Genomic DNA, 60,948 nt, shown 5'->3' with positions numbered 1-60,948 from the left:
TGATGACAAGCGAATGACGATTCCGTTCGGTAACTGTGCACGAAAAGCGATGTAAACATGCTGTTCGCGTGTGCATATGTTGCAGGGGGAGTGGGAATAAATAATGAAAATCTTCAGGCATGAATTTCTAGCGCTGTGATTATTCGCGTTCGCAAAGCAGGGATAACCTTTCAGACCGAAACGAGCAAACCTTCACTGTACCATTGGCGCAACGCCGAGTGCAGTGAGTTGGATAGTCTTTATCGAATTTTAATGCTCGTCTCGTTAATGTAGCATTTTTACGGGCTCAATATTATCAACCGTATCAACGCCCTGCGTCCCACAGCCGCATCGCAACGTACAGAGCTGCCCTCAAAAAGCGGTGCGCAGAAAGTACCGGAGTAGGCAAATGGGAACGGAAAGTGCGGCAACGACAAAATGTCACTGCCCCCGGTCGCATATTGCACAATCTGGTTCACGCGCACAATCCTGCTGTGACCCTAATTTGTATCTATGCCTTTTTCTTTCTGTTTCTGCTGTTTTTCTTTTCTTCTTATTTCTCGGCTCTCCGCGTATCCCTCGCGGGCCGTGTGGCTTTTGCCGGTACAACACACACGCCGGGTGCACTGTTGTATTTTGTGGGTTTTTGTTTTCTTTAGACCCACTGCAAGGCCAATCTCTTTTGCGCTCCAAAATAAGGCACTGAGAAGGCTCCCCCGAGCGCAACACCGTAACCCCAACACAGTCGTCCAGATGGTGTGTGTGGTTGTGCCTTTGGTTACGCAATCGTAAGGACTTGTCACGAAGCGGTATGAGAGAGCGAGAGGAGGAGCGAAAGGTGTACAACAACACATTGGATATGATTATTCGGGTTGATTGTTTATTTATTTTTGCAAAGCAGCAAGCCATTTGTTTTCTGTTTTTATTATACCCACTTTATTTAACATATTGAAGAGCACCAGAATCGCTTTAATCAACAAGAATAAGAATAAGAAGAAGAAGAAGCACAATAGCTCTGTCAACTCAACATGTAAATATGTAGAGAGAAAAAGCTTTTGTATATTCTATACCACACCACACAAAGCATCTGGGATTTGAACCACCGCCGTCTGTTCAATTACCTTACACCCAAAATCACAACCAGTCGCTTTGCCCGCTCGGCTGTCGAGCCAGCGACACGGTGAGCGCGTAAGAAACCAATTTGAGCAGCGCCGTCCCCGATCAATCACACTGCGCGCAAACACAAACAAGCCGTTCGTCAAATGACAAAAGGTTAATCGTTTATATTATGCCACATACGATTAGAGCCTCGGCGTGGTTTTGCTGCGTTGCGTGCACTATTGTATAACGCGTACGCGCACACGGTGCATGCGTCCATGCCTCTAATGTTGAATGTGCAAAGCCGCTCCTCCTTTGGTCCCGCATCGGCCCGCCGGATCCTTCTTGGAAGTGCGCGAATGCGTTGCGTTGCTCGCAAAGTAAAGCATGAAACAAACAACAGCAACAACAAAAAAGGCAAAACGGCAAACGATTTAGCAGCAAACTAAAACAAAAAAAAAACAATAAGGTCGCTGGGCCCGTTGGGCACGCGCGCTCGCGGGCAGGAAGTTGGCCGCCTTTGCCGGGGAGAAGGGTGAAGATAGGCTGGGCGGGCAGTTGATAGTGCACTTTCACCGTGGCCGAGCTGCAGCTTGCAAGCTGCACCGGTGGTTTGATCGTGTGTTCGCGAGCAGAAAGATGGCGGTGAAAGGGGAAGGAGACAAAAGGGCGCGGGGCTGGTTTTTTTTGTGCCGGTGGACCCCAACCAAGTAAACAACTATCGAACCAGCGCTGCACAGCACAGAGCAGAAAAACAAATCATCGAACGGTGTTTCGATTTCTGACGACGCTTATGGGGTCACGTGGGCAGAGAAACTGGGACGCAGTGCGGCTGCGCGATGCTCATTAAGGAGCGCTCTATGCTCTGGGGTATAGACACTTGGAACTATGCGATCCTGTTAGACACACATGCGCACACCAGAAAGCTCCCCGCCGATACTTCATTTATTGGCTGCGTTCTCACGCACAATCAATTATTTCGCAACGCGCCAACGTACCTTTTACCTGCCACTAGCAAGCCATTCTAAGTTAACACCCGTGTTCGGCGGTGGCGGCACATGCACTCCCCACCTCTCGGTGGAGTAGTACACCGCGCTGATTTCAATACTCTCTCCTTCGGGCGATAAATATATTCGCCCAGCAAGTGCGTGGCAGTCGTTAAAATAACCCGGGCCGGTTGGTCAAACGTGATTCAAAAACGCACCCGTTCGGTGTCGGCTGTTTTGCCGATTTTCGCGCGCTCGTGAATTGGTGAAGGTTTGGAGTTTTATGGCCACATTGCTTGGCACCCAGGCGCAGTAAAAATCGGCCTTGCGCTGTGGGCGCTGCTTTTGCTGACCTGAAAAAAAAAAAAACGGCAAACTCCCGGGATGGCGAGTTGGCATTTGAGACACTTTTTTGCTGTCGTTGCCGATCGCACCCTTAATTGATGACGCGCGAGAGCGCAATTACTCCAACGCAACGTGATCTTCCCGATCGCATCCCCTGGTGCCGAGATGGTGTAGCCCTTCGCCACACCTCTCTAATATATCTACTTCGCTCCCCTCCTTATTGTCCCATTGCCTAAGAGGCTACGATTATACGATGTACATTCTCTTTATCTTTTACATCTTCATAGAGCGGCTCGCGGTGGAAAGGGGACTGCATGCGATTCGTGCAACCTCCTTTCGCCCATAATGGCAGATATTAGACCGGCCAGCCGGCTGGTGCAATTTTCCCGCCACCGCTCGGAAAACTAGAACAGCAATGCGGTGGATAAAGGCTGGTACAAGAAGCCGCTGACCGCACCACGTCACTGCTTCGAATTGGTTCGATTCGCGCAAGCGACGAACCCCCGCAACCCCCGGCGGAAACATTGCGCGACCGAAATCGCGAAATCGTCGCTGAGAGGCGGCCACCGGTGTCACTGTGGCACCACCGCAGCAGCATCATCGATCCGGCTCACCCGCCATTGTTGCATTGGATCGGGCATTGCACGTGTGCTGATGGCATGTGCGCGCGCGCATCACTTCGCAGGCAATCGATCGGACCGATTTGGCGACCATGCGGACTCGACCGTTCTCAGTGCAAACAACCAAACCCTCCCCCCCCTCCCCTCTCAAGCGGGGGTATTCCGGGCGGGCAGCAGAGACACCCGTAGTAGAGCCCAGCGGAACAGAGGCATCAAATCAATCTGCCGAGTGTGCGCGCCGGTTGTGTAATGTCCACCGCGGCATGACTTTGGAGTCCTTGAGACTCGTGCCTTGCTGTGCACGCAAACATGGCGGAAACATGTGCGAGAAGTGTAGGGGGAAGAGGGGGGTTTCGCGTGAGATTGCGGAGATTATGCGAGCATGCCGCGGACTGGGCCGCTAATGGGTTCCGTGGTGCTGTTTTGTCCGCCCCACGACCGCACGACGACCCGACTGAAGGGAGCAATTTGTTTAGTGCGGACTTCGTTTGCAACCTGCACCAAACAACGAGAGAAAAAAAAGCGTCGCAAATCGTTGGCAGACGTTCTGACGTGCTGCTGACAGGCCAGAACGGGGCAACAGAAGTGCTGTGACCTGGGATTTTGGACGTAAAGCACTCGCATCGCTGCCAGCTGCGACTGCGACGAGAGTGGGGCTTTAAACGCGTTGTTTAAAAAAAAAGCCGCTGGAGCTCTTCAAGAAGCTTACAAACGTTCGACATTCGCCCTGAAGATGTTTTGTTACTGGGGCAGAGCAAACATCATAAACAAAACCCACCGCAAGCCTTGAACTCTGCAACCTTCAATCACAAAATCTCATTTAGGAGCATCATCTGTTTTGAGCAATTCGCTTCGGTTGGGCACGAGATTCAGGCAATTGCGTAGTGGCCCCGATCTGTTTACAGCGTGCGTGCGCGTTGGGCATCCCGGATTTCCGACCCGAGCCCCACCGATGCGACATCTTCATGCAAAAACACAGTCACATCCCATGACGCAAAATCCCTCAACATCTCGGCACTGCGGCGACGCGCTGGAGCCGGGGAACGGGCTGAGCTGCCCTGCGCCAAAGGCATCCGGCAAGGCCATTCCCTTCATTTTTCTTGCCGAACAAAACATGTCAATTATGTTCTTCAGAGCACGCTGCAGCACGTCGCCCAAACTCCACGCCGCATGCGTTGGGCCTTTCGACCTCAGCCTCAGTGAAGGACCTGCGGCCAACTCCGGAACGCACCACACGGACAAACAAAACCAAAGGTGCAAAGGATGCTGGGCGTGCGCAGCAAACAAACGGCGCAAAACACCAATCCATTCCGCGGCGGAGAAAAGGCAATTCAAGATGGACACACACATCACACTTGTCCTTCGGGTTTGGCTTGGCCACGACGGTGCGGCCGTTCATTGGGCCGGTTGCACCAGGTCTTTCTATCGCTCTATGTGTTTTTTCTTCTTCTTCCGTGCGCGCCTTTCTGTCTCACCCGCGCGTTCGTCCGCCGGGGCTGATTTTGGTTCCTCCCTCGCGGCTCTCGTGCGCGATGAATTTTTGCGTAACTAATTCCACGCCGGCGGCGGCAACACCGCCAGCAGCAAAATATCTTCCTGTTGAGGGGCGTTGGGAGTGGGGCAACGCGGGGGGGTTTTTTGCACATTCGGCGAGTCTGTGCCCACCGACCCATGTGGTGTGGAGAGGCATTTTGAAGAGAAGGTAGCGAAGGAGGAAAACAATGTTGCCAATGCGACTGGCCGGTAGCACATGTCATGGCGCACGGTCTGCCCGGGAGGTGACACCGGGCGGCGCGGCAGATTTGGTGGCGGTGTTTGGCCTGACCCTGACCTATCGGGGACTGAATTGCCACCGGATGGTTGCGGGATTTGGGCAGCAGAGAAAACTGATTTGCTTCGCGGGCTGGGAAGGTTGCAAAGATGTGAGTGTGATGTGTGTGTGTGTGCGTTTTTACTTCTCGCAACTTCTCGATGCTCGTAAGGGTCATTGCTGTGCCCTTGCGCAACAAAGCCGCGATTGAGTTTCAACAACCAAAAAGGTTTGAAAATTGGAACATCTTTTGCGTGTGAAGTATGTGTGTGTGTGCCTGACATCCTTCAGCTAAATTTTAAGAGCAGTTTGAAGTAGCATCTTGGCAGCAGGTAACAAGGAGATGTCTTTGGAGCAGTGGCAGGCTCTCGGGATCGGTATCGACAGCTAAGAATTGGTCTCGCGCGTCGTTACTCCGGCTTCAAACACGGGTAAATCAAACCTATCGTTCCACCCGGAGCTGTCTGAAGCCATTGGTCTGAAAGTCATTGGAGTAATCTGAATCAATGGAACCATCGGAGGCGTTTAGAGACGCAGCGGAGTCATCGAAACTTTCGAAATCATCGGAATCTACAGAGTCGTCGGAGTCTACAGAGTCGTCAAAGTCATCGGAGGAATTTGCACAATCGAGTCCTTGGGAGATGACATCCTTCAGCCAAATTTTAAGAGCAGTTTGAAGTAGCATCTTCAAGTAGCATATATCAAAGAGATGTCTTTGGATCAGGGGTAGGCTCTCGGGATCGGTATCGACAGCTAAGAATTGGTCTCGCGCGTCGTTACTCCGGCTTCAATTCCGGGTAAATCAAACCTATCGTTCCACCCGGAGCTGTCTGAAGCAGTCTGAAAGACATTGGAGTAATCTGAATCAATGGAACCATCGGAGGCGTATAGAGACGCAGCGGAGCCATCGAAACTTTCTAAATCATCGGAGTCTACGAAGTCGTCGGAGTCTACAGAGTCGTCGAAGTCATCGGAGGATTTTGCACCATCGAGTCCTTGGGAGTTACCGGAGCAAACTAAACTGCCGGAGTCTTCGGATCTCTCGGAGCTTTCGGAGTTATTGGAGCTGTCAGAGTCATTAGTGTCGTCGGAATAGTCGGAATAGAAAGCATCGGTGTCAACGGAGTCATCCAAGCCGTTCAGAGCCGTCCGAAGTCAATTACGAGCTAAGAGCATTGCACATACCTTCCAGAGTCGTTTCCGACATTAGTGGAGTCGTATTCATTCGCAGAGTTTACCCAACACTGCTTTGGAGTTCCCAGACACCCATGCACTCAGCTCGGCGATTACTCATTACGTGCCAAAGGACCGCAAATCCCGCAATCGCCACACTCGTGTCTGCTGGAGGTTAGCTACCACACCAATGGGTTTTGCCCATTATCGAGCATATCGAGTGGATAATGACGTTTCAAAAGAGCGCGCGCGCGCGTTCCTACCCACTCCAAATAGCCGGCGACACTACTAAGCGGCGGACCGCCATATTTGGTGGACCAGTGGTTTGGTCGAACTGAAATAGGGGAAACTCATTAATTAAATTGATGTGTGCAGACAAACAGCTACAACAGGGGTAAGGAATGAGAGATGCTGGGAATGGGGGTAGAGAAGCAGAAAGAGGTTACGTCTAACGGCCGATAACCGAGGCAGCGTTAATCACAGTCGTTAATTAAGGGTGACAAACCCGGTATAGGTACGCCGTTTTTGGAGGGGCGGGCATCGGGCGGGGAAGGTTATTCGTAAAAAAGTTCACTCCCTTCCGTCTGGCAAAGGGCCCCCCCCTCCCCGGCTGGCGACCACTCTGCAGGAGAGAGGGCTCATTAGGCGAAAAACATCCCATAGCCGGGCGCGCGAAGGATCGGTCGCTAGAAATGCGGCCGGTGCCGTTTCAACACCGCCCGCGCCAATCTGGTCGTTGGCTGATAAGCAAGCGACACGATGGGGGGGGGGAGGGGGGAAGGGAGAAAGGGTTGCCAATTTATAGAACGGATACGAGGGGCCGGTTCGCTCCAAATATCGGTCGACATCGTTCGAATTCAAGGTGAACGTAAGCAGGCGTGAGGAGAACCACGGGCGAAGAACCAGTGCACAGTGGAAGCGGCCCATACGAACGTCAGGATAAAAATATGTTGTTAATAGATCGTAATGTTTTCTATCGAAGAAGGATTTTACGTTCCATGCAGGCTTATGCTTTGTGCAGCGACAACAAGGTTATTTAAAGCCCTTTCTAAGACACTACTAACATTGAAAATCAAAGCACTACTTTTTGAGATATTGTCGTTGAAAGATGTTCATTTTCTGTCCTTATTCCTTGCGATTCATCGGGCTAAGAAGTGTAGTATTTTGGGCTCTCTTAATGTAATAGTATCTACTTCAAAGCAGAAATGTAACCAGCATTGAAATTTAAAAATAAAACAAATATTTTCATCCCACTCTCGATGCACTGTGCAGTGGGGCGGTGAATGGGGGTACAGGCAATAAAGGACGAATGAGGTTCGAATTCGATTTCGCTGATAGTTGTTATACCGACAAGTGTGCCGCTGCTTATGTTTTTCATACTGCATTCACTAACAGACGTGCGGTTACACTAACCCGGTCGTCCTTGAGGTTCGTTGGTTGGCCAAAGGGGAATGGGTAAGCAAAACTTGTTAAGCATAAGGGGGAGTCGCCGTTTGGGCCACGATATAGCTGTCGGGTAGGCAAGCATCTTGCGCACATGCATTCCAACGAAAAGTCCGCAGTATAGCAGGACATCTTTGTTGCAAGTGGCCCTCAGAGGAGGTTAGTTTAGGGATGGGACGTTTGTTTTGAGTGGATGTTTAGAACATAAGAAGACACTAGAAGTATCTCAAGGGAATCTTTTTTATGCGTAACTTTTCGCATGACGAAGTAAGGCTACTTCGCCAAACGTGAAATTGAACACTTGGAACATTTTACGGAAATGTTGTAGGTTAGATAGGGGGATTTCGAATGCTCATTTTCATCCAGATATAAATTAGTTGTGTTAGGGTTATCAATCAGTTCCGCACCGACTCCGGAAGGTAGGTCCGTCCAGCTTTATCCGGAGTCGTTCGGAATCGTTCGGAGTCGAAGTCGTCTGAAGCCGCCCGGAGTCGTCCGGAATCGTTTGGAGTTGGTGATGGGAAAAATGAAGGTTTCGTCAGAATCGATTCCGGCTAGCTCCGAAGTTTTCTGGAATCGATTCTGGATAGTAGGGCCGGAATCGATTCCGAAATTGGCTCCGGAATTGAAATCGGCTCCGGAATTGGTTTCGAAATCGGTAACGGTTCCGGAATCAAAATCGACACCGGAATCGGTATTGGTTCCGAAATCAGAATTGGCTTCGAAACAGAATCGGTTTCGGCATCTCCATAGGTATAGGCATTTGGGTTCAATGATGCTACGTATCGATAGCCGCAAAGAATCAAAATTTACTTGTAAACGATCTATGTTCATAGAAATTCCCGGAAGGACTTCTGAAACTTATGATTTCAATTCACGAACTTCCGGAAGGGCGGTCCCATTGTACAGTCGTCAACTCGAACGACCCAATAACATGCCCGTCATGGGTTCATGGGTTCAAGCCAAGAATGGACCGTTCCCCCCGTAGCAAGGATTGACTATCCGGCTGCGTGGTAATGAATAAAGTCTTGAAAGCCTGTAAAGACGGCATGTCCGCGTAGCACGTTACGCCAAATAGAAGAAGAAGAACTTCTGGAGCTTAATTCCATTTCTGGAGTCAATTCTGATTCTGTTACCGGAACAAATTGTGAATCCCAGGTCGATTCCGAGTCCGGAGCCGATTCTGATTGCGGGAATCCGTTTCGGTATCTGGAATTGACTAGGGAATCGGTTTCGGAATCATTTCCGGAATCGGCTCCGGATTTGATTCCAAACATGGAATCGGAATCGGGTAGGTCCGATTCTGAGCTCTCACCACTAGTTTGAAGTCGTGTGGAGTCGTCCGGAATCGGAGACAGAGGCCTGTATACTAAGTGCACGCGCGGACGATTTCGGACGACTCTGCGAGACTCTGGCTCCGGAAGATTTCAAACGACTCCGGGAGACTCCGTCGTCTCCGGACGGTACTAAGTAGTTCGAATTTAGCCGGAGTCGGATCTGAGTCGTGGGTGTGCTCCAAAGAGCACATCACAAGTGCAGATCTGTAACTGGAGCTTGAAATCTCTTTCCCATGATTAGAATTTGAATCTTCAAATAATGTACATCAGAGTTGTGGTCATCATGCACAAACAAAAGAAGAAAAAATCCGCACCCACGGTAGTAGAGTGTAGTACCTGGCAAAACTGGCTGCCCTAAAATGTATTTATTAATAGTAAAATTAGGTTACGTTTATTCAATCTACCATCAATTCAACCGTGCGCAAATAAACCGTCAGTAATCGAAAAAGACGGGAACCGAACGGATCAAGCATCATCCGGCGTCCCCCCCCCCCCCCATTGTTGCTGTGTCGCTATTCCTACCTTCATCTTCCTCCTCCTTCTCCTCCTCTTCTTCTTCTTCTTCATTATTTCCGCACTTTCTACACGCAGAACAAACAACCAAACACCTGCATTAGTGAGCTATTTAGTGAGGGTGGGAAATGATTAGAAAACCATAAATTACACATTTATACGCTGCTGACACATGTGACACAAAAAGAAAAAGAAGAAGAAAATCATTCGTTAGCTAAATACAAGTTTCCATACACGTGATCTTTCGCCGTGTGCTGCGCTCCGTGGGCAGGATGAGTTTATGGGTTGGGTCTGGGTGTCGGGCAGGTTGCGTCTACACACGAAACCCATCATCTACCCCAATCTTGCGGGATGAAGTTCAACTACTAACGGTTTTACCGAACACAATTCCGCGTCCAGGGGCTCACGCAGAGACGCAATGGAGCCGCTTGGCCAGGGAGCATCATTTGGCTCATGTTTCTCAGGATGTTAAAAGAACTGTGTTCAGGGGCTGTGTTGCATCCAGACGTCGTTCCTGAACGCACGCTCAACAGTATTTCGTAGCACGTTTTGTGTGATCGTTTTGTTTTGGGTAGAACATTCTAAACTAATTAATTAACGTTTTGACCTTACAGACTGTACCGTCTCGAAGCAGATTGCGAGCGTAATGCAAAACACGACTCAGATAAATGACGTTTGAAAGATTATTTACAGCACGCATAGTCCCCTTGACGCTATCGGCATGCGAGAGGGGTTTCGGCGGGGGCCTCACGCGGATTAGTATACTGCCAATGAGCATACTGATGCATTCGGAGGGAGCAAACAAAAAAAAAAAAACAGAGAAGAAAATCATGGCCACGTCAAGCGCTAGTAAAAGGTGCCTTTTTTACGAGGGTGGTGGTGGTGGAGGCGGTGCCAAGATGTGTGACGGCATGCCCGACATCGGTGGCGGCGGTGGGGCCGGCCCCGGTGGCGGCGGAACGAACCCGCCGTTCGGGGCGGGTGGCCACCCGGACGCGATCAGACCACCCCCGGCGGCTCCCTTGCCCCAGCCGCCCATGGTGGGCGGCGCGACGCCGGCCCCGTACGTGTGGTGGTGGCTCGGGGCCGGCACCATCGTGTCCGCGGCGGCCGGAGGCGGTGGCGTCCATTGCATCAACGACGGCACGGTCGGCGGAGGCGGCGGCGGATTGGGCAGCGTCGGTGGGGCGGGCGGCATCGGCATCATCGGTGGCCACTGCTGGTGACTGCTGCCCGCTCCACTGCCCGTACCGGACTGTGACCCACCGCCTCCACTACCCCCACCACCACTACCACCACCGCCAGCGACATTCGGCGCGGACAGCGAGTTGCCCATCAGCGAGGGCGGATGGTGCGGAGTGGCCATGAGCGGCCGGGGCGCCGACCGCGGCTCAAACATATTGTACGACCCGCGCGATCCTCCTCCGCCACCTCCCCCATGGCCGTACCCTCCTCCTCCTCCTCCTCCTCCGCCGTGGTTGGACTCCTGGGGCGGTGGCGCCTCGCCCAGCTCCGCCATCAGGCTCATGTACTCCTCGTCGATCTTGGTGACCGCACCGCCGCCGGCCGCCGACGGGGGCCCCCCGTGCCCCGGGCGCTTGCTGCGGCAGTCGCGCGCGATGTGGCCGGTGCCGCCGCACGCCGAGCAGACGATGTTGTTCGTAATGTTCGGCTTGTCCGGGCAGAGCCAGCTCTTGTGCTCGTTCGAGCCGCAGTTGTTGCAGCGCGGCCCGTCCGTCTCGCGCAGCGTGCCGTTCAGCTGGGCCAGCTCGCGCAGCTGCATCCGGCGCAGGTCGTTGTGGCCCTCCGGCACCTCGATGCCCTGCCGGATCACGTCCTTGATGCGGTCGACCGCCTTCTTCACCGCCTCCGGATTGCTCGCGGTGATGAACGCGTGCAGCGGCTCGTCCTCGCCCGGCAGCGGCTGCCCGTCCTTGCGCCCCACCTTACCCTCCTTCACCGAGCCCTTGCCGCGGATGATGATCTTGGCGCCCGTGTCCTTCTCCATCGCCTTCAGCGTGTTGCCGCGCGGCCCGATCAGCAGCCCGACGAAGTTGATGTCCGGGTACTCCTCCTGCGGGATGAGCACCTTGTCGCTGACGCGAATCACTGGCGGTCTGCGGTCAACGCGAAATTAGCATTCATGAGTTGCCTTCTCCTTCATCTCCCCCCCCCCCGCCTTCATCGCAATCACTTACTTGTAGTCCGACGGCGGCTTAAAGTCCGGATTGAGCGACTGCATGCGCTGGATGAGCTGGTGGCGCTGCTCCTCCAGCTTCTTGCGCGTGCGGAACTCGCGCGTGTTCAGCCGCTTGCCGTCGCTGCTGTAAATCGGTTCGGGCGACGGCGACCTGTTGTTTGCCACGGCGGTACGGGGGTACGTGGTGCAGGAAAAAAGTGGTACAGAAAAAAAAAGCATAAAGAACAGCAAACATTTACTAACGCCGCATTTGGGTGGATGCGCGGGGAGGCGAAGGGGGTGTGTGGCGCACACGCCACACAACTGTCGACACCTCCGCCACGAGCAAGATGCAGAAGAAGTAGAAGAAGAAGTAGGGAATTCACTTTCGTCACACGGACGGAAAAGAGAAAGAGAGGGAGAGAGAGAGAGAAAATCGAATTATTATCATCTCGTTAGCGTTTTTGGACGTTTTTTTTTTGCGAAGGATCCCACACATATATCATTTGCTGTGGTGGCCACGCCCGTGTTGGCGTCACGGATAACTGAAAAGTGATCATTAATGTTGCGACAAAGTACACAGTGCTAGAATATTAAGAGGGGTATTGGGGGAGTATTATCATATCATCATTATCATCCTCATTAGTTGGTGCGTACACACGCACACACACACCCGCGAAAAAGGCGCACACAGACACACATATGCACCGGCGCTTTAAATCCTTTGGAAAAAAACGAATTATTTGTTATTATGCACAGTAACGGCTAGAGAAAGGTTAAAAAAATCCATTTTTGTTGTTGCTGTTGTGGTTGTTGTTGTTGCTTACACTGCATGTGCTGAATCTGTGTGCGTATGTGTGTGTGTGTGTGTGTGTAGGTGGGTGTGTGCCACTAGACACGCCAACCCGGTTATCCTGCTTCACAGCACACAATGAGAGAGCAATAGATGCACACACACACACACACATTACAGATTTCACCCAAAACGCCTTTCTTTACAAGCAGCGGCTGTGTTGCTCGAGCAAGAAGGAATTTGAAGGTAGAGAAACAGAGGTAGCGTATTGTGGTGCCTGCATGCCTGTCTGTCTGTCTGCCTGCCTGCCTGCAACATAATGTTATGTTATGTTAAGAGTGGGGGGGGGAGGGCCTTAAAAAATCAAATTATACGCTAGTGGAACTGTGGAAATGATTAGATTAGAATGTTTGCCGGGGCTTAAAAAAACGGGAAAAGTTCTTTGCATTAGAAAAGAGAAAGAAAGAAAAAAGGAATACGTTAATATTATCCTTTTAAAATCTACATTAATATACGCTGATACGCTTTGGTGGTTTGTTTGTTTGCTTTTTGTCTTAACGCTGCTCTTGATGCAATCACTCGTCAGGAGACAAACGCTGCCACATACACATTTTTACACAAAACCACTCAGACGTGGTCCGTGACCACATCCGGTGAACTTTTACTTTTTAATCCCGTACATGTTTAGTTAAAAGCATACGCATATGCTACTATGTTCATCCCAAAACGGCTCTGAGGTTCGATCATACAACAGTCTTGCACAGTACGCAAATTAATTAGTGAGACGAAGGGCTAAAACTGAGAATATCATAATATATAATCATGAGAATGTATCAATTAGCATCCATATGGCGAAATTCACACATTCCTACGTGCCACGACGGGCAGAGATCAGCATAATGATACGCTCATGCGATGAGACTAGTGGAGTGCTGGAAACGCCCCGGAATTAGGCGCTTCAGTGAAGAAACAAAAAATGCCAGAAACAAAAGAGATTACAAATATACGAAACACAAATACAGACATGATGATCTCGAGAAAAAAAAATGTTGCAAAAATCCGATTATCCGGACGCGTGGAGTATGCTTATACTGCAACACTTTGGCATAGTAACTTCGAACAGTAATCATCACTGCTAAATGATTGTGTGTTTAATTAGGGGCCAATGGGTTTCTTTAGAAGTGTGCGTTATGAGCAGGGCTGCAAAATATCACTGTCGATGTCATAAAAAAATCTGACTGAAACAAAATCCATATCAGCGTCACGTACACTCAATTGTGATAACCAGAGGTGATACTCAAAATGATTGGTGTGACCAATACATTCTGCATGACATTTTTTGACCATGACTTTTTATTTTACTGTGATCAGTTCTACAAAATGTCACTGACATAGTCATGACAAATTCTGGCTGAAACAAAATCATGTCAGCGTCATACTACTGTGATGATCAGCGGTGAGACTCAAAATAGTTGGTGCGACTATGACATGCTTGGCAACATTTTATGCAACCAACTCTTGGTCAGTCACTTGGTCGCGTCATTTTCTGTCGGTGATCATCACGATGGTCATGGGAGATTTGCGGTGCTTGCTAGTGGTTTCAAGAAACAAAATGAGCATATTTTATCGCTCTGTTTGTACCGACAGACAATCAAAGCAGACAGAGCGAGAAACAATGCTCATTTTGCTGCTGGGGACCTCTCGTCAAGTATATTCCAAGAATGTCTAAACAAAATGTCATGTGATTGATCCACCAATTGTTAGAGTCTCACCTCTGATCATCCCAGTTGTGTACGTCAGCTGATTTGAGCTTCGTTTCACTCATGAGTGTTGATGACTGAAACAGTAGCATTTGGCAGCACTGTTCACAGCCAGAAAAAATCATGATTATGCTTGCCCCGGCATTTAACTTAGCTTGTCAGTCGTAGTATCGGGTTTGACTCAAGAATTCGTATGTCACGGTCGACTTGTCATGACGCAATTTCATTGAGTATCAGCAATGAGCAACAAGCTACCACGGATATGTTCATTGTTTTCGTTGGTGAACGTCTCGTGATGCTCATGACATTTTGCAGCACTGGTTATGTGTCACTTCCATACGCCCGACACACACTGAAAACCGAGCAAAAGACGAAAACAATCGGCGCCGGTTGGGTTGACGACGATGTGGGGCGGCGCGGCATGAAGGATTAGAGTTAGCTGCACCGACGCGGGCGATCGCTTAAACGGGAGGATGGTTCGTTAAGTCGTGTCCACTTACGTGTCTCACTCCACAGAACTGCGGGGAGGTCGGTGGAACACCGATCCGCAGGAGACGAACTGACGTCACGAGACACAAAACAGAATGATTCCGGTGGGCTAGAGGGCATATTAATTTAAATTAAAAAAACAGAAGAAAAACGGAATAGTTCCTACGCCGTTTGGAACGTTTCCTGTGCTATTATCGCGAATGTCAAAAAAACACGTGAATTGTACGCGCCGCAGCCATTCTCTATGCTGTACCAACGACAAACGAGAAAATATTCAGACAAATATTTCAATTAGCAGAGCAATTAGCATACAAATCATTTCAATTCTGTCGGATTGATGGCGGCTTGAACACACGAAGCACAGACCCATTCGGAAGTGCATTTTGTCCCCCCGGTTGCAAAAAAAAAGGAAGGTAGCAAATGCACTCGAGCTTGAGCCAATAAAAGGGGATACGATGCTCACGCTTCGCGCAATCTTTACGAAACCTATCGAAAGCAAGAGGGGCGGAAGGGAAGAGCGGGTGGAGTAGATCGTGCTACTCCGCCAGCAGGACGATGCGCCACGAAGCGGCACACGTTGGAGCAAGAGGCAAGAGACCAATGGCTGGAGGCTGCAATAAGGTTCGGTCACGGTTAATATACTAAGCACCGGGAGCAAAATCTAACCTTTCCTCCGGATTCTGCGGTATCATGAGGTCGCCGGTGCGCAGCTTGCGGCTGATCTCCTCGATTTGCAGTTGCACTGAAAGTAGAAAGAGGAAACTCGATTAACACATACACACACAGGGTCTGTGTCAGAGATGGTACCAACCTAGGTAGGCTTCCTGCTGGTCGGGCGTCAGCGTCGACGGCAGCACCGTCGGCATGCCGGGGATGAACGTTTTGTCATGGTCGCTACCGGCCCAGCGCGACTTTTTCTTGCGCCGGCGGGCGGAATCGCCGCCCTCGCCGCCGCTGCTGTTGCCGTTGCACATCGCCTGCGTACCGTTGCCGTTGTCACCTGAAAGCAAGCGAGAGGAAGGGTCGATGGAGTGTTAATTTTAAGCCACACAACGCTATCTGCCTTTTCACATTCAAGGGAGGTTTTTTATAAATTACTTGCTATTGTTTCTGCTAACTGCCTGCCGAAACTGTCTGCTATCATGCCTGGGACAGAGTATGGTTTTCAATAAAACTGCTTGAGGGATATAAACCATCTAAAACTAACTAATTTAAACACTTTTAACAAGCTCCTCGGTTGCTCACAGGCCGCTGTGCACAATTTATATGCTGCTCGCCATATGTTTGGTGTGCACTACCTTGTCAATCTTTCCCTTTGCATTGTAGCATCTGTTAGCCTGAATTCTATTAAATCACTCCTCAGGTGCCCATACTGCTATAGAATTTCCTTATAAACAACACAATTTTCTAAAAAAAATATTTATATATATATATATATATATATATATATATATATATATATATATATATATATATATATATATATATATATATATATATATATATATATAAGAACTTAGTATAAAAAACACTTTAAATAGAAACAAAATTGTTCAATTGAGTAAACCTTGGCTCTGCATGAGAGGTAAATCTACCTATTCATCCCAAAGACAGCAGGGAACACTTTTACGATCGATCCCAGCCGCAGCAGCATATCATGTTTGAACATGTTGCCGTTACCCGAGACTGCTTCGAGCTTCTCGAAACGTCTAAAACACGGATTCATTCGAGCTTCCCATGCCATGCCGCTGCTGTCATGCGAGATTGATCGTAAAAGCATCGCTCCACTGCTCGACCATTTTTCACCAACTTAAACATAAAATGAAACCCACCCCCCCCCCCCCGCCACCCTCACCACAGCTCGCATTTACCTGTGAAGTCGCCCAGCATTTGCGCCGACATACCTTTCGAACCGACCGACGAGCAGCTGTTCTCGTTATGCTGCTCGAACAGGGCCTGCTGCGTCTGGATTTGCTGCTGCTGCGCCTGTATCTGCTGCTGTTGATTATAACTGTTAAGTAATTTAGCAAAATCGTTCGCGGTGGACGCCGTCATCAGCATGTTCGAGATGACGTTCTGCGTGTACTCGATGCTCTTGTAGTCGTATCGGTCCGGGCTGTCCATCAGGCCGCCGCCGCCGCCGCTGCTTTCCATCGCCCGGCGCCCATCGTCCGCGTGCTCGCGCGACCGGTGCCGATGGTCCCGATCGTCCCGGCTGCTACCACCTCCGCCGCCGCCACCGCCACCACCACCACCGCCGCTACGGTGCTTGCGGTCCCGGCTGCGGCTGCGGCTGCGGCGCTCCCGATGGTCGCGGTGCCGCCGGTGGTCCCGCTCCCGGCTGTCGTCCCGCGTCCGGCTGTGCCTGCGCCCGCCCCCGTGCCGGTCCTTGCTGCTGCGCCGTCCGCCGCCGTCCCGCCGATCGCTGCTGCGCTCCCGGCTGCGGCTACGGTGCCGCTCCTTCCCACCGGACGAGCCGCCCTTCTCCGAATGCCGCTCCTTGCTTTCCCGTTCGCTGTGCGCAAAAAGGCGTGAGTTAAAATCGTGTGCCACATTCCAACCCATGCTCGTAACGCGGGGCGGGGGCAGGCAGTGCGCTGTTATCCCCCTGCCCGCGTGCTTACCTTTTCCTGTCACGCTCTTTGTCGCGCCCCTTGCTTAGCCCGCTGGCATTGTTGCGCGATTTGCTGCTGCTGCTCTCGTAATCCCGATCCTTGCCCTTGCTCTTGTAGCTCATCGCATCGATATTACACTAAGCTATGTCGCGATTTATTTAAAAAAAACAATACTTAAAACCAACACCAACCACCAAGCGACCACGAGCAGTCAGACTGTGAATGACGTATTGCCGTAAAACGACTGTGTGCAGCTGGGAAGGTGGAGCCGGGGCAATTGTTAAAACTTTGCTCCAGAGCAAGCCGAATCAACGTTTTGACAGATGCGCGGCTGGCAGCGACACACGCTAAAACGGACTAGCTTTGGTAGGGTTTTAATTTATTGCACGTAAAGTAAAGCACGAGTTAAAACACTTCTTCGCATTCGTCAGGTAAGGTTGCTCAAAATCATGCGACTAGAGCGTTGAGATCAATTTGCTATTTGATTCAGAAACAATCAAAACCGCTTTGGGGCGAAACGAGCGGCCATATTTGATTGACGGTTTTGAGGCGAAATAAACGGTGTGTCGGGTTGGCTCATAATTCCTTTGACCAGCCGTTCGTGACAGATGCTGTGACAGCTGAAGTTTATTGTTGTTTACGCTTAGCTTTTATGCCAAAAAAAAAAAAAATGTGTACAGTAGGGTAACTGTAGGTAGTGTACCTATTTTCGGCAGGGTAGCTAAAAACATGAAATTCTGCACAAATGCGGTAAAAAAATTTCACAAAATACAATTTTGTAGTGAAAGTGTACTTATTTGATATTCACATACAGTGGAGCGCCGTTTATCCGGGTACCTTTTATCCGGCTTTCCGTTTATCCGTGCTGTTGAGAAATGACAGTTCAATACAAAGGTGACATTGCGTTATGAGGAGGATGTTTAAAAAAGCGGTTATAAGAGCACATTATCATAACAAAAACACTATAATTCATGGCAAATTTCAAATATTCTCATGGAAAAAACATGAAGTTAATAAAAACTGGGTTATTTTTATCAAAAAGTAGAATTTTTTTAAAGAACTAATCAGAAATTGGTGATAAAATATATCATTTGACTCATTATCCGTGTTATTCGCTTATCCGGTCGAGGTCAAGTTCCGAGAAGCCCGGATAAACGGCGCTCCACTGTACGAAGTTTCACACCATTTCATTACGTATTTTCCAAAATATCAAATAAATTGTGTTTTTTTTTTCGGCAGCTTTGCTGTCAGCCAATCGTTCGGCAGGTTTTGTGATTAAGAGAATCAGAACAGTAAAACAATCAAAAAGTGGTGTATATTAAAGATTTTATGCTTATTTAATTTATTCTAACTTGTTCGGAATTTTAAAATCATGATAAACAGGTTATTTTTCACTTTAAATGCTGCCGAAAATAGGTACACAGTAAGTGTTCATTTTTGACAGCTCAATGTTGTGGGCTCCTGCCGAAACTCGGAACAATAACACACCTTGGATTTGGCTGAATATTTCTTTAAAAATTGATCAGAACACTACAATGCGTATGTCGACACATAATATGACCTTTCTTGTACCAAATATCACCAATTTTACGACAAAAAATGCACTAACTTAAGAGAAAAATAAATATTTATAAGCCAGTTCGCACCGTACGCTATAACCATCAAACTGTCAAGGGCTGCTCTGTTTAAACGTCGCATCAAAATGGCTGTCAAAACGGGCCAAAATAAGCAACATAAAATTAATAATTAAAGTGCTTTTTAACACCAATCTTAGGAAAGTAAGAGTGTTAAATTGCTTTAAACATTTGTTTGTACATATTCACATTGATACAAACATTTTCTGACCCGTATTCGCGCTGCCGAAAATAGGAACACAGCCTGCCGAAAATAGGAGCAAAATCAATGTTTGAATTTTCACGAATATTTATGAAAAAGGGATTTGAACCGGCAAATAAAAAAATATTGTAACATACTATGATAGTTGATCAACCAGAATAACAACACTTTCAAGAAAAATAATGGAAAATATTGATGTGTGAGCAATTTTTGTGAAACTGCTGCACTAGCCTGCCGAAAACTGGTACAGTTACCCTATAGTAAAAAATAATGGTGAAAATTCAGAACTATTCTTAGTCATAACTATGCAGATGCGTTTGTGAGCGTTGCATCGTTACTCTTGAAAAAATATGCACATTGAGGTTAATGGTAACTTTGTGTTAACTAGATTTCAAAATTAAAAGTGCACGAATCAGTGTGCAACTGTTTTTTCTGATGAGAATGAACGATCCAAAAGTGCCGTATGGCTTATGATCAAGCATCATTTTAGTAAAATAAAAGTACTGAGCAGTTTCGGTAGTTCTAATTTGAACTACATTTTGATGTAATGTTTCGCAGCTACACCATTTCAATATTGATTGCATGCAAAATTATCGATGCAGTTGTACAATGTTGTAAATTTCATTGGTGCGAAATGATGACTGCATTGTCAAGTTGTTATGCTGATATGCATATGATATGCTCGCCAAGCTGATTGTGCCTTTTGTTTTGACATGCGGATTGTTATGGTGCCGTTGACAGATGCCATTAAGCGTGTACGCTACAGTCACATTGCGGGGACGGTACTATGGGCGAAATCGGTATTAAAAATTTTGTACCCAGAAATTTGGTCCTAACAATCCTCAACCACTGTGCTACCTTCAATTACATTTGAATAAATTTAATTTTTCCTTACAACATGGAGCGAATTGGATGAAAATGGCGCTCCTACATTGCCAATAAATGTTGTTCACGCTTGTATACCCATGCATATGTCACAACAACAGCAGCCCGTGCTGTCAAAGTGACAGATCAGAGCGGGTGCGACACGCCTGCCGTTTGCCGGCCCAATCACAGTTGCGCTGTCTGTACTAAAAAAAACCTTCCCTCACCCATACCCGTATTAGTACGAGCAAGTGTTATTATGCGTTTAAACGCGGACCGTTCAGTTTCGTACAAGTTTTCAACCGGACTGGACGGTTATCACCGGCACCTAGTGTTCGGTTGCGGGCAGCTAGTTTTGTTGTTTTTTTCTGTTCGTGGAAAACAGTGTCACTTCCTTCAACATGCAGCAAGTGTTGTGGAAGAAACATTTCGAAGAGCTGTACGGTACGGTGAAAGATATTCTGCACCTCCACGCGTACGAGGACTGCACGATCGTGTGCGAGGGCGAGCTGTTCCGGGCGCACCGGTTTCTACTGGCCAGCGTGAGCCCTTATTTTCATAAAATTTTCTCCCAAAATGAAACAAACACAACTGGTAAGTGTTTTTTTTTTTAAAGTTGCAACATTGTGAAGTTTAATTGCGTGAAGTTTAATAACGTTGTGAAGCCATTTGGTGCGGGCCAACAGTCAATTTGCAGAAACGGATACCACACGTTCGCACTTGTGCGAAAGTGTTTGAACCAGTACTTCGAACAATTACACACACACACATGCACACACACGTACAGAGCAGTCACATTGTAGTACTATGCTGTAAATCACAGTTGCGTAGATTCACAGTTGCAAAGGAGGTTCCAATGAAAAATGCAGAGCTGGAAAATTCAAAAGTGTCGCTTACTGGACGCTCACGTGTGGTTGAAATTCATTCGAATGCTTTTAAGTTGATTCTGAACCTGGAAATTCAGTGTAAGAAATGCATAATATCAATGATGAAGCGCTGTTGGAACTATCGCATCTAAATGACTTGTAAAGCTTTCCAGAAGAATTGGGAAATTTTGGAAGCATCCATAGAATATGTATTTTTAGAGCATCTTCATTTAGGAATTTAGCAATTGGCTTTCTCTCGAGTAAACTATTTGGCTTTGATTTTAATCTCTCATATGAGGAGCGCATCATGCGTATCAATAAATATCTTACCGATGTGCAAACCGATTAGTCACAAAGAGCTAAGCTCACATCTGGCCACGGTACGTCTAGGACCAAACGATCGTCAACCATCGTTGGCGCGAGCTGCCGTCGTTCACCATGCGTCATATGTTGAACAATTGTGGCTGATCTTTGTGCAGTTTGCAGCTAAAGTTGTCACCTCAAGTAACAGCTTTGAGCGCTGCACAACTTCAATGCACAACTGCGGCAAACACTGACGCATATCCTAGCGCACACGGTACGTACCTTCGGGCTGCCGGCGCACCGTCCTATCTATCCTATTCCTATATCTTCCTACCCAAAACAGCCGTGAATTGCGCGAACCAGGCGCGCCTATCTGTAACGCCCAATGTGTGTGCGGCCGATACACGGGAAAACATCTTCCATTACAAATCATTCACAGATAGATTATCATGTCTTCTTTCGAGGCAAATGATACGCGCGCCCGCTCGCTCTGCCCGATGCGCCTGTCGTGTTACTTATCGTGTTGTACACGCATAAATATAGTTGCTGCGCCGCCCCGCCGTCCCGAAAGCGCCTGATACGGGGTGCAGGGAGACGCATTTTCTCAGGGCTCCTGGGGAAAAGCGAGGGGAAAGGTAACTTCCCTGAGCCCTTCTCAAATTTCGTGTCTGTGTGTGTGTGTGTGTGTGTGCGTATCTTTGTACACTTGTTGCGATGGTTCAATTGTACAAATTATCGCCTTAGCCTTTGAGATAAAGGCTCCGAAGTGTGTAGATAAATTGGCTGATATCGCTGGTAAGGTTCACACTTTGATAAACGGCTGAGGCGACCGAACCAAAACCCGAGGCAAGGCAAACGCCGTGTGTATCGGCATCAATTGGGTAACAGAAGTTATCAAGCGTTCGGCAGGCACTCCCGGGCTGTAGGACAACTATCCTGAGGACATCGGTAACGCCCGGGTCCCCGAAAGGGTGGGCAAAGCATGTGAAGAGCAGCATTATCATTTCATTCGCTTCCCTGGGCCGCCCCCTCGCCCGTCCCAGGCGTTACCAGGCCGGGTGGAGTGCTGCGTGCATTTGAAGCGGACCACCGGCTATCATACGTATATTAAACTGATATCAGCGAAATGAAGTGTGTCCCCGCGGGATTACTGCTAAACAGATTTATCATTCTTCGATATCACGCGCGGGTGCGTGCTTGCGGGGAGGAGGGGGTAGGGCGAATATAGACCGATTGTGTTTCGATATACATACCTGCATGTTGGTGCCACATTGTGTTACTGATTAGGGCTCGTAGGGCCACGTGTCCGGCAAGTTGCGACCACTTGGAACCACGGCTTCTGATGTCCGCTCTCTCTTTATGTCTCTCTGATGTCTGAAATTGGTCTCTTACCTCTAGTGGTGCTGAAAGATGTCTCACCGCACGTGATGCGCATCATCATGCAGTTCCTCTACTACGGCGAGGCGACCATCTTCGACGGCGATCTGGAGAACGTGGTGGCCGCCGCCGAACATCTCGACCTGATCCCGGTGGTGGCGATGCTGCGCAATCTCGGCAAGGAGCAGCAACAGACCGGCCACCACCGGTCGGCCGCCAGCTACCTCGGCTACGAGGCGATCGCGTCCGACCAGGCGGCCGCCGCCACGCCGCCCCGCCTAAGCGTACGATCGCAGTACATGGCACCGCACAACCGGAAGCGCATCGCGCCCGACTCGGACGACGAGCAGCTGCCCGAGCGGCTCAGCCCGGTGGAGCTGACGATGGCGGCCAGCCGCGACCTGCGGGACCCGTCCGGTGCGGGCGCGGTACAGACGCCGATGTCACCGCAGCGGCCGCAAGCAACGAACCCGCCACCGGAGCAACTGTCGCCCGGGCTGCAGGAGGGGCAGACGTCGCACCGCGAACCGGACCTACCGCTGGCGACCCGCGAAGCGACCGTCTCGCCCCACACCACCTCCCAATCCTCGTCGGTCGACGAGCGGGACAAGCTGTGGAGCTACTACGACAGTGTCGGGCTGAAGCTGCTGAACGACTCGGCCCAATCGACGCCGATCGCCGACGCGGACAGGCGAAAAGCGACCGCAGGCAGGGCCATCGTTGGATCGGCCGGCAAATCTGCGCCAGGTAAGCGAAGGTGCTGGGGATTGCGAGGGGGGGGGTGAATAACGTAGTTAGAAGTGTGTTAGTGATTGGAAAAATGAAGATTTCGTCGGAATAGATTCCGGCTAGCTCTGAAGTTTTTTGGAATCGATTCCGGATAGTAGGTCCGGAATCAGTTTACGGAATCGATTACGGAATCGGCTTCGGTTTTGGTGCCGGAATCGGCTCCGGAATTGGTTCCGGAATTGTCTCCGGAATTGGTTCCAGAATCGGCTTCGGAATTGGTTCCGGAATCGGCTCCGGAATTGGTTCCGGAATCGGCTCCGGAATTGGTTCCGGAATCGGCTCCGGAACTGGTTTCGGATTCGGAATTGACTCCGAAATTGGAATCTGCTCCGGAATCGGAATCGGTTCCGGAATTGGAACTGGAATCAAAATCGGCTCCGATATACGAATTGACTCCGAAATCAAAATTGAGCTCGAAACGGAGTCGGTTTCGGCATCTTCATAGGAATAGGCGTTTGGGTCCAATGATGCTACGTGTTGATATCGGCAAAGAATCAAAATTTACTTGTAAATGATCTATTCACATGGAGATTCCCAAAATTATTTCGCTTCCCCCACTTCTTATTTCAATTCAAAAACTAATTCTCATTCTGGAGCTAACTCCATTTCTGAAGTCAAGCCTGATTCCGTTACCGGAGCAAATTGCGATTTCCAGGTCGATTCCGATTTCGGAGACGATTCTGGAGCCGATTTCGATCCTAGAATCGATTCCGGAGCCGATCCCGGAATCGATTCCGGAGTCGACTCCGGAATCGGCTTTGCAGCCACCTCCGGAATCGGCTCCGGAACCAACTCCGGAATCGGCTCCGCAACCAACTCCGGTATCGGCCCCGGGTTCAACTCCGGAATCGGCATCCGAATCGGCTCCGAAATTGATTCCGAACACGGAATCAGAATCGGGTAGGTCCGATTCCGAGCTCCCACCACTAGTGTGTGTGTGTGTGTGTGTGTACCTTCCAATAGTTGGAATAGGAAAGTAGACGGTGTCTAACTGCACGGGGCCGAGCAGGACGTGTTGGTTTATCCTCGGAGCCCCGGAGATAAGCCCTCGGATGATAAGGTTCGCTGTTTACTGTTTACAGATTTCTAATATCAATCATTTCTCATCCTGAAACCAGCGGTGGACGGTGTGCGCTTTGCATGCCTGCATGCATGCACCCAACCTCCCCTGCTATCCCCCCGCCCCACCACTGGTCCTTTGCCACGCAAAACACACGCAGATAGCTTTTGCGCAAGCGCTCGCTCCGCTCGCTTCTCGGGCTCAATATACTCGCGCTCAATATCATAAATATTGTTCCTCCCGATGGCAAAGGTTAGGCCGCACTCGCACATCTTCTGATCTCATTTTCTTCCATAAAATGCAAAAAAAGAGCAGCAACCACGGGGAGCGTAAGATGCGAGAAGAGGGAAGGGGGGGGGGGGGAGGGAGGACGATCCGAACCGCCACTCACATGGCAGAGGATAGTCTCAGCCCGTGCGCTTTCTTTCCGGCGGCAACGCAGACAGCAGCAAACACAGTGACGTTCTATTCCTGTGAATGCGGGGAAACGATCACAGTTTGTTTGTCTATCGACTGATTGCTGGTCAGTTCCGATCCTGTACTCCTCCCCCCTCCCCCTCCCCCTACCCTCCGCCTAACCGACGGCCAATTCGATCAACGGTGGTTTATTATCAACTCGCACCACCAACAAGGCTCCGCTCGCGCTAATGAGAACCCCGGGTCGGTTTGCGGTGTGAATGTGGGGCTGCCCCTTCTCCTGCTTTTCCAATGTAACCCCCAAACCCCCCATCCCCTCTCCCACTCCCTCCTAGTCGGCCTCCTAAGTAGCTTGTTGCAGTGCGCAACGATAGAATGTATTGCGCTAATCCCTATTTCAGCCCACGGAGATACCGCTCGCTGAATTGGGTTTTTGTCAAGTGGCTGCCGATAAACGGTCTCGGGAAATATCGGGTATGTGCGCACACACACACACACACACACACACACCCATGCTCAATTCAAACAATCTTGGATCTAGTAAAGTGCCTACCAGCGCAACCAATTCGAAGTGGCTTATCCAAGCGAACGAGTGCGGGGCGCGCTTGTGTGTATGAGGATGCGCTCCCGGGAATGTTCTGTGGAGCCGCGCGATAAGTCTCGCTGATAAAGGATAAAGCCTGCGCGAACACTCCTCCCCTTGCCCTACATGGCTTAGTGTGGGCCCTTTTGCTAGCAAACGTCTTCGGGCCTGTACCATGCGGTGGCGCGCACCAGATAGATAATAAGCCGCGGATAGATAGTGCGGCCGCGAAGACGCGTAGATGCGCTTGTGCGATGGCGCTTCCTGTCTGAGGAGACACCGACCATCGATCGTCCAGGGTGTGCAGACCTTTGCAGACGTACTCAGTACTTCGCAGTTCCAGCGGGCGCAGCGCAAGATCCAGTCCGGCAGGGCCGACTGGGTCTTATCGGATGATGATGAACACTCGGTTGGAACTACACACACGCTCGCTCTCTCTCTCTCTCTCCAACACAGTGGAGCAGCAGCCAGCACTCAGCCAGCTTACCGAGCGCAAACACAGCATCAGCTAGGACTGATAATAACCTTTATGTTTTCATTGGAACGTACACATACACGCAACCTTTTTTTTGCCTTCACCTTCACACACACGCGGACGGACTGAGGGGGAACTTTGAAGGAGTTCGTGCGCATGACACAAGGCTCGATAGGCAGAATATAATCATCACCCGAATGTGGGGAAGCAGAGCTTCTTCTCGCTTTTCGCTCGCGCTGGATCATCCTGCCGCGTACACCACAAGCCAAAGAACGGGCGAGAAGGGGCGAAGGGGTGGGGGGATTGTTTTTCGGGATGATATTTGGGCATCTTCCCGGTCTCGCTCCGGAAACGACATCCCCGCGCCGCCGGCCCGCTCGGTGTGTGAGATAGCGATAAGTCTTCTCTGATCCACTCCACTTGTGTGTCGCGCCGCCGCATCTCCTGGTCCCACCGCATCTGGCCCGAACCGATCACCCTTCCCCTCTTCTACCACCCTTGAAGGTTAGAGGTTGAACTTTACCCATTCCCGTCTTCTCCAAACGCTCTTTTCCGCCGTTGGGATGTATTTCGGTTTTTATCAACGCGCGCGAGCACACACGCTAGGCTCCCCCGAAAGAAGATCATCATGCCCACAGAGAGACAGCGAGATGTCTGAAGTTATTAGTAACTGGTCACTCGTTTTTTTTTTTTTTGGTTTGTTTTGTGTTTAAGATCACCGAGGCCCTGACCAAATGTAGAGCACTGTACGTCTTAATCTAGCCCCGCACACTTAATCACTTCCGATAGAAGGGAAGGGACGGAAGGAGGTGAATTTTTAATTTCGGGTATTTGGGGAATGCTTCCATCTCCAACGACTGGGGCCTCCCAATTCCTGCGCTGTGTACACTGGCACATAATCGGGGAGGTTAATTACTGGAACAAAGAAGAAGAAGAAGAAGAAGCGAAATCACATACAGAGCAGTGTCTGTGACAATTCTGATTCGTGCAATAAATAATTGTGGTAGAAAGTCTATCCAGGATCTGGAGTGGAGAGCCTGCCGCTCGGCGCAGCACCCGATAGGAGGGCGGGAAGCTCGGCCCCGGCTGGCAGGCATTTGGCGATAGCGTGCGCAGTGTTATTTCTGTTGCTGTTGTTATTATTTTTAAATATTACATGTTTGCAAATACCTTACGAATCGCAGCTAGTTTCCACTGAGCGAAACGATCGTTCAACCATCAGCAGATAAAAGGGAACTTGAGAATCGACCGTTATCACCGATTGCTGTCCGAGCGGTACGGTGGAGCAAAGGAGACAGAGGGAGAGAGAGAGAGATAGAGAGAGGGAGAGATAGGCAGAGCGGGTTGGTTAAAATAGTGATAGCACGGCAACGGAGTGCGGAAGGGGACCAAAGTCGATGGAATCGGTAAAGGCGATCCCTGCAGCGAGTTGTCTCGATCGTGTGCGCAAACGCTTATTGTGGAGGCTGTGGCATTATCAAGCACTCTATTTTCTACGGATTTTAGGTGATTGGCGCACTCGTAGTAGAGGCGAGAACCGAGCTCGATCGTAGATCCAATCGGAAGTGAAACGTCTTTACATCATGGTTATGGGATGTTTTTTTTTTCTAGTATTCTCTCGATTTATTCACTGTTTTGCATGGTTTATTGTAAAAACCGTTCCAAATTATTGGCTGCTTCTGTGCGTTGTTACTGTGTCATTACTTCAATGTTTTGGGACAAGCCAAAATCCAGAACTTCATTTCTTTTAAATTTTATAGCATTTCATAGTGGGTTAGTGGGATCTTATTGATGCCAAAATGTGTTGAAAATGCAAAAGATACTAATGTAAACTACAAAAATACACCACGTCCGGCCTTTTTGGCACAGTTTTGATAAAACAATCATGATTGTTCGAGAAAATAGATACCTTACATTGTTCATCAGTTCGAACACGGGACAACACAACAGACTACCATACACGATAAATTATGTGAGTCAGTCTCGGCACTAGTGTTGGGTAAATCCGACGCTAGTGCCCACACGATAAATCATGTGGGCACTAGTGTTCGGTAAATCTGATTCAGATTCATTAATCTGAATCAATCTTTGAAATGATTAAATGAATCTGAATCTCGATTGGAAAGATTCGTGAATCTCGAAAGATTCGTGGATCTCGAAGGATTCATGGATCTTGAAAGATTCTTATATCTCGAAAGATTTTTAAATTTCTGAACTTTCATAGAGCTTGAGCTTATTATTTTTCGTGTTATTTTATTATTCTATATGATCATGCCAGCCTATACAGGCTTTCGAGGCTTCTATGAGATACAGCGTTGCTAGATAGTTTATTTTGTTACGGCGAGACGGTCCAAGCGATGATTGAAGTCACGACGAGTATGTTTTAGGTGGGATTTAGCAAATTATTTTTCAAAATCATACATCCTTAAAGATGCATAAAACTTTGGAAACATATGAATTAAAATGGATATATGAGTCTTATAGATTCAAGAATCTTTGAAGATTCCCGAATCTTTCGAAATTCAGAATATTTAGAGATTCACGAATATTTGAAAATTCATGAATCTTTGAAGATTTGTGAATCTTTAGAGATTCATGAATCTTTAAAGATTCGGCTCGAGATTTCAATCACTCATCACTGGAGATTCATAGGAATGAATCTCAACGAAAGATTTATGAAACCCAACACTACTCGGCACCAAGATCAGATCAATCAACGATGATAATAAAATGAAACGTAATTAACGTTTATACTTATTTTGAACAGCTTGTGTGCTATGGCTATCGTAGATGATAATCAGTGATGTTTCCTGGGGGAGCATGCCTAATGTATCCAAGGATTACTGATCTTAAATCCTACAATCGTCTAAAAGAGGATCAAATTATCATTTATTTCCTCTTTTTATTGAATATTCCATGAGGTATCAATGATCAAAAAACGCGAATTTAAATCTAAAATTACAATTACTTTGATGAATATACTTCACCCACATATATTGCAGTGGAATTTTGAATTATCCAACCAATCTAATAGATAGTCAATATTACTTAACATATCCACTAAATATCTCAACATACATAACATAGCGCTAAAAATAGCCTGGCACTCATTTAAGTGTTAAACAAAATGGAATTGTTACTGTTTATTGTGCAGTAAAAGCCACAAATTGTCAACTCAATGCCCACCATGGTTTCAAGCTCCACACAATACACCAACCGAACCAAACCGTGTCCAACTTGACAGTTGTGAGTACCCATCATAAAGAGTATTTTGCATAACTAGAAAATCGAAGTATTGCGCTATCGAAGTTTAAGGGTTCCTTTTACCCTGAGGTGTGCAACAAAATTGTTGGCTTCGAAATTCAATTTGAATGAAGAACTAATGACGACCCATTAAGAGACCAAAAACAAAAACTAATACCTATCCTTAAACCCATACTGGTTTAGAAACTGATCATGACTTCATGCCGGTCCTGGACCTGATGCTGAACCTATACAGAATCCATACCAGTCCTGGATCCGATCATAAACTAACACTGATCCTGGAACTTTTATACTGAACCTATACCTTACATAACGAGCAACATCACTGTTGCAAAATTAATATCTATCTGAATTTCATGTTTGCTTGATCTTTCACTATCATTTCTTCTTATCATTTCCGAAAAAAAAAATGCTGCTTCTCCAGTGACACCGGGCGAAAAGTGGTACCAGGGCAAGTTGCAGTTCATGCTCAGCCAGCGGGGCAAACCGCTGCTGGTGCACGACGGCCACTCGTTTGGCATCCAGTACATCCGCAAGGACAAGAAGTACTGGCAGTGCAACCTGTCGCGCAAGTACAACTGCAAGGCGCGGGTCACGACCACCGACACCGGCGACATCATCGTGACGAACAACGAGCACTGCCACACGGAGATTCGGCAGCATCTGCGCAAAGACTACAAGACGATGAAGCTGGCCGCGTCGCTGGCCGCAAACAGGGGACTGTCCGCGCTGCCGCTGCTTTCGCCGAAATCGCTAACCCTAGCGAACGCGTTCCTGCAGTCGACCGGGGCCGTCGATGCGGCCAGCCTATGCCACAGCACCAGCCCGAACGCGAGTCACCAGAGCGAGCCGGCACAGGACTCGACCGGCAGCCTCAACCTCACGATCAACAACTGGACAATCAAACGGGAGACGGGGAACTACAGCGAGTGACACTTGCCGCTCAGTTGACCGCTAAGTCTCTCTGTCTCTGTCTCTCTCTCTCTCTCTCTCTCAAGTATGCTGCCCATATGAGTAGCAGGTGCAAGTGCAAGCAGCATAGGAGGAATCGAATCTACTCTATATCGACTACCCCCGGGGGGAACTACGGCACAATCAACCATAGTTTTTAGTACCTGAACCAACTCCCCTCCACTACGTACCGTCAAACACTACTCACGCATGGGCCACGGTTTGCAACAAAATGGACCCTGGACCCAACACAGCTCCACTGGGATTGTGCCATCGCTGTTTGGCGCAGAATGATATTGATTAGGTAGACGAAAGTATAACTCTCTTGTAAGCTACTGACAGCGATCCGACACGGTACGGTCGAGTCTAATGATGCAAGTTCTTGTACGCATCAAGTAATCGAACATGTCGCTAGAATATATCTTTTCGCTGTAAAGTTAGCAAATGTAATGGAACTAAGATTAAGGCCCTCTATATCCCTCTCTTCCCCATTGGGGAAAGGCAGCAACACACACAAAACACTCCCCAAGAGCACCTACCACTACACCTAGAAATGCTCTATACTCATTAACCTGATTCCTGATCGATTGGTATTGGTTTTGCGGTGTTTGCGCCTCAGCTATACTTCCATGCGTAGATTCTATTGCTGAATAATGTTATCTACTCTAGGTTGATTTATCGAGCAAAAAAAAAAATGCCATCGATAAACGAAAGACGGTCGAATGTGACTGTGCTTTACTGCCCTGGACCACGCTTTATTAGGGGAATTGAATAGGCAATAACACACCCGTCTTTTTATCAGATCTTGCGCCCGTTTCGTATCTTTTGCAGCTTTTTTACAAGTTTTTTTTCTATTATTATTTTAAAGCAAACCCTTTCCTGGCCAAACAGATGGTGGGGTAACATTAGAATACTTGTTAAAAAGTATAGCAACATCACCGCCACTGTTCACGTTCTCTGTCATGATATTTCGGCCGTCCTCGTTTTGATTCGGGGTTTTTGAAAACAGTAAAAATACGTTGGAACAAACGAATCAACCACTAGCCCACTGATAAGCGAGGGCTTCTACTAACTAACCTCAACGAAAAAGCTGATGACATGATCTAAGAAACCTCACAGCAGCATATCATCAGGAGAGAAAACAATGATTGCGGACACGCACAGCCTCACGTATTGCCTTCCGGTTCTTTCCAATGCATTAAGTAAGCATCCAGACCAAACGGACTCCAGTATATACACACACACACACACTCACAAATACTTACTCTCATTCAAACACACACACATAATTTTCTTGTCAAAAAAGCTTCAATTTAGAGTAAGATAAGGTCCGATGACGGCTAGTAGAGCGCGGCGAGATAGCGAGGAAATTGAACTATTTTTTAAATCCTCCAAAATGAGATCAGATTTTTTGTTGTTGCTGTTGTGTTTTGTTTCTCTGGTCGTTATTGCCGCTCACATAATACTCATCATCGATAGAGAGTATGTTAGCATGTGTGTGTGCCAAATATGTTATCTCAGTAAAGAATAAACCCATCGGTATGGGGAACTTTCGGAAGGAGTGAGGGAAAATTGAATCGTGAATTAGGAACATATATTTAACGTACAAAAAAGCCTTCAGGGCAGCTATCCTTATGGACACTGTTAATTATTACACTATGATAGAAAAGCAATAAAAAAATATTTACGAGTTTGAAGTGAAATGTGTTGGTTAGTCTCTTTTTTTTACTTTCTGCAGTAACTAGTTCCCTCTGCTCAAGTATCGAACGATTAAACATGATGCCCGACAATGCGTCGTCTTATCGCCGCCGCTCGATAAGAACATGTTCGAGCTTTAACGTTTGGGTAGGCGATTAGTCAATAGCTGATATTAATCCACAACTCAAAGCAAGCCTCCGATGATCAGGCCAGAACAATGTAGTCACTTCATTCCACAAGAAAAATGTTAGAAGTGTATCTTGTCTCTACGATTTTGGGTAGATTCATTGGAGGCTAAGGTAAAAAGATAATGCTTTACTGATATGAATAATAAGACCCTACAACGGATACGTTTAGAGAAAATGATAATATAACTCGAGAGCAAAAAAAAAAAAAAAAGAAATGAGGATTGAGATGTTATCATGCTATCGCTGAGGTAATTCAGAATTAGATGATTCTGTATTAGAACATTAAACGGAAAAGCTGTAAGGATTTTTTTTGTTGAGTGCATGATTGGCGTAGTCATTCAAAAAAAATATTGGTGCTACAAGTTGGCTCCTACCTGTCCTTCAACCGAATTTTTCGCTTAGCAAAGTCCACGACCAGGAAGAAGACGTTTGTTCAAGTGATCTTATAGGAGAAAGCCTCTATACATGAATCGATATTCCTCTTTTCGATGGTTTAGGTTTGGCTATCTGTGTCTGGGGGCTCATATGAGGCTTCAACCAACGACAGACGTGTTATAAAGACTTGACCGGAATTAATGACTCAACCACGGGACCGACCCCAACTATAGGTAAATCTGCTCTTATTTTCACATAAATTCTCTACTCTGTTTAAATGCAAATTGCAATTTTAAGTATACTTTTTATTTGTACTTCAGAAAACACCAAGACAATTTTGTACTAAAATGTTATAAAACCGAATTTCGGGTTGTTCTAAAATTGCTTCAACTTTGAATATGTCGAGATGGCAGCGATGCGATATACGTGCACACAGCAGTCCAGTACTCAAACCAACAGTATAGTCGCAAATGTTTATACGCTTTCGTTACAGTCCATTGGAGAGAGTGTGATAGCGCATAGAAAATCAATTTCGCGTATTCTTTTTTGCGCGCACGATGCGAGCGAGCTTTATTTTGGGCTGATCGAGAAATGTGGTCGAGTGACGAAATCGAAGACGAAACGGGCTTTAGTTGAGTTTGTGTCTATTTTAGCCATGTAGAGCAAAATTGGTTTTACGATTTTATTACAGCAATGCACACCTTCTAATACCGTTATTCGGGTCTACACGTTTGCCGTACAGTTTGGAGTTACTTGAGATTTTGTTTTCTATTTTCTATTTTTAATTAAATGTTATGCGAATACAATTGGAAAAAAAGGAAAATGTGCTTACCTGTACAGTCTGTTCCCGAGTTACACGGTTCTCGACTTACGCGGATTCGAAGATACGTGGTTTTCATATTAGGCAGATTAAATGTCAAAACAGTACAATTTGCTTGAAGAAATTTCCTTTTTGCTAACAAATTGAAACCGCTTAAAAGCCAGAAATATCAGAATTTTCTGCACAAATCATATCAAATAAATGATAAAGTGTATTAAAGTACTAAATTAAATGAAAAAAGTCCGATTAATCAATAGTATTTGAGTCAAAAAACATTCGACTTATGCAGATATTCGAGTTACGTGGATTCCTCGGGAACGCACAAACCGCGGAACTCCAGAACAGACTGTATCGCAGTGGTTTGGGTTAGCATGTGAGCAGTCGCTTGCTTCATTCCAATAAAGGCCTTATTAGACGGAGGAAAATACTGTCATTTTTCGATTGGCATTTATCTGTCAAACTTAGACTTTGGCACAAAAATGCCTCTCGTACGCGTAATAAGGCAAAAGAATTGTTCTGTCACCTGTCACATTTATTATTTAATTTATTGATTTTCTTGGCTTTATCTGAAAGAATGATTCGTTGTTTCCCATTTTTTGCTGTTTTTGTACATCGTCATCTTCTTCTTCTTCTTCTTCTTTGGCTCAACAACCGATGTCGGTCAAGGCCTGCCTGTACGCACTTGTGGGCTTGGCTTTCAGTGACTAATTGATTCCCCCCCCATAGCAGCAGCAGCGGGTTTACAGTGTCGGGGGCCCTAAGCAGTAAGAAGTGTTGAGGCCCCTTTGTACATGATTACTGGGGGGTACTCGGCATCTGTCTTTGATTATGTAACATTTAAACTTAAATTTGGTTGCTGACGGGGGGGGGGGGGGGTGCTTAGGGTTCGTCTAGCGCGGGGCCCCAACGTCCATCACCCACGGGGCCCTCCTTGCTAATACAGTGCCATATTCTATCAACTGTTATGGATAATGGACTAAAGATTCCGGGGCCCCTCATTGACGGCCCCCCGCAATTGCTTACTTTGCTTACCGTTAAATACGCCACTGCATAGCAGGATAGTCAGTCCTACGTATGGCGGCGCGGTCTATTTGGGGATTGAACCCATGACGGGCATGTTGTTAAGTCGTACGAGTTGGCGACTGTACTACGAGACCGGCTCAATCGTCATCAGGAAATTCAATTCGCTCTATCGAGGTTGACAGCAAATATCTACTCGGAAGCAAATCGGAATTTTCCGACTGGCATCTATCTGTCAAACCCTGTTTGAAGGATAAGATTCTAAAATGGAATGACAGTATTTTCCTCTTTCCTCTTTCCTCGTTTTATAAGGCCATAAACAGCTTAGCACATGTAATTTTCGTTCTTTCATTCCCCATTCATTCGTACTAGAAATCCGTACAAGTGAAATAGCGACAGCCGCTGGACCTTTTCGTTCGTTCGTTTTTCTCGAACCGTTCGGAATAAGCTGTCAGTCTCGGGCGTTCAGAACGACTGCAGTCTCTACGGGTAGGCAGGCAGGCGAGGTTGGGCAGGATGCGTGTTGCAAGGAGCGCTGTGGAAAAATCTCGCAAGTGACCAGGAAAAGAAAAGCCAGCCAGGGAAAACCCAACCGTTTGAGGAAAAAGTTTGGTTCGTGGTGCAGTGTGTGTTTTTTGTGTTTTGTTGTGTGTTTAAGAAAAAAAGAAGCCAAAAAAGGCAGAAGAAAAAGGATATTATTGGCCCAAATGGCGGCATCGCCGTGAAGTGCTGGGCGTCGAGATGTGGCTGCAGGATTGCGGTTCTTCGAGCTGTGCAGAAAAACGGATTGCAGCCAGCCGTCGCCGTTGCCGAAGATGGCCAGCAGGAACGGTGGTAGGCAGAGAGGCGCCGGGTGAAGGAGATTTCGGTTCAACTTCAACGTTCCATTTTGTTGTTCTAGCCACCAACGACGGATAAAAGGAATTGAGAGGGGGAAAAAGGTGTACACACCCTCGCACCGCCTAGTGCCACCAGAGCCGAGCAAGAAAGAGACAGAGAGAGCACCAAAGCCTGGAACTCACCGATATAGAGGACGGATTGAACGATTGGCAAGAAAAAAGGGGCGAAGATTGGTACTCGCGCAGGGATGCCGAAACCAACGGAGGAAAGCTTCGGTTCGCTCGGGAAGCCGGACTCGTCGCTGGACGATGATTTCGAGCTGGACGAGCTGGCCGTGTCCCGGAAGCCGCACTTTCTCGACTACGACAACAAACCGCCGGCCGAGCTGCTGGTCGAGCCGCACCATCGCTACTGGAACGGGGTGAGGAAGGAGGTGGCCGGCGACCGGAAGCGTGAGTTTGACGTGGAGCAGGAGCGGCTGGAGCCCGAGGACCCGCTGGAGGTGGCGGAGCAGGAGGAGGAGGAAGAGTGCGGGCAGCATTTGGCCCGCCCGGTGGCGCCGCCGGTGTGCGAGCAGTCGCTGCTGTTCCAGCGGTCGAGCGCACCGGACGTGGCCGCCATACCGCTGATGAACGTGTCGTACGATGTGCCGAGCGCAACGGCCGGCACACTGAACATGCTGCCGGGCAAGAAGCAACCGGCCGGGGTGAACGGGGCACGCGTTGGCAGCACCTGGCCGATGAAGGAGCGGCCGATCGGAGCGATGTCACCACGGCGACAGCTGCCGCAGCAGCAGCAGCAGCCACAGCAACCGCACTCCCTGGGCCGGGGGGAGCTGGGCGAGGTCGGCCCGAAGATGGAGTGCGTGTACTCCCTGCTGTCGATGCTCGGCTCGACCAACGTGCTCGAGATGTCGTGCAAGTTTCTCGAGCTGTCGCGCAACGAGGAAAAGTGTTCGGCCCTGCGCCGGTCCGGCTGCGTGCCGCTGCTGGTGCACATCATCCACAACGAGCCGAACGAGGTGGCGCGCCGGAACGCGCGCCACGCACTGGTAAACGTGGTGCGCTGCAACCTGGACGAAGGGTCGGCCCGGCGCGAGCTGAAAGTGCTGCGGCTGATCGACCAGCTGATTGACTACACCGACCTGCTGAAGGAGCAAACCGGACGCGACCGACCGGCCGAGGCGAAGGAGGACGCCGCGGAGGAGGAGGAGGAGCAGGAGCAGAGCGTACCGATCGTGGCGGAAGCTAGGGAGGCACCGGCGGCCCCGGGCACGGACCCGGAGCGCCACCCGATACAGGCGATCGGGACGCTGGCGAAGATCAGCTACGACGAGGAGCACCGGCACGCGATGTGCCAGTTCGGGGCGCTGCAAACGATCGCGTCGCTCATCCAGCTGGACCACCAGGCGCACGGCAGCGGCGCACCCGACGCGCACAAGTGCGTGGAGATGCGCCGGTACGCCAGCATGGTGCTGACGAACCTCACGTTCGGGCAGGGCAACAACAAGGCGCTGCTGTGCGCGAACCGCGACTTTATGCGGGCGCTCGTGTCGCAGCTCGGCTGCACCGAGCTGGTGCAGGTGACCGCGTCCGTGCTGCGCAATCTGTCCTGGCGGGCGGACACCATCACCCGCCAGACGCTGGTCGAGATCGAAACGGTGACGCTGCTGATGGAGGCGGCGATGCGCTGCACCGTCGAGAACACGCTCAAATCGATCCTGTCCGCGCTGTGGAACCTGTCGAACCACTGCGCCCAGAACCGGGCGAAGGTGTGCGAGGTGCCCGGTGCGCTCGAGTTCCTGATCGATCTGCTGTCGTACGAGGCGCCGAGCAAGACGTGGAGCATCGTGGAGAACGCGGGCGGCATCCTGCGCAACGTGTCCAGCCACGTGGCGCAGTGCGAGCAGTATCGGCGCGTGCTGCGCGACAAGCACGGGCTGAAGCTGCTGCTCGACCAGCTCAAATCGCCCAGCCTGACGGTGGTGAGCAATGCGTGCGGCACGCTCGGCAACCTGTCGAGCGAGAACGAGCAGGACCAGCGGTTTCTGCGCGAGCACGGCGCGGTCCCGATGCTGCGCTCGCTCATCTACAGCAAGCACAGCATCATCTCGAACGGGTCGCGGTTGGCGCTGAAGAACTTGCAGCAGCAGCAGCAGCAGCAGCAGCAGCAGCACAGGCCAGCGGTGGTGACGGTGGTGCCGGCCGGTGCCCTGCACGAACCACACCTGGAGGCGGCCTGGACTGGGAAGGGCGGCGAGCAGCTGCCGGCCAAGGGCGGCTTGCCGGGCCTGAACGTGCGCAAGCAGCGCGCTATGGAGCAGGAGCTGGGCTGCGCGTTCTATCGCAAGCAAGCCGAACCGGCCGGCCCGGGCGAGGAGCACCACGGCACGGCGGGGGGCGATGTGGCGTCATCACCCGACCCGGACCCGGAGCCGGAAACGCCCATCAACTACGGGCTGACGGAGGAGCGGCTGCACCAGCACTCGTACGACTACCAGGAGACGGACATCGACCAGCTGACGGACTACTCGCTGCGGTACGCCGAAAACCAGTCCGACTCGGAGGAGGAGGCGCAGGAGGTGGTGGAGGTGGAGGGGCAGGAGAAGGAGGCGGCAGGGGCGGCGGAGGCGTTCCGGCATCGGGCGGCCGGCGCGACCGACCCGTCCGTGAACGTGCTGATGCCGGAGGATTCGGTCAAGTGCTACTACACCGAGGGTACGCCCCAGATCATCTCCAGCGCGACGTCGATGAGCGATCTGCGGGCAAAGCAGACGGAGCTGGAGTCGGGCGCGACCGAGCAAGCGACGGCGACAGTCGTGGTGGTGGTGGAGGGCGACGCAGCGAAGGGCCCGGTGCGCAAGTCGCACCCGATACCGATCGAGCGGGCGCTGCCCGCCGGCGACGATCTCGGCTGCAACACGCCGGACAAACCGTTCAACTACTGCGAGGAAGGCACGCCGGACTTTAGTCGCGAGACGTCGCTCAGCATCATCGATCTGCAGGAGGAGAGCGACGGCGGCGTGCTGCAGCAGCAAGAGAAGGCGGACGAGGCGAAGCAGGAACATCCGCAATCGCCGAAGCAGCAGCAGCAGCAGCAGCAGGAGCAGCAGGAGCAGCAGGAGCAGCAGCAACCGCAACCGCTGGTAAAGTCACCGACGGCGGCATCGGTAGTGCTGGTGGACCCGACCGCCACCATGCCCGGCACGCTCGGCAAGTCCGTATCGTTTCTCAACACGGGCGCGGACGAGACGCCGCTCATGTTTTCGCGCACCAGCTCGATGGGCTCGCTGTCCAGTGCGGAACCGGCCTGCACCGACGACAAGAGCTCGATCGTGAGCGAGTTCAGCCGGATGGCGTCCGGCGTCATGTCGCCGTCCGAGCTGCCCGACTCGCCGACGCAAACGATACCGCACTCGCCGCACCCGCAGTCGAAGCGCCCGATGCTGCCGAAAACTTCCCCGCCCGACGATGGCGGTGGCGGTGGTGGAGGTGGCGGCGACGGCATTGGGGCCGGTGTGCGTGGTGATGGGGTGGGCGCGTTCGCCGACACGGTCAGCAAGTTTAACGTCGAGCACACGCCGGCCCAGTTTTCGTGCGCCACCAGCCTGAGCAACCTGAGCCTGCTGGAGGAGAAGGACGAGCGGCACCGGGACGAGTCGCAGCAGCAGCAAGAGGGTGGTGGCGGTGGTGGAGTGGGGACAATTCCGTCCCAGCCGCCGGTGCTGCCGAACCCGGCCGATGTGGTGCTGCTCGGCTGCATGCTGAACGGGACGGCGGGCAACGCCAACGGCGCCACGATCGCTCCGACCCACGACGAAGGGCACGCCTCGGACGGCGACTCGGACGGGGGCGGCGGCGAGGACGACGAGCTGCTCGCGTCCTGCATCAGCATCGGCATGAGCAGCGTGGTGGCCCGCAGTGCCGCCAAGCACCAGCAGCACCAGCAGGAGAACAGTTCCTTCCTGACGGTCGCCACAAGGCAGCGCCGGTACGACGGCAACGAGGACGGGGGGCACGATTCGGACGACAGCTCGAACCTCGACTCGGACAACAACGACCGGCTGCTGGAGGAGTGCATCCTGAGCGGCATGCCGAAGCCGAAGCAGCCGCCGCTGCATCCGCTGCTGCCGCCGGGCGGGCCGGTGCTGAAGGAGCACCCGTTCAAGATGATGCGTACCAATCACAGCCATCCGCTGCTGGCGGCGCCCGCCAACGACGAGCTCAACCCGTACTACATCGAGGACAGCCCGTGCAACTTCTCCACCGTGTCCGCCCTGTCCGACCTGACGATGGCGTCCGACACGATGGCGACGCCGATGCGCGAAAAGTCGCTCGAAAGGTTGGTATTTAATTTTGTTCGACTTGTTGAGATCTTCCGATGATTCTTCTTTGCGATTTTGTGTTGTGATATGCCACCCAGAAGTTTTCGTGATGTTCCGTCAATATTTCGTAAATATTCACTCTTTTTTATTTTGTAATGTTTTTATTTTCATTGCTTTTGGTCCGCTAAGATCACATAACAAGACCATTCTTCAAAAATCTTACCAAATTCCTGTAGGTGGAAGATAAAGTTGAGTTTCATGAATCGTTCGTTTGAAATTCATTCATATGAATCTTCAGCGTTGGGTGATTCGAATCTCGAAGCGAATCTCTACAGATTTGTGAATTTCCAATAATTCATGAATGTCTAAAGATCCCTCCAAGGATTAATCATTCTCGAGAGAGAAATCTCCAGGGATTCGTGAAGCTTTAGACATGTATGATTTTCGAACAATTGGATTTTTGCGATCCCTCGGTACAGTGGATAACTCACACGACTTAACAACATGCTGTATAGGCTGGCATGCCAAGGATGTTACGCCAAGAAGAAGAATAAGAAGAAGCTCTATGAATATTTGGAGATTTATGAATCCCTAGAGATTCGTGAATCCTTGGAAATATATGATTGTTTTGAAATTCATGAATCTTTCAAGATTGATTCATCTTTCAAGATTCATGAATCTTTCAAGATTTTATCTCGTGCAAATATTTGTATCGTGACAAACTGATCGTAGTATACAATGAGATAAAACTTTCATCATTTTGAAGAAGGCTGCTCTAACCAATCCACACCAACTGTTATTCTCTCCTCCAACAGCATGGATCGCAAGTTAATAGATACGCTGGTGAAGGAGGGATTCCCGAAAAAGCGCGAAATTGCCGTCGTCAGCTCACCGTCGGTCGAATCCGAAACGGATGAGCATCTGCTGGACGAAGCGATCGCGGCAGGGATCACGGGCAAAGGTCAGCAAGTGCGTGGTAAGTAGGCGAACGATAGGAGCGTCCTCCTCCGTGCCGTTTCTCTAACTCTCCGCTCTTACCTGCAGGCGACCAGACCGGTCCAGCGAGGCAGCCCGAAACGGACATGTTCGGTGGTGGAGCAGCTCGCGATGAGCTGCTGGCGGTACGCAATCGACCGTCAGCGGGCGGTTGGGATTCGCCACCGCGACACCGGCGCACCAACCACGGCCACCAGCACGACGACGACGATGACGATGAGTCGGAGCAGGAGGAAGACTACCAGCTGCTGGTGGAATGCATCCAGAAGGGCATGCGGCCGCCGTCGGCGCACGGTGGGAAGCTGCGGGACGACGGGCCGGCACCACCGGCGACCCAGCAGGACGGTGACGAGCACCAGTGGCCGCTGGGGCCGCACGGACCGCGGCGTACGCACGTGCCCGCCGCCACCCTGCCGAAGCAGTCGTCTTCGCATCCAAAAAACGTGCAAACTACGCCTGCGATGTCGAAGGATGTCGGTGCCTTCGAAGTATCGCCAGGCGTAGGAAACAGAGCAAACCGTTCACCATCGGGCCGGCCAGCCAGCGCTGGGGCGAAACAGTCGCCGGCGGGCCATTCGCAACCGGATACGTCCGGCAGCACCGACACCACCATCCGGCCCAGCCGGCGGCCATCGTCGCCGCCGAGCACGGCCGGCAGCATCGGGGGGGCCCTTCCCGCGGCCACGACCACCGGGGCCGGGGCCCAAGGGCAGCCGGCAGCGGCGGCAGCGGCGGAACCGACCACACCTTCCGCCCGCACAGTCCCGATTGGGTGTGAGGTAGTGGGGGCAGGGAATGGCACGATGCGGCAGGACGAGCGTGATGGGGGAACGTGCGCGAAGCACAAGGACCCGGAACGGATGCTCCAGTCGGTCGAGCGGCTCACCCAGGAGCTGGTGGCCCAGGTGGAGGAGTGGCATGTGCGGGCCGCCAACCCGGTGCCGGACGGTCCCGACGCGGACGACGAGCTGGTTGCGGTCGAGGCGGCGGGCATACAGTTCAAGATCGGCGAGAGGGTGACGAGCGTTTATTGCGACTCCGCCCTCAAGCTGGAACCCATGCTGCAGGACGAGTCGCAGCTGGAGCTGGTGGACGCGGAGGGCAACCTGGACAGCGTGGAACCGCCGTCGATTTTGTACCAGATGTCGATGCAACCCGTACCGCGCAATGAATCGGTGGTGAGCACGCTGAACGCCGACTGTCTGCCACCGATCAGCGAGCAGACGGCCACAGCGGGCGGTAGACCGGTGGCGATGGCGAACGCCACTCCGAGAAAGCAGCTCGCCATGCACGCGATCAACAATAAAACGCGATTGGAAGATTTGAAGGTAAAAAAGAGATGCTTCATCGTTGCGAAATTCGACTAATGAGGGAAATGTTTCGTGTTTTTTTAGGGGAAAACCAACAAACATCCGGAGCCAAAAAGCCCCAAGAAGGATCCAGCCCGCGCGAAGATTGCGAAACCGGTCGTCGAGAGCGTGGCGAAGGTGGCACGGGGCCGTCCAGCGGCGCCAGTCGTCACCGGACGACCCAAGGCCAGCTCCGCCACGAGCAGTCCCACCCATCGGCCGTCGCAGAAACGGTTCGCTTCGGTGAACGGCCCGCGGGTGACGCCGAAGCCCGTCAAAAAGGCGCCCGCCGAAGCAGCAGCAGCAGCAGCAGTTGCTGTTAGCAAACCGGCTGCCAAACCAACCACCGTCACGCTGGTGCGCCAGGGCACGTTCGTGCTGGAAGAGCCGACGCTCTCGGTGCACGTGCCGAAGGTGCTAACCGATCCGGCACCGCCGGCCGGCCCGGAGCGCAGACTGTCCGCGGGCGGCGCTGGCAAACCGGGCGAATCGAAGATACCGCTGCCGAGGGGGCTGAAGGAGCGGGCCGACGCCAAGCCGCTGCCGGCCAGGGTGAGCCGCATTCCCCCTCCAAAGCGTACCGCACTGGGGAAAGAGTCTTCCCGCTCCGTGCTGCACAAGTAGGCGGGCGATGCGCACCGTGTCGCTGACAGCAAACAAACGCTCACGCCTAGTGGTAGTAGTTTATTGCATTACATATTATCGCTTAGCTTACGGAATTCTTGCAATAATCATTACTTGATGCGAACCAATATTCTAGTCCGTTTGATCGATTTTATTCCGCGCGTCCAAATGCCATCCAGTGGATGAATGAAGTTTTGCATCTACATGTATTCCTATTCCCGCGCGTGCCGTGTGCCCAGTGCTGCCCTGCGAGTTGGCGGAGATGTTGCGAAGCAAAACAAATAGTTGCAACATTTCGGCATGCACTCGCCACGTCACGGGCTGTTAGTAAGAATTGATTTACCCTTAAAAGCCAACAAACATCATCATGATCTACAATCGACGTTAAGTTACCGCGTCTGCGCGCGCATATGATATTCCGCTAATGTTTTATTTAAGTTATAATTTTCTACTGCGAGCTTACCGCTTACTGCACCGCAAACTAGTTAATCAAAAACAAACAAACAAACAACACAGAAACAACCGATATGCTAAATTATAAAGCGTTTCTATTTACGAGCCAGCGCTGGTTAAGTAGTGTTGGCTGGTAGTGAATGCGTTTAGGATTAGAGTCTACTACTATATGTCGAATTCAGGTATGCGTGGTAATATTACACAGTTCATTGAAGTTAAGTACAGCATGAGACCACGGCTAGCCAATGCGATGCGTATCAAGTTGGTCAGCGGTCAGTAGGATTAGCAAAGTCTCTCGTAAAATATAAATTGCAAATTAAAATGACAAGTTGCGTCCGTGTATTGTTTCCTCACCATAACAAACAACCGCATTAGTGATGACATCGCTGTGGCAAAGCAATTGTGCACTGTTGAAATGTTTCATATTCGGGTAGACATAGTTGCTTTCCTTCTCTTGCAATGATGGTATTGTTCCGAGAGCAAAATATCACGTATTTGCTTCTTCTTCTTCTTCTTCTTCTTCTATTTGGCGTAACGTCATACGCGGACATTTGTTTATTTGTTTATTTGTTTATTTGTCATTTAGTATCTTGCATAGATTTGCTGCGACACTTACTTATATAATAAATCCTTAATTCATCTACAAACTTAGCTACAGCGCTATCAATAAGCAAAGGAGAGACGATTGGTTTTAAACTGAGCTATACTAATATTGAAGTCAAAGAATCTTTGGTATTTGTTGAACCTATGTATCATTTGGTTAATAGGCGCATTGTAGGCATGTGCAGATCATGAGAACGTAGGTCATAGCAGCTCACGTGTCCTGAGAGGTCGTTCAGGAGCATAAAGATTCAGCTTTTCTAGCAGGTAGGGAGAGTCTATGTCCCCGCTGATTAACTTCACGACAAAAGTAGCTTGTAATGCCTGACGTCTATGTTCTAAGGTTTGTAGTCCAAGAAGCATGCACCGTGACAGGTAATCGAATTGTTGTGATGAAGCCCATTGTAATCGGTATATTGCTATTCTGGAGATTCTTTTTTGTATGCTTTCTATCCTAGCCTTCCACACGTGAAAGTATGAGGAGAAAAGAACTGAGTTAGACTCTAGGATGGAACGTACTAATGCGGAATATAATGCTTTCAGACATATTGGATCTTTTATCTCAAGAGTTTCACACCAAGATCCCTGACTGATGACACGCGAGACAAATTGTAACTGTGCAATGAGTAACAAAAGTTTAAAGGGTTTCGTTTCCTGCTGAATGTAATCGCACTGCATTTATCCACACAGAGGCTTAGTTGGTTTGCCACACACCAATTGCTGAATAGGTTGAGATTGTTCTAGAGCGCGAAACAATCATCGATTGACCAAATAACTGAAAAAAGTGTAATATCATCAGCATAAAGTAGTACAGAATGTTTTGGGAGAATAAGAGTCACGTCGTTTATGTAGAGTGTAAATAATAGCGGGCCCAAGTTGCTGCCTTGGGGAACTCCTCAAGTATTTGTGAATGGTTGCGAAAAGATGTTCTCTATTCTTACAGAATACATTCTGTCCGTCAGATATGATTTCAACCAATCGATGACAAGAGGTGAAATACCAAGCTGGGCGAGTTTTGCAAGAAGGATGTTGTGATTGATGCTATCAAACGCAGCTTGGAAATCAGTGTACGCTGTATCCATTTGATATTCCGATTCGAACGATATATGACATTCCGAAACGAACTGAGCTAAGTTATGAAACCATGTTGATCAACCGATATGTAATTGATACATGACCTTACTAGGACGTCGTAGATTATGATTTCCAAGATTTTTGCAAAAGTGCATAGAGATGTTATTCCACGATAGTTTTTTGCATCATTCTTAGGTTCTCTTTTAAGGATAGGCTTTTTCCACGGCTCAGGAAAGATCCCCATTTTAAGCGATTCTGTAAAAACAGTCTCTAGAGGAGCGCGTAAGACATCAGCGCACTTTTTCGCTACGATGGTTGGTATCCCATCGGGCCCCGGATTGTATGAAGTTTTCAGTCGATTGATGGCATTACAGATGATATCAGCATTAATATCGATTAATATCATTATGTTAATATCATTTAGCGAAATTCATAAAGCGTCAGAATGTGTGTATTCTAAAGCTGCCTCAAGCATCGATGAGGTAGTAGTATGAGCAGCATAAACGCTTTTGAACTTCAGCGAATAGTTGACATATGTCGTAACGATTATCTGCATGTTTATCGTTCCAAACAAGATGATTAGGTGCGCCGCTGTCCTTTCGTTTACTGTGCATGAATTGCCTGAATAATGTTGGGCAACCCATGAACTGTGACATGCCGACCTATACAGGCATTCGAGACTTAATAAGCTTGATGGAGAATAAGATGTAATTCCAAGAATTAGGCTCTGGTATGATCATTCTGAAGTCAAATACACTGGAACCTTAAACACACTATTGAATTTTTGCGATTCCTCGGTACAGTGGATAACTCACACGACTTAACAACATGCTGTATAGGCTGGCATGCCAAGGATGTTACGCCAAGAAGAAGAATAAGAAGAAGCTCTATGAATATTTGGAGATTTATGAATCCCTAGAGATTCGTGAATCCTTGGAAATATATGAATGTTTTTTTTTGTGTCTTTGGCTTGCATCAGGTACTTTATTAAAACACTAATATAACAGTACACATAATAAATAATCCTGACAAGCACAATACACAATAAAATACTCGGCCGCGCGCCAGCCGTACCGTGCCCTGTCGGGAGCCCTGCTCGACCGGCTGCTCGCAACACCTGCTTGTCCGAGCGCACAACACACACTAAGCGGCCCGCGCTGGCATACTGGCCCCTTCAGACGTTAGTTCTGAACCATTGAAGTTACTGGAAAAAGACACAACTTCGCAATTAGCCGAGTGTATTCGCCAGAAGCTGTCTTCAATGTCACGACTCGTACCACTCCATCATCGCCTGGGTGTGTTTTGATGATGCGTCCTAGTAATAGAATTTGATGATGCGTCCTAGAACCTAGTAGTCCTAGTCCTAGTAGGCCAATGTAATGGGGTAGTTGACTCGTCCTTGACCAAAACAAGTTGGTCAACGTCTATTTTTACTGGTGGTTTGAGCCATTTGCTCCTAGGCTGAAGAGTTGCCAAATATTCTGCGCTCCATCTTGTCCAAATCTGCTGTAGAAGCTTTTGTACCAGTTGGTAATGTTTAAGACGATTGGATGGTATATCCTCTAATTTGTTATCAGGAACTGCCTTTAGATTACTTCCGACCAGAAAATGGCCTGGTGTTAGTGGCTCTAAGTCAGACGGATCGTCACTGAGAGGAACCAGTGGACGTGAGTTGAGACAGCATTCAATTTGACAAAGCAACGTTTTCATGTCATCTTGAGGCAGAGTTGTTTTGCCGAGGACCCTGAAAAAATGCTTCTGAGCAGAATGAATTGCTGTCTCCCATAGCCCACCAAAGTGTGACGCTTTCGGTGGATTGAAATGCCAGCGCATTCCTTGTGACGTGCATTCTTGGATGATTTCAATTCGATGTTGTTTGCTTGTCACCAATGCTCGCAGTTCTCTGGAGGCGCCTAGGAAGTGTCGTCCGTTGTCGCTGTGAATGTCACTGCATAACCCACGACGAGCAACGAAACGACGAAATGCTTGGATGAATTTGGCTGTGGTAAGGTTTGCGACGAGCTCGAGATGAACAGCCTTTGTAGCGAAACAGATAAAGACAGCTACAAATGCTTTACCAGATGATGCACGGCGATGAATGGGTGATAGACCGATGGGACCCCAATAATCCACTCCCACTATTGAGAATGGTCGGCTTGGTGTTATGCGTGAAGTTGGTAGTTCTGCAGTCATTGTTCTTGCAGCCGAGGACGAGCACGACAACAAGGTACGCATTCATGGCAAATGCGGTTAGATAGGGATCTGGCCCCTATGACCCAATACTTTTGACGAAGGATGGTGATCAATAGTTGCGGTGCGGCATGATGATGTTTTTTATGCAAGTGTCTAATCAGCATTTCTGCCAGAGGATGTCCTGCTGACAACAATATTTGATGTTTGTTTTCAAATGGTTGATTAGATTTTGATAAACGTCCACCGATGCGGATAAGATTATCATCGCAAAGAAACGGATGGAACCATTTTAGTCTGGATTTGTTGGAAACAGGACTGTTTTGACGGAGCTGAGTCCATTCCTTTTCAAAGATATCTCTTTGAACGTCTTGCAAGATTCTGATTTCAGCTTTCCATAATTCGTCTGTGCTAATTTTTGTGTTGTAACGGGTTTTGTGGAATTTAATGTTGGTGTTACTATCTACATTATCTGCACACGTATTAAAACTTTATAAATTAACATAAATGTATTATTAAAAATCTGACTGCTTGCGCCGAGGACGTTCTTGTAAGTGCCGCGTTACAACCAACGTGTTCGGCACCATCGCTCCCGTTCATTGGCCTGGCGAGCGATCATTGCCCTATCCTGCCGAACCGCTCTCACTAACACATCAACACGCTGGCAGGACTGTCAGCGGTGAGTGACTGCAATAACGGCGATCGCAAGTTCGGCAGGTCGGGTCACAACACTAATAACGACAGTCTCTTGCGAAGAATCACGTTTAGTTCTCATTCGAACGCAATATGCAATTACTAGTAGCAATTTGTGGTAGTCAGAAAACTTGGATAGCAACTCGTTTACCAACAGTATTGCATCGCATGGGGGACTTTTGGTGGCAGCAGCTGTAGTAGTGATCGACCGACCTTCTATTGAAACCTCTGATGGTAGTTGAGATGACAGTTGGGGTTTGGGCCATTGCTCTTGATCTAGTTGGAGCCATGGCGGGCCATTCCACCAAAGGTCACAGTTGACGAGTTCGCTTGCAGTTAATCCCCGTGAAATATGATCTGCAGGATTTTCTTGGCCGTTTATGTGGCTCCATGTACAATTGCTAGTGGCTTGTTGTATTTTGGACACACGATTGCCGACAAATGTGTTCCATTTTGATGGTGATGCTTGAATCCGGTAAAGAGCGACTGTACTGTCAAGCCAAAAATAGATATCGGCGTCTAGCTGCATAGCTTGCTGGATAGATTTGTATAGCTCACTTGCTACGAGGGCGCTGCATAGTTCTAGTCTGGAAATGCTTTGTGATTTAAGAGGCGCGACCCGCGATCGAGATGCTACTAGTGATGTTTTGATTTGGCCTGCCTTGTTAGTTGAGCGCAAGTAGGCACAAGCGCCGTATGCCGTTTGGGAGGCGTCGGCAAAAATGTGTAATTGGACGCTAGTAGCTTCATTTAGCAGAACGCATCGTTGTATTTGTATTGTGTTAAGTAAGTTGAGCTCATTTTTAAATGATAGCCATTGTTTCTGGAGCCGCTCTGGAAGCTCAATATCCCAGTTCCATATCGAGCCATCGCTGGCCTTAAGTGTCCAGAGAGATTGCATGAATATTTTTGCCTTTTGTGATCAGTTTTTCTTCAAATGGTTTGATGCGATACGTCATGGAGTCATTCAATGGATGCCAATGCAAACCGAGAGTTTTGATAATCTGGTCGCGATCGAAACAAAATGACTCGTCTTCTGAAAGTTTGTCTTTTGAGATGGTTTGGCGAACTTGTTCATCATTCGTGGCCCATTTACGTAGAGTAAAACCACCTTTGGAAACAAGCGCAGTTAGTTGTGTGATTACTTCGGAAGCTTCGGCTGCGGTGGAAGTGCCGGTAAGTAAATCATCGACGTAAAAATCTTTTTTCAATACCTTGGCTGCAATAGGATAGCTACTGCCTTCGTCATCGGCAAGTTGTGACAATACTCGTGTTGCTAAATAGGGCGCACTAGCTGTACCGTATGCGACGGTACACAGTTTGTATGTTTGCAGTGATTCGGACGGTGTTGGCTTCCATACGATGAGTTGTAACGATGTATCACGATCATCTACTAGCACTTGACGGTACATCATTTTAATATCAGCGACTATCATGATCGAATGTTTACGTGCTCTCATGATGATTGATCGGATATCGTCCTGAATTGTAGGCCCTGCCATCAAAACATCGTTCAACGATATGCCGCTAGATGTCTTGCTGGAGGCGTCAAAGACAACGCGCAACTTGGTTGTTAGTGATTCTTGACGCGTCACCGCATGGTGTGGAAGGTAATAATGATGTTGGTTTGTGTTGTTATATTCTTCCTCCGAAATGCGCTTCATGTGCCCCAGTTCAGCGTATTCATCGATAAATGATCTGTAGCTGTTTCTAAATTCGTTGTTAGAACTGAGCCGGGATTGCAAAAAATGAAATCTACGAACTGCTGCCTTGCGATTGTCAACTAGTTTTGTGAGAAGATGTTCTTTCAGTGGAAGACGCACGACTTAGCGTCCGGAAGAATTTCGTGAAACGGTGCGACGAAAGTGTTCTTCGCACGCTGCATGTTCATTAGATTGTGCGTTGACTATTTCACCTTCTTCTATTGCCCAGAACCGTTCCATAAGTTTATGAACATCTTGAACCGTTGTAGATGCATGGTTGACTGTAATAGAAGAAGCTTGTGAAGTAGGTGTGAGTGTACTTACGGCTGGCCCCGATACGATCCATCCGAGCTCCGAGTTGACAAGGACTGGTTGATCCTTCCCGAGAAGTATTCGTCCAGCTGGTCTCATGATATCGAAAAAGACTTCCGCGCCGATCAAGACATCAATTCGGCCGATGCAATCGAAGTGAGGGTCCGCAAGAAAGATGTTGTCAGGCAGGTTCCATCCCGTGGTGTCAATCGATGACGATGGAAGATTCCCCGTGACTCTTGGTAGTATGAACAACTGTAGGTTGGCAAAGTATCGCCCAACCCGTGAGCGAAGTGTCGCTCGGATGCTCTGCTTTGCGGTTGTGTTGGTGGAACTGATTCCTGAGATGCATAGATTGCTTCTCTCCCTTGTTGATTTCATCTGCTGGGCTAGATTTTCAGTGATAAAACAACTCTCACTTCCTGAATCTAGCAGCACTCGTGCGTTGTGTTTGTGGCCTTCATCGTCAACGATTATGACAGTGGCAGTGGCCAGGAGGACTGTCTTATGTTGACCTGATGAAGCACATGTGATCGACTCGACGACCGATGTTGATGCTAACGTGGTCGGAGGATCTCGTTGATCTTCTTCTGATGACGGTACAGTAGGCGAGGGTTGTGGTAAAGAACACAATTGTGTATGATGGCGCTTGTGACAACTCTTACAGGTGCTGGCAGATTTGCAGTCACTTAGATCAGGGGTCTCCAAACTACGGCCCGCGATATAATGCGGCCCACGATGACTTCGCCAGAGTTAATATAAATATTACGTTATTATTAATTTTTTAAATTAAAATGTATTTTTTACTTTTCTCAGACAAAAATCAAGCTTTAGTAACACGAAACTGTACAATTATCGTTGGTATTTTATTATAAAAACGAGATTTAAACGTTCACTCATCAGTTAAAGGTAGCGTCAAATGGCCCTCAACATAGTTATTTTTGAAGCAATGCGGCCCGCGAGCTGAAAAGTTTGGAGGCCCCTGACTTAGATGATGACCAGGACGAAGACAATTATAACATAATTTGTGCTGTGTTTGCTTTGCATTTAAGGATAGTTTTTTAAACTCATCGCACGTGTACACAGGATGGTCTCTGTTGCAACAAGCACAACCCTTGGTGTTGTTGTTCGGCATTGTGGTTGTTGCAAATACACGTTGCTTGGGCGGTTTACCTGATGACGTTGATGGCAACACTTCTAACACTCCTACTCGACGGTACAGAAACGCAACCAAATTACTATACGAATCGATTTTCTTTTCTGCCGAATGTTCTTTCCAGCTTCGTAGTGTTGACGGATCGAGCTGACGGCTAAGCATTTGTATTAGAAGCGTATCCCATTGAGCAGTTGGTTCGCCTAATAGGGTTAATGCATTTACATTGGCTTCGAAATTATCTATCAGTTTGCGTAGTTCATTTGTACTTTCTTTTTTCAGCGCAGCATCTTCAAATGATGCTTCCACATGCAACTGCTTCAATCTCTTTGGGTGGTTGTAGTGATTGAGCAACAGATTCCATGCCACGGAATAGTTTTCTTCGCTGATTGGAACGCTTTGTATTAGCTGGAGTGCTGGGCCGGATAGCGATGTACGCAGGTAATACAACTTTTGTACGCCTGAATACAGGCGCGATCCGCGATTCGAAGGACCGAAATGTTGGGATAACTCAACCCAAGTGCCACAAATCCACTAAACGACCACTAAACGGCTTCTAAACGACTCAAGTTCTCTACCTAAACGGAATATAGAAAGACTTCGTTTAGCAGACGGCAAACGACTCATGCATTCTAAAAATATCAAAAAAGCTGGTGGCGCCATCTGTTTATGGGATAGCCAACCAGTTGAGCTTCCTCGCTTGGAGGAGAGCTTTCTCATTTCCTCTGAACTGTTGTATGGTTTCGCATTGAAATTATGCATCGTTAGAACTAGAACGGCGATACGAATGTTTGCATACTAAACACCAATGGAAACCAACAGCACTGAAGCAAGTGAGATTTGAGTAATGGTCGTTGGTTTTGATATCCACGTATCTTGACCACACGACCATTCATATAGATTTTTGCTCAGAAAGTTAGAAGGCTATATAGGTCATGATAAGATGAAACTTGTTGAAACACATTGCGAGAAAAGGATAGCAATATAATGATGAGTTGTAATACGCCATCTATTGATCAAACCAATGAAGCTGTGGAGCTTTCTTTTTTTTCTATGGATATTCATTTTTCCAGTCGTTTAAGCTTAATCTGTGGCGTTTGGGAAGTGATAACACTGGGTTTTTTTGCTGTTGAAAATGTTGAGTTCTTTATTCGCTGCTACTGTATCGCCATGTGGTTTTTTTTTGACACCCGCTTCCCGTTTCTCGGTCTGTGCCAAGGTGGATTAAAAATATCAGGTGGTGGATTAGGACCTTTGGGGGGTCGCCATAGTTCAGGGACTTTACGTCATTTTAGAACCGTTAGCCATTGGTTTCCGCACACAAAGCTTAGCAACCTGGTACAAAAGCTTCTACAGCAGATTTGGACAAGATGAAGCGCAGAATATTTGGCAACTCTTCAGCCTAGGAGCAAATGGCTCAAACCACCAGTAAAAATAGACGTTGGCCAACTTGTTTTGGTCAATAATAATACGAAAACTACTTTAGAATACACTAATACACTAATATTAATCGATATTAATGCTGATATCATCTGTAATGCCATCAATCGACTGAAAACTTCATACAATCCGGGGCCCGATGGATACCAACCATCGTAGCGAAAAAGTGCGCTGATGTCTTACGCGCTCCTCTAGAGACTGTTTTTACAGAATCGCTTAAAATGGGGATCTTTCCTGAGCCGTGGAAAAAGCCTATCCTTAAAAGAGAACCTAAGAATGATGCAAAAAACTATCGTGGAATAACATCTCTATGCACTTTTGCAAAAATCTTGGAAATCATAATCTACGACGTCCTAGTAAGGTCATGTATCAATTACATATCGGTTGATCAACATGGTTTCATAACTTAGCTCAGTTCGTTTCGGAATGTCATATATCGTTCGAATCGGAATATCAAATGGATACAGCGTACACTGATTTCCAAGCTGCGTTTGATAGCATCAATCACAACATCCTTCTTGCAAAACTCGCCCAGCTTGGTATTTCACCTCTTGTCATCGATTGGTTGAAATCATATCTGACGGACAGAATGTATTCTGTAAGAATAGAGAACATCTTTTCGCAACCATTCACAAATACTTGAGGAGTTCCCCAAGGCAGCAACTTGGGCCCGCTATTATTTACACTCTACATAAACGACGTGACTCTTATTCTCCCAAAACATTCTGTACTACTTTATGCTGATGATATTACACTTTTTTCAGTTATCAGGTCAATCGATGATTGTTTCGCGCTCTAGAACAATCTCAACCTATTCAGCAATTGGTGTGTGGCAAACCAACTAAGCCTCTGTGTGGATAAATGCAGTGCGATTACATTCAGCAGGAAACGAAACCCTTTAAACTTTTGTTACTCATTGCACAGTTACAATTTGTCTCGCGTGTCATCAGTCAGGGATCTTGGTGTGATCCTTGATTCATCACTATCCTTTCGCGAGTATTACCACTCTATAATTACCAAGGCCAATAGGATGTTAGGATTTGTAACTAGGCAAACTCTTGAGATAAAAGATCCAATATGTCTGAAAGCATTATATTCCGCATTAGTACGTTCCATCCTAGAGTCTAACTCAGTTCTTTTCTCCCCATACTTTCACGTGTGGAAGGCTAGGATAGAAAGCATACAAAAAAGAATCTCCAGAATAGCAATATACCGATTACAATGGGCTTCATCACAACAATTCGATTACCTGTCACGGTGCATGCTTCTTGGACTACAAACCTTAGAACATAGACGTCAGGCATTACAAGCTACTTTTGTCGTGAAGTTAATCAGCGGGGACATAGACTCTCCCTACCTGCTAGAAAAGCTGAATCTTTATGCTCCTGAACGACCTCTCAGGACACGTGAGCTGCTATGACCTACGTTCTCATGATCTGCACATGCCTACAATGCGCCTATTAACCAAATGATACATAGGTTCAACAAATACCAAAGATTCTTTGACTTCAATATTAGTATAGCTCAGTTTAAAACCAATCGTCTCTCCTTTGCTTATTGATAGCGCTGTAGCTAAGTTTGTAGATGAATTAAGGATTTATTATATAAGTAAGTGTCGCAGCAAATCTATGCAAGATACTAAATGACAAATAAACAAATAAACAAATAAACAAATGTCCGCGTATGACGTTACGCCAAATAGAAGAAGAAGAAGAAGAAGAAGAAGCAAATACGTGATATTTTGCTCTCGGAACAATACCATCATTGCAAGAGAAGGAAAGCAACTATGTCTACCCGAATATGAAACATTTCAACAGTGCACAATTGCTTTGCCACAGCGATGTCATCACTAATGCGGTTGTTTGTTATGGTGAGGAAACAATACACGGACGCAACTTGTCATTTTAATTTGCAATTTATATTTTACGAGAGACTTTGCTAATCCTACTGACCGCTGACCAACTTGATACGCATCGCATTGGCTAGCCGTGGTCTCATGCTGTACTTAACTTCAATGAACTGTGTAATATTACCACGCATACCTGAATTCGACATATAGTAGTAGACTCTAATCCTAAACGCATTCACTACCAGCCAACACTACTTAACCAGCGCTGGCTCGTAAATAGAAACGCTTTATAATTTAGCATATCGGTTGTTTCTGTGTTGTTTGTTTGTTTGTTTTTTGATTAACTAGTTTGCGGTGCAGTAAGCGGTAAGCTCGCAGTAGAAAATTATAACTTAAATAAAACATTAGCGGAATATCATATGCGCGCGCAGACGCGGTAACTTAACGTCGATTGTAGATCATGATGATGTTTGTTGGCTTTTAAGGGTAAATCAATTCTTACTAACAGCCCGTGACGTGGCGAGTGCATGCCGAAATGTTGCAACTATTTGTTTTGCTTCGCAACATCTCCGCCAACTCGCACGGCAGCACTGGGCACACGGCACGCGCGGGAATAGGAATACAGGTGTCCCCCGAGATACGACTGTATTTGGGACTGAACAAATGTCCCAAAGCAAGGCGTAAGTCGAAAAAGTCGTATGTCGAATATCTATGAATACAAAGTTTATAACCGAAGTTGAAGAGTTGGAATTTATGATATCGTGTATTTAATTTAAAATAATGTTCGATAAAGTAATAATTATGTTTTAAAAGCCGTACAAAATATAAATATTCAAGATAGGGTAGTTAAGGATTTTTTGGAAATGTGTGTATAACGGTTGTTGCGAACGCGACAATCCAGATTTTTTATATTTCTTTCTAACCATAAAATAGAATAAAATATGATAGTTCAAACGTACTCGAGAAAAGACGTACAATCAAACAGACAAACATAATGTAATCCTAAACCCTTCAAGTAGGGCCTTCTGGTATTTTGACTAGCATTTTTTAACAGTCAATTACTTCAATTCGTTTCGAACCTATAACGGTTAACTTAGGATTACAGCATGCACGTGTGCCAAGCTAGACCAACTCCGAGAAGCGTAGGAAAATTCCACATCCATATTTCTCAAGTCAGCTGGCAGCGATGGTCTGGTGGCCGAACTGTTCAAGATGGGTCCGGAGAGGCTTGCCGTCATCATGCATCGGCTGATTGTTAGGATTTGGGATCAGGAAGAACTACCGGACGAGTGGAAACTGCGTGTCATACACCCAGTGCACAAAAAGGGCGACAGGCTGGACTGTGCTAACTTCCGAGCCATCACAGTCCTGAATGCTGCCTACAAGATCCTGTCTCGAATACTCTTCTGCAGACTTTCGCCTCTTGCTACAGATTTCGTCGGCAGCTATCAAGCTGGATTTGTTGGAGGCAAATCAACTACCGACCAAATCTTTACTCTACGGCAGATCCTCCAGAAATGCCGAGAGCACCAGATCCCTACGCACCACCTGTTCATCGACTTCAAGGCGGCCTACGATACCATAGATCGGACCGAACTATGGAAAACCATGCAGCAGCACGGATTCCCTGGGAAGCTGGTACGACTGTTGCGGGCCACTATGGACGGGGTGCAGTGCAAGGTGAGAGTGACGAACATGCTGTCAGAAGCGTTCGAATCTCACCGGGGTCTGAGGCAAGGGGATGGACTCTCCTGTTTGCTGTTCAACATCGCTCTGGAAGGTGTCATGCGAAGCGCGGGCTTCGACATCCGGGGCACGATTTTCACCCGAACTCTCCAATTCCTTGGCTTCGCGGATGACATCGACATCATCGGGCGAACATCTGCGGCGGTGTGCGAGGCGTACACCCGACTGAAACGCGAAGCCGCTAGGATTGGATTGAGGATCAATGCGACGAAGACAAAGTACCTGCTTGCCGGGGGCTCTGACCGTGATAGAGCCCGACTCGGAAGCAGAGTATCAGTTGACGGCGACGATCTCCAGGTGGTAGAGGAGTTCTGCTACCTTGGCACGATCGTAACTTCGGACAACAACGTAAGCAGCGAAATCCGAAGGCGCATTGTTCAGGGAAATCGTGCCTACTACGGGCTCCACAAACTCCTGCGATCCAGAAGACTCCAACAACACACGAAATGCGCGATATATAGCACACTGATACGTCCGGTGGTTCTCTACGGGTACGAGTCCTGGACTTTACTGACGGAGGACGCCAATGCACTCGCCATTTTCGAACGGCGGGTGCTAAGGACTATCTTTGGCGGTGTGTGCGAGCACGGCGTGTGGAGAAGGAGGATGAACCACGAGCTAGCTGGGCTGTTTGGCGGTGCACACATCCTGACGGTCATCAAAGCCGGAAGGATACGCTGGCTGGGGCACGTGATGAGGATGCCGGACTCATGCCCCACCAGGAAGGTGCTCGTCAGCGACCCGTTCGGCACGAGGCGTAGAGGAGCACAGTTGCGAGCTGGCTGGATCAGGTGGAGTCGCACCTGTCGGAGATCGGATGCAGCCGTGGTTGGAGGACTACAGCCCAGGACCGAGTTTCCTGGAAACGAATTGGCGACCTGGCCATGTCTACGAGACGTGCTCATTGAGCAGGCCAAGAAGAAGAAGAAGAAGATATTTCTCACGGCCGTAAAATTGTTAAACCTAAAAATCACTCGAACGTAAATGCGTTAATAACATTAACCAGATAAAAAATTCGAAAAGCAATAAGTTCAAGTATTTGTCAATGATGCGATACATTCGGAACATGCACCACCGAATTCAAGTGTTACGTACAGTTACGCCAAAAAGGGAAAAACCACAACGCCTGCAATCAATGCAACAATTTGTTCTCACCAGAGAAAGCAATAAAAAAAGGGATCACATTTCCTTCAGGATTGTTTGACATAAAACAGCACACCAGAACCAGAAAACCTCCTAGGAGAATGCGTAGGCGTGGCAAAAAGGAAAAGGCTAGCGACACGAACATATGCGAAAAAGGAAGAGAAAATAACCTTCCCACAATAGAACTTGAAGAAATTAGTATATAAGAATTCATTTTGAATCTGAATAAACACTTACAATTCTGACGCCTAACTGTGCACCCGTGTACAGAGTTTTTTTTTCTGAACCGATCAACTAACTTTCCGCGACTTCGCGAATTTCATATCCGAAATTAATATCGGTTATCAGCCCAGAAATTCCAAAACTACATCAATTTCTTGTCAATGACAACTTTCTACTTTCAAAATCAAAATCGTCGTATCTACGAATCGTCGTAACTCGAGGGGGTCATATCTCGAGGGACGCCTGTAGATGCAAAACTTCATTCATTCACTGGATGGCATTTGGACGCGCGGAATAAAATCGATCAAACGGACTAGAATATTGGTTCGCATCAAGTAATGATTATTGCAAGAATTCCATAAGCTAAGCGATAACATGTAATGCATTAAACTACTACCACTAGGCGTGAGCGTTTGTTTGCTGTCAGCGACACGGTGCGCATCGCCCGCCTACTTGTGCAGCACGGAGCGGGAAGACTCTTTCCCCAGTGGGGTACGCTTTGGAAGGGGAATGCGGCTCACCCTGGCCGGCGAGTGCAACGGCTTGACGTCGGCCCACTCCTTCAGCCCCCTCGGCAGCGGTATCTTCGATAGGCCCGGTTTGCCAGCGCCGCCCGCGGACAGTCTGCGCTCCGGGCCGGCCGCCGGTGCCGGATCGGTTAGCACCTTCGGCACGTGCACCGAGAGCGTCGGCTTTTCCAGCACGAACGTGCCCTGGCGCACCAGCGTGACGGTGGTTGATTTGGCAGCCGGTTTGCTAACAGCAACTGCTGCTGCTGCTGCTGCTTCGGCGGGCGCCTTTTTGACGGGCTTCGGCGTCACCCGCGGACCGTACACCGAAGCGAACCGTTTCGGCGACGGCCGATGGGTGGGACTCTTCGTGGCGGAGCTGGGTCGTCCGGTGACGACTGGCGCCGCTGGACGGCCCCGTGCCACCTTCGCCACGCTCTCGACGACCGGTTTCGCAATCTTCGCGCGGGCTGGATCCTTCTTGGGGCTTTTGGGCTCCGGATGTTTGTTGGTTTTCCCCTAAAAAAACACGAAACATTTCCCTCATTAGTCGAATTTCGCAACGATGAAGGATCTCTCTTTTACCTTCAAATCTTCCAATCGCGTTTTATTGTTGATCGCGTGCATGGCGAGCTGCTTTCTTGGAGTGGCGTTCGCCATCGCCACCGGTCTACCGCCCGCTGTGGCCGTTTGCTCGCTGATCGGTGGCAGACAGTCGGCGTTCAGCGTGCTCACCACCGGTTCATTGCGCGGTACGGGTTGCATCGACATCTGGTACAAAATCGACGGCGGTTCCACGCTGTCCAGGTTGCACTCCGCGTTCACTAGCTGCAGCTGCCACTCGTCCTGCAGCATGGGTTCCAGCTTGAGGGCGGAGTCGCAATAAACGCTCGTCACCTTCTCGCCGATCTTGAACTGTATGCCCGCCAGCTCATCGCGAGCTGCTCCACCACCGAACATGTCCGTTTCGGGCTGCCTCGCTGGACCGGTCTGGTCGCCTGCAGGTAAGAGCGGAGAGTTAGCGAAACGGCACGGAGGAGGACGCTCCTATCGTTCGCCTACTGTTGTGGATAGACGTGCCGAGCCCTGGATTCGCCGTAGCAGTTGCGTTGCTGCTGGTCGACATCCAGGAATCGACACTGCGCTCACGCACACTACCACGCCGCACTTAGCGATGCGCGCTAACTGTGTGCAGAGCGCACCTAACGCAGGAGTGTGTAACAGGCTACCGGTCGAGCAGGGCTCCCGGTAGGGCTCACGGTGCGGCTCGTGAGCGCGGCCCCATACTTCAATGTATTGTATGTTTTGTGTTATTATTTATTATTTAATTCGTTTAATAAATGTGTAAATGTGCAAAACATAAAACCTACTTACCACGCACTTGCTGACCTTTGCCCGTGATCCCTGCCGCAATCGCTTCGTCCAGTAGATGCTCATCCGTTTCGGATTCGACCGACGGTGAGCTGACGACGGCAATTTCGCGCTTTTTCGGGAATCCCTCCTTCCCCAGCGAATCTATTAACTTGCGATCCATGCTGTTGGAGGAGAGAATAACAGTTGGTGTGGATTGGTTAGAGCAGCCTTCTTCAAAATGATGAAAGTTTTATCTCATTGTATGCTACGATCAGTTGGACACGATACAAATATTTGCACGAGTTGTTCGCGCAACGCGAATGATAAGAACTCAACCCGTTTGTAAACACAACAACACAAGTGTCATTTGCGCACAGACCAAGGTGGATTTAAAAATATCAGGTGGTGGACTCTAGCAAGGTGGAAAATAGAGGAGGTGTCTTCTTAGCGTTTGGCATGTTGCCATTTTGAGATTCATTTTGACAACAGCCGTCGATATTTGTTTACAGGCAGCATCAGCATTATAACTTGTAAAATGCCGATTTATGGAGTGTGGATGCAAAATACATTTTTTTAGTGCTAAACAACTGTTTATCAAACGAAAACAATTCATTTATCATATCCAAATACCAGCAACATTCGTCGCATTTGACAACTGCCGTCGATCCTGGTTTTGTGCTTTTTTCTAAAGCCTCGATGCCCAATTGTTCTACATGACGACACCTCCTTTCTACCCACTTTGGACTCTAGTGCATTTTGACAATTCGTCACTTGACGTAAGGTCCCCTGTATTCAAACTTTGTTTGCATTTAGTAAATTTGTTCATATAATTTATCTACCCCATTTTTTCGATTAAATATTCTTTAAAAATGTATTTTGGACTTTGCGAGTTCTTATTTAAAATTAAAACATGGATTAAAGTGTGTTATTTTGTGTTATTCCGTGAATTTATTCTATAATTCATTGTGTTTTCAACATTTTTGATGATAAAAATTAAGAAATCATTATTTTTTTCAATTTTCACATTAATTCCTTACTTTTTACGAGCCGCATAGACAATTTACGTGAGATTAGAACTCTTACTCACATGATTTTAAATTTCATGCATAAACAAATCATCAAATCTTTTGTTAATATATCTCATTTTTTCAATAAAATGAAAAGACACACAAAAATGCACACCTAATTACAAAGAAATCTGTTCTATTTCCCAAGTGCCACAAATCCACTAAACGACCACTAAATGGCTTCTAAACGACTCAAGCACTCTACCTAAACGGAATATAGAAAGACTTCGTTTAGCAGACGGCAAACGACTCATGCATTCTAAAAATAGCAAAAAAGCTGGTGGCGCCATCTGTTTATGGGATAGCCAACCAGTTGAGCTTCCTCGCTTGGAGGAGAGCTTTCTCATTTCCTCTGAACTGTTGTATGGTTTCGCATTGAAATTATGCATCGTTAGAACTAGAACGGCGATACGAATGTTTAAATACTAAACTCCAATGGAAACCACCAGCACTGAAGCAAGTGAGAATTGAGTAATGGTCGTTGGTGTTGATACCCACGTATCTGACCACACGACCATTCATATAGATTTTTGCTCAGAAAGTTAGAAGGCTATATAGGTCATGATAAGATGAAACTTGTTGAAACTCATTGCGATTAATCTGTGGCGCTTGGGTTGCTAAGCTTTGTGTGCGGAAACCAATGGCTAACGGTTCTAAAATGACGTAAAGTCCCTCAACTATGGCGACCCCCCAAAGGTCCTAATCCACCACCTGATATTTTTAATCCACCTTGGCACAGACCGAGAAACGGGAAGCGGGTGTCAAAATCCTTTTCTTGCAATGTGTTTCGGCAAGTTTCATCTTATCATGACCTATATAGCCTTCTAACTTTCCGAGCAAAAATCTATATGAATGGTCGTGTGGTCAGGTCAGATACGTGGATATCAAAACCAACGACCATCACTCAAATCTCACTTGCTTCAGTGCTGTTGGTTTCCATTGGTGTTTAGTATGCAAACATTTGTATCGCCGTTCTAGTTCTAGCGATGCATAATTTCAATGCGAAACCATACAACAGTTCAGAGGAAATGAGAAAGCTCTCCTCCAAGCGAGGAAGCTCAACTGGTTGGCTATCCCATAAACAGATGGCGCCACCAGCTTTTTTGCTATTTTTAGAATGCATGAGTCGTTTGCCGTCTGCTAAACGAAGTCTTTCTATATTCCGTTTAGGTAGAGTGCTTGAGTCGTTTAGAAGCCATTTAGTGGTCGTTTAGTGGATTTGTGGCACTTGGGAAATAGAAAAGATTTCTTTGTAATTAGCTGTGCATTTTTGTGTGTCTTT

General features: G+C 48.4%; 4 protein-coding genes across 5 annotated transcripts; 2 read left to right on the top strand and 2 right to left on the bottom strand.

The window, feature by feature from the left end:
- Positions 1-9,114: 9,114 nt before the first annotated feature.
- Positions 9,115-17,680, bottom strand: LOC120905782 (splicing factor 1). 2 transcript variants are annotated; one of them, XM_040316901.1, is made up of 6 exons: positions 17,150-17,680; positions 16,397-17,040; positions 15,337-15,525; positions 15,192-15,267; positions 11,503-11,655; positions 9,115-11,421 (listed from the first exon to the last, which is right to left on the bottom strand). In XM_040316901.1, exons 1-6 carry the CDS (start codon positions 17,260-17,262, stop codon positions 10,170-10,172), a joined length of 2,427 nt encoding a protein of 808 aa, XP_040172835.1. In that variant the 5' UTR covers positions 17,263-17,680; the 3' UTR covers positions 9,115-10,169. The 2 variants fall into 2 exon arrangements, with proteins under 2 accessions (XP_040172835.1, XP_040172836.1); XM_040316902.1 differs by having other exon boundaries at positions 16,430-17,040.
- A 2,436-nt stretch (positions 17,681-20,116) lies between these two features.
- Positions 20,117-31,628, top strand: LOC120906453 (longitudinals lacking protein, isoforms H/M/V-like). The gene is made up of 3 exons (XM_040318152.1): positions 20,117-20,434; positions 22,408-23,133; positions 29,399-31,628. The coding sequence occupies exons 1-3, from the start codon at positions 20,242-20,244 to the stop codon at positions 29,905-29,907; spliced, it is 1,428 nt and encodes a 475-aa protein (XP_040174086.1). The 5' UTR covers positions 20,117-20,241; the 3' UTR covers positions 29,908-31,628.
- Positions 31,629-34,508: 2,880 nt separating this feature from the next.
- LOC120905868 lies at positions 34,509-42,940 on the top strand. Its single transcript, XM_040317139.1, has 5 exons — positions 34,509-34,860; positions 34,928-39,207; positions 40,006-40,166; positions 40,235-41,514; positions 41,581-42,940. The coding sequence occupies exons 2-5, from the start codon at positions 35,114-35,116 to the stop codon at positions 42,157-42,159; spliced, it is 6,114 nt and encodes a 2,037-aa protein (XP_040173073.1). The 5' UTR covers positions 34,509-34,860; positions 34,928-35,113; the 3' UTR covers positions 42,160-42,940.
- Positions 42,941-56,995: 14,055 nt separating this feature from the next.
- LOC120905869 lies at positions 56,996-58,862 on the bottom strand. Its single transcript, XM_040317140.1, has 3 exons — positions 58,621-58,862; positions 57,832-58,244; positions 56,996-57,765 (listed from the first exon to the last, which is right to left on the bottom strand). The coding sequence occupies exons 1-3, from the start codon at positions 58,778-58,780 to the stop codon at positions 57,187-57,189; spliced, it is 1,152 nt and encodes a 383-aa protein (XP_040173074.1). The 5' UTR covers positions 58,781-58,862; the 3' UTR covers positions 56,996-57,186.
- Positions 58,863-60,948: the final 2,086 nt, after the last annotated feature.

Source organism: Anopheles arabiensis, chromosome X, assembly GCF_016920715.1.
Source record: "Anopheles arabiensis isolate DONGOLA chromosome X, AaraD3, whole genome shotgun sequence".
NCBI lineage: Eukaryota > Metazoa > Arthropoda > Insecta > Diptera > Culicidae > Anopheles > Anopheles arabiensis.
Note: the sequence above shows the minus strand (reverse complement) of the source record. Positions and strands in the feature narration are given on the sequence as shown.

What these genes read in the sequence shown, in the direction of transcription:
- LOC120905782 (XM_040316901.1), bottom strand. Translation starts at nt 17,262, where the DNA reads ATGAGCTACAAGAGCAAGGGCAAGGATCGGGATTACGAGAGCAGCAGC. An exon ending in CCGCAGAATCCGGAGGAAAG is followed by an intron (nt 11,656 to 15,191) that starts GTTAGATTTTGC and finishes GGCAAACAACAG; the next exon opens with GTCGCCGTCGCCCGAACCGA. An exon ending in AAGCCGCCGTCGGACTACAA is followed by an intron (nt 11,422 to 11,502) that starts GTAAGTGATTGC and finishes CGTTGACCGCAG; the next exon opens with ACCGCCAGTGATTCGCGTCA.
- LOC120905868 (XM_040317139.1), top strand. Translation starts at nt 35,114, where the DNA reads ATGCCGAAACCAACGGAGGAAAGCTTCGGTTCGCTCGGGAAGCCGGAC. An exon ending in CGCGAAAAGTCGCTCGAAAG is followed by an intron (nt 39,208 to 40,005) that starts GTTGGTATTTAA and finishes CTCCTCCAACAG; the next exon opens with CATGGATCGCAAGTTAATAG. An exon ending in CAAAGGTCAGCAAGTGCGTG is followed by an intron (nt 40,167 to 40,234) that starts GTAAGTAGGCGA and finishes TCTTACCTGCAG; the next exon opens with GCGACCAGACCGGTCCAGCG.
- LOC120906453 (XM_040318152.1), top strand. Translation starts at nt 20,242, where the DNA reads ATGCAGCAAGTGTTGTGGAAGAAACATTTCGAAGAGCTGTACGGTACG. An exon ending in AAATGAAACAAACACAACTG is followed by an intron (nt 20,435 to 22,407) that starts GTAAGTGTTTTT and finishes TCTTACCTCTAG; the next exon opens with TGGTGCTGAAAGATGTCTCA. An exon ending in GGCCGGCAAATCTGCGCCAG is followed by an intron (nt 23,134 to 29,398) that starts GTAAGCGAAGGT and finishes CTGCTTCTCCAG; the next exon opens with TGACACCGGGCGAAAAGTGG.
- LOC120905869 (XM_040317140.1), bottom strand. Translation starts at nt 58,780, where the DNA reads ATGGATCGCAAGTTAATAGATTCGCTGGGGAAGGAGGGATTCCCGAAA. An exon ending in CAAAGGTCAGCAAGTGCGTG is followed by an intron (nt 58,245 to 58,620) that starts GTAAGTAGGTTT and finishes TCTTACCTGCAG; the next exon opens with GCGACCAGACCGGTCCAGCG. An exon ending in CGCGATTGGAAGATTTGAAG is followed by an intron (nt 57,766 to 57,831) that starts GTAAAAGAGAGA and finishes GTGTTTTTTTAG; the next exon opens with GGGAAAACCAACAAACATCC.